Source organism: Hibiscus syriacus, unplaced genomic scaffold, assembly GCF_006381635.1.
Source record: "Hibiscus syriacus cultivar Baekdansim isolate YM2019G1 unplaced genomic scaffold, ASM638163v2 tig00116984_pilon, whole genome shotgun sequence".
NCBI lineage: Eukaryota > Viridiplantae > Streptophyta > Magnoliopsida > Malvales > Malvaceae > Hibiscus > Hibiscus syriacus.
The window spans coordinates 1,176,202-1,245,441 of record NW_024063507.1 but is presented as its reverse complement, the minus strand read 5'-3'; the positions used below and the strand labels follow the sequence as shown (position 1 = coordinate 1,245,441).

The window sequence follows — 69,240 nt, the reverse complement described above, 5'->3', positions numbered from 1 at the left end:
GTCAAGAGTCCTCACCCCAAAGACTCTGATAGCCGCACGCCGTATGCTTCTCAACCAAACGCAGTCAACGCCGTTTTTCTCGGTACCAAGTAACACCTTGGAGTTAGAGGACACAACAAACAACAAAAATCAAGAGTTTTAGTTCAGTTGGGACTCAAAATTTTTAACTAAAAAAGCATTCTTTTTTACTATATAAACATGTAATCGATACATTGGAAAGGGGGAGGATTACACGATTTGTACAAAAATCACACACGAAAATACGAGAGAAAAATCAAAAACATTTTGGGGGTCTCGAACAGAGTGGAAAATAACCAGAGAGGAAGGAACCCATCGAAAAAAAGAAAAACAAAAGGGCACTCGTTCGAACCCTAGCAAACAAGAAACCGAGGGGGAAAGAGAAACTTACCTCGTTCAAACGTTGAGGAAAGTGAAGAAGTATGAATTCCCGTGGCCTGCAGATCCGAATCCAAATGTGAAAGGCAGAGTCCTAACTCATCTTTTCCATTTCAAGCCTTTGAAAGAAAAGTAAAGCATTGTTAATTTCAAGAAAAAGATGAGTGGCGTGAGGAGCATGGCAAATGAAAGTGGATTGGACTTTAATGATCAGATTATTTTATTGGAGAATAAAATATTAATAGGCCCTGAAGGACTTAAGCACACATTTCACCCCTAGACAACGTGTGAACATTGCCCTGCACCCTCCTTATGTGTGTTTGCACATTAAGGGACAATAAAGGATTAGGTCCCTATTGTGTTGTAACATTTTATTTCAGTCAGGTAATGAAGCTTGATTATATTCGATTTCGAGTTCTTATGTTTTTATCCTTATATTTTAATCATGTTCTTAAATGTTATGTATGTTTATTATTGTTTTATTTTAGTCATAATATTTATACATGTTACATTTAGTCACTGTCATACCATGAAGCTATGGGAAAGGGTGATAGAGGCTAGGTTGAGACAGGTTACTAGGGTTTCGGAAAACCAATTTGGCTTTATGCCAGGCAGGACTACTACGGAGGTGATTCATCTACTCCGACGACTTATGGAGAAATATAGGGAAAAAATAGAGATCTCCACATGGCGTTCATTGACCTTGAGAAGGCGTATGATAGCGTTCCCCGCGATGCGATCTGGAAGACCTTAGAAACGAGACGGATCCCAACTGCTTATATATGGGCGATTCGTGATATGTAATGTAAATCTACTACATACGTTAGGACTACAGTTGGCGACACCGAGGCATTCCCAGTGGAAATCAGACTCCACCAGGGGTCATCTCTTAGCCCTTACATCTTTGCCTTGATTATGGATGACATCTATTGTGCAACACCAGACGGTGTTCCATGGTGTATGCTTTGGAAGATTGGAACAAAAACTGAGCTGAATAGTAGACTGGCTACCTGGAAGACTGTTTTGGAAGAAAAAGGTCTACGGATCAATATTGAAAAGACATAGTATTTATGTTCAAACTTCAGTGGGAACCAAAATGATGAAGATGTAGAAGTATGGATAGAAGGACATGCCCCTTAAAGGATTGTTTCAAGTACTTAGGGTCTATGATATATAAAGATAGGGGTGTAGATGATGACGTTAAACACCGTATAAAGGCGGGATGACTAAAATAGAGGGCTGCTACTGGAGTTTTGTGTGACAAGAAGGTGCCTTTAAAACTTAAGGGAAAATTTTATAGAATGACAATAAGACCAGCGCTGCTGTATGGATCAGAATGTTGGGCAATCAAGAAGCATCACGTAAGAAGGATGAAGGCCGCAAAAATGAGAATGCTTTGATGGGCATGTGGTAGGACTCTGTAGGACATGACACCATACTCTGTAATTAGGATGTCCATGGGGGTGGTGCTTGTATCCGAAAAATTGAGGGAGGGAATACTACGATGGTTGGGCATGTCCTTAGGCGACAATCGCCAGATACGATCAGGAGGGTAGAGTAGATTACAGTCGACGGTGCCAGAAGGAGAGGATGACCAAGGAGGAAGTGGATAGACTGTTTGAGATCTGATTTGAAGGATTTAGCCCTTACCGAGGACATGACCTCTAATAGGAAAGTATGGATACTTAAGACCAGGGTAGTCGAGTAGTGTGGGTCACAACCATAGGGTGTAGCATCTCTGTTTTCTTTTTAATGCCTTTGTAGTAATTTCCATGACTTCTACTTTTTATACGTTTCTGTCATTGGAATTTATGAAGGCTTAGAACTAGGGTAGCTGAGTAGTGTTGTCTTAGTTTAGGTTTTAACCCATTTGACTATATTACTTCTCGTAGCTTGATATCGCTGACTTCTGTGTATCATTCTCTTCATGTTTCCTCCTTTTAAATTTAGTCGGGTCTTACGTTTCTGTCTATATGCAGAGATTTTTACGCAGTGATTACTTCCCATTCATACGCGCATATGAAGACTGTTCAATTATGTATTTATTTATTTATTTTTTTATACATGCATTGTATTTTATCTTTATTTTTAATTTTCTGACTGCCGGAGGTCTTCCACGGAAGCTGCTCTCAACCTAGCGTTGGGGGAAGCTTACTACCATACCTCCCCCTTACCCCATTGCATATGGGAATATGATTTTGTTGTTGTTGTACATTTAGTCACTGTCTAGACAGTTAGTTTAATTATTGTTTAGTCCCACTAAACTTTTATTTCTTTGATTTTGCAGCTCATCTTTTTTTCCGATTTAATCTATTAATTCTGATTTGTTTCAATTTGATCCTCTAAGTTTTTTTAATTATTTTTTTAATTATTTTCCCTTTTTTATATTGATTTTTATTTTGTTACTTTTACAATCTAACATTGTTTTTTTTTATTTTTTTCTTTTACTTTAATTTATTTAATACTTTTCAAAATTATTTTTTATTTTATTTCATTTTGTTTCCTTTTTTAATTTTTTTATTTTATTTTATCTATTGTTTTACCTTTTTTCCTTTCCTTTTTTTTATTTTTTTACGTTTTTCCTTTAATTTATTTGATATTTTTTATTTTCTTTTATTTTTTTTCCTTTGATTTTTTATTTTTATTTTTTTCCTTTTTCCTTTTGATTTATTATTATTTTTTATTTTATGTTTTTCATTGATTTATTTAATATTTATTTGTTGTTTTTTATCCAACATTTTTTTAGAAGAATATACAAACAATCAAAGGTAAGTAATTCGAATCGAATGTTTTTAATTTTAATTTTAATTTTAATTTTCAAAATTAAAGACAACCGACAAATTAATTGGTACCGAAAGGGCGGTTCAAGGGTGCTAATCCTTCCTTGACCGTAACCGACTCCCAAACCCGACACGTTTCTGGTATAATTTAGATCAGGTAAGATGGTGTTCGACCCACCTAAATTCGTTTTAAAATGATCAGTGGCGACTCTAACCCAATCCATTTAATTCAAGTCGAAGCTCAATTCCGGGCCCAGCCGAAAGACGGTTCCGACAGCTTGGCGACTCTACTGGGGATAGGTAAGTGAGTCAGGACAAAATTAATTTTTGGTTGTCTTTTTATGTGAAAATAGTATATTTAAATTTAAATTTATTTATTCGATTCCAATTATTTACCTTTGATTATTTTTCAAGTAAATAGTTATACTGACATTTTTTTCAATGATTTCATATTTTTGAAAAGTTTCTATCTCTGGCTCTATACCTGAGATCCGAACCCCATTTAAGTGGGGGTAAAAGCGACGCCTTCGTGAGAATTTATTTTCCATGCGGGCCTAGCAAGTAGCCTTTGGGATTCATATACCTTATGCTTTCGTGTGAATTTATTCTCCGTATGGGCATAAGGGAATGTTTCATCTCGAGTTTAACTTAGTCCACATAAGCTTGTAATGGGCTTAGGACTAAGTGCCTGGCAGGCCCAAGAGGGCACCGACAAGGAGAACTCGAGTACCTTTTTAGAACCTAAACTGGGAGACTACAGGGAATTAGAGCCCACCCCAAAATCTCATTTCAAACCCTAAGCTGCTTGAATTATTTCCTGCTTTACTTTTTGTTCAAAGCATGCGAACTAGACAAATATATGGTTAGGATTTGTTTGAAATTAGCATGCGGGATAGAGATTATGTCCATGTAGGAATAAATAAGCATATGGGTAGATATCATGTGGGGTAGGACTTTTCATTTTCATAATTTTTTTATTATCCTTACCTCACTAACTCTTTTTATTTTTGTTTTCTTTTATTTTAATTTTCATCATTTGTATCATTTAAAAGAGGTGTTGATCCACCAAAAACGTGTTCGTTAAACGTAAATAATTTGCATTAATGGACAAAGTGGTTATAATACAAGAGATGAAAAGCTCAGAAGTCTAGCTATGGTCAGAGAATACTCAGGATGGATCGAGATTTACACTATGCACATCGAAAGTCAACTTTTTGAGTTGGTAAAAGTTGCAGGGGCAGATGAAAAGAATGTTACTGACCTGGAGAGTCTCTTCGAAGACAACAAGAGCAAGATGGCAAGGCGATAGCTGAAATTGGAAGCCATTGTTGACAAATTCAAGAAGCAAACAAATAAACTTCGATGGAGGGCTCTAATGGCGCTTTCGTTAGGAACAGATCCAACATAGAGTGAAAACCGGAGATGCAGCCATTTGAGACTTTTTGGAGCAGGCAACACGTTACTCACACAGTTTAGCCAGAGAAGCCGAAACGGTTCAATAGGGTATTCAACAGGTGAAAAAAAAGGCAAAAGAAAAATCAACCTATCAAAAGCTGTTATGGTTTATATCTTTAAAATGTTTTTTGTTTCCTAAGATATAATATTTTTTGTCCCCAATAAGGATTATTTATAATAACAGACACATTTTCGGATCAATGCCTCGAGCATTTCATGCATTTTTGCATTTTTCATTTACATTTCATTTTTAAGTATTTTCATAAACATAAAATTAAGTCATGGAAGATTCAATGAAGTGGTCCTAATCATGTGACACCACATGACAACAAGATTTTAACAATTAAAAAACTGAAATCAATACAGTGTGAGCCTGATCAGCTAATTGTAGGACAAAGCCTGCCATGATGATCTGAGAACAGAATCCTCATATCCTAAGGGCTACTATGTTGAAGCTGTGTGGGAAGCTCTAGAAATTCCTCTGAGAACTATAAGACACTGAAGCGTAAGACTCAAAACCTAATAAATTTAGGGGCATATACAACCGAAGAAGGGGACATTGCATCTACCATTTACATTAGGGAGCATTGTCTTGTTTGAACACATTTTTGATCTTTCATGTTTGCTTAATCTTTTAAACGACTGAAGTTATGCTACCTTTTGAGGTTGAATAATTGAACTAGTTTTAATCTTTAGTTCTTTGAATATTAAATGAATTAAGGATCATTTTAATTCTTCAGGAATTATAGATTTTTGACGTATGACAAGAGTATACCTATCTTATCATGTCTAAAAACCCCAAAATAAAGTACATTGATTCTTTACCCAAAATAACTTATGGTCATTACCAAAAGACCAGATTTTGATATTACAACCCTTTGAAACTTTTGAACATTGCCTTTATCTTTTCGATGCACAAAGAGTCACACCCATACCTTTCTTTGAGTAAATAAAATCACACCATTGTCTTTTTAGACTCAAAATTGACATTTTTATTAAAACCTAAGGCATTGAGTTGTTCATTTGAACATGAGCATTCTTCTAAGACACAACTTGGGGTATCTCGCAGGGAGCCTGAACATTGAGACATTTTGAGAGCAAGAAGCAGAAAGAATGATTCATTCTAAATAATTCTATCATGCATTAATTACATTGTTTTCATGTGAATAAAATTAATCCTGAAAATCTATCCCCCTGGGGATACCTCTTCTGTGAAGACTTCCATGTAGGAAATGATGAACGACTTTCTTTCTATATCGCTTCACAACAGGAGAAAATATATATCCCTTGTATCCCCTTTTGAGCCTATAGTATTTTTTTTGATTCAACCCTAACCAAGGATCACCCTCCACACTGGGGGGAAAGGTGGAAGAAATCTACTCACATGAGTGAAGACATCAATCCAAGGAGATACCAAAAGGTGAACCAAATGCCAAGTGCGAAGATCCAATCAATAACAAAAAGAGAAGAAGAAAAACAAAGAAAAAAAGCAAAAAGAAAAAAAGAAAAAAAAAGAAAAAATAGAGGAAAAATAAAGAAAAAAGAAAACAAGACGCATATGCAAAGATTTTTTCGATTCAAATGACGCATCGAGATTCAAATTATGAGATTGATCAAGCACAATCATTCCCGAATCACTTCAGTCGAAGTTCATGTAGCATCTAGAGAAAATCCAGAGAAACACATATGAGCATATTCAAAATGAGAAAGACAGGATTGAAGGCATCAGAATGAATTGATCCTTGGTTCAATACCCTGAAACACTTGTTTGGGCATATTTATACTTTTCTTTCATAACCATGAACCATGGGCTACTTTACGTGCCTTAAAAGTCCCTTCTAATCATATATGGATTTCTGAACAGAAGAGACTATCTTTAGATTTCATCCCGCCCATCTGGATCAATCTTTATTTGCAAAAAGTTTTCTAAAATATTTAATGCATGATAGAGGAAAAAACAAAGGGGGTTCAAGACGTAGATTCTGATTATTCCTTGAAACCAAAGGAGGATTCGAGTTGAAAACCTAAAAAGGCATCTCGAATATACAAATTCCTTGATAAGGCATCGGAGAATCTGAGTGTGACCATGAAAGCTGGGAGTCGGAGAACACTTCCAGTAAAGGAGCATGCGAGCTACCCCATGAAACCATTGAGAATTAAATAAACAAAAATGCCAAATCGTTGACCAATCACAATAACCTGAGACTTTTTTCCTTGTTTAACCATTTCCCAAATATAGCTTTGATATTGGCACTTGTCAAATAACTATAATTTATTGAAGGATTAACAATGTAATTAATTCTTTGATATTCAATGAACTCTAGTTTTATGATTCGTCTCAATTGTAAAACCTTGAAAGGGGAAAGATTTTCAAAACTTTTGATTAAACATTTTTCGAAACTCTTTTAATTAATATTTTCAGAACTTTGAAAATAAAAGAGAAAGAAAAACATTTTTTTCCAAATAAGACAATCTCTCTAGAGTGGATCTTGGTAAATGACATGTGGCTCTCAGACACAAAACTCATACTTAGAATCAATGTTGAAGCAAGAAATAAGGAATAATAGGGGCATCTTTGAAGATTCAATATCGAATATTGGGGCATCTTTGGGGATTCAACATCCTGATATGAATTATCAGATCTTCTGAAGGCTTTTCCTCCCCATGCAGGAACAAGCAGACAAAGAATGATGCTCCATCCAAGAGATAAAAAAGAATTAATTCATATTACATGCATCTTAGACATCACATTTATCATTTTTAGCATACATAATTTTTTGTACCTTTTTGAGTCAAGTTTCAACATCAAGACGAAAGATACTCAATTTAAAAGCACATTCAAAAGTTGAGGGTGGTTGCTCGACCTCACAGCGAAGGGGTGACTGTCTGAGGACAAAACAACTTTTCGAGTGTCATTCAGAATCAATTTCAACTTCACAATGAAGGATATTGAACTCGAAGCAACATAATTTGTTTGAAATTGAATTTCACTCCACGACGGAGGACATCCAACTCAAAACCAACTTTCTCAAGTTTGGATTTCAACTTCAAGATGAATGATATTCAAGTCAAGGCTCAACTTCACAACGAAGGGGCCATCCACGATTTCAACTTCACGAAGATTGATATCATGACCGATAAAGTGATTTAGTGTCATAGAAAACATGTCATCCACAGATTTGACTTTCTTAAGTCAACGAATAAGAGCTTCTGAAAGGATTTCTTTAACATATCACCTTTGAGATTGTTTCTCTTGAAACAAGGGGTTGTCTCGCTTGAGACTAATTTACTCAAAACAAAGTTTTGTCTCTCTTGAGACAGTTTTTCTTGAAACAAATTTTGTCTCTTGAGACAGTTTCCCTTGAAACAAATTTGGTCTATCTTGAGACAGTTTCCCTTGAAACAAATTTGGTATCTCTTGAGATAGTTTCCCTTGAAACAAAATCTTTGAATCTTTTTTCCTTGAAACAAATTTCGTTACTCTTGAGACAGTTTCTTTTAAAACAAAGTTGTCTCTCTTGAGACAGTTTCTCTTGAAACAATTTTTGTCTCTCTTGAGACGGTTTCCCTTGAAACAAATTTTTTCTTTCTTGAGACGGTTTCCCTTGAAACAAAATCTTTGAATTTGTTTCCCTTGAAACAAATTTCGTCTCCCTTGAGACAGTTTCTTTTGGAACTAAGTTTTGTCTCTCTTGAGACAATTTCTTTTGGATATAAGTTTTCTCTCTCTTGAAACAGTTTCTTTTGAAACAAATTTTTGTCTTTCTTGAGACAGTTTCCCATGAAAAAATTTTGGTCTCTCTTGAGAAAATTTCCCTTGTAACAAAATCTTTTGGAACTAAGTTTTGTCTCTCTTGAGACAGTTTCTCTTGAAACAAATTTTGTCTCTCTTGAGACAGTTTCCCTTGAAACAAAGTTTTGTCTCTCTTGAGACAGTTTCTCTTGAAACACCAATCTTTGAACATGTTTCTCTTGAAACAAAAATTTTGCCTCCCTTGAGACAATTTCTCTTGAAACACAAAACAAAAACCTTTGAAATTGTTTCTCTTGAAAAAAAACCTTTGAAAATGTTTCTTTTGAAACACAAAACCTTCGAGTTCGACTACGCTAAGCTCAAAGACGCCATTATTTACAGCATAGCTCAAGGCGAGAGGGGTCAACAAAATTGTCGAGTTCGTTTCCATTCAGCTCAATGACACCTCAATCACACTACTGTTCGGTTGCAGTCGAGGTTTTCAAGTCGAGAAGAAGACCTGAGTTAGCCGTGCCTAAGTGACAAGAAACTGTTTTTTAGCAGCATAGCTTAATTCGAGAAAAGCTATCTATCAACGAAGACCTTTCGAGTTCGATTTCATTTAGCTCAAAGGCCTATCAACCACATCGTGGAGTTAAAGAATTATTCACCAGTCGAATGTTTAAACCAATGTCTTTAAACCAAGAAGAAGACCGAAGTTGACTACAATTTGGCAACGAGAAGCCACTATCCAATTCAAATTCAGAATTGTCGCTTCAATTCTATATCATTTCAAGATGGACTTGGCTTCGCGACGGAGGAGCCATCCGTAACTCAATTCGACAGGTAGTTATTCTTAATTGAAATATCAGAATCAATTTACAACTCCACCGAACGAAATTTGTGTCCTTTTGTCTGTCCTATTTTTCGTTCCACAAAAAAGACAAAAAGGGGAACTGTAGACACATAATTTCATCCCATTCGCATGTCATATATATATATATATATGTTTATTTAACGTATATATATATATATATACATGTATATTTATTTATTATTTTATTTATTTACAGGCCCAATAAACATTTAATACACATTAGGCCTAACAATGACCTGTTTTCAGCAACCCATATGACCCAGCACCCAGCTACCCAGCAGCAGCAACCCACGTGACCCAGATGTAGCCCGAACCGGATCCAGCAGAGCCTTAACCCGAACTGGCCTCCAAGTCTGCTGGTGCCCGACCCGGACCAACATGCTTGAGTTTCCACAACCCTAGCATCGTATGGAGTCAAGAGTCCTTACCCCGAAGACTCCCACAGCCGCATGCCGTATGTTTCTCAACCAAACGCAGTTAACGCCGTTTTTCTCGGCACCAAGTAACACCGTGTAGTTAGAGGACACAACAAACAATAAAAATCAAGAGTTTTAGTTCGGTTGGGACTCAAAAATTCGAACTAAAAATAGCTTTCTTTTTTACTATATAAGCATGTAATTGATACACTGGAAAGGGGGAGAGATTACACGATTTGTACAAAAATCACACACGAAAATACGAGAAAAAATCAAAAACATTTCGAGGGCTCTCGAACATAGTGGAAAATAACCAGAGAGGAAGGAACCCATCGGAAAAAAGAAAAACAAAAGGGCACTCGTTCGAACCTTAGCAAACAAGAAACCGAGGGAAAATGAGAAACTTACCTCGTTCAAACGCTGAGGAAAGTGAAGAAGTATGAATTCCCGTGGCCTGCAGATCCGGATCCAAATGTTGAAAGGCAGAGTCCTAACTCATATTTTCTATTTCAAGCCTTTGAAAGAAAAGCAAAGCCTTGTCAATTTCAAGAAGAAGATGAGTGACGTGAGGAGTATGGCAAATGAAAGTGGATTGGACTTTAATGTTCAGATTATTTTATTTGAGAATAAAATATTAATAGGACCTGAAGGACTTAAGCACACATCTGACCCCTAGACAACGTGTGAAAATTGCCCTGCACCCTCCTAATGCGTGTTTGCATATTAAGGGACAATAACAAATTAGGTCCCTATTGTGTTGTAACATTTTATTTCAGTCAGGTAATGAAGCTTGATTATATTCGATTTCGAGTTCTTATGTTTTCATCCTTATATTTTAATCATGTTCTTAAATGTTATGTATGTTTATTATTGTTTTATTTTAGTCGTAATATTTATACATGTTACATTTTAGTCACTGTTTAGGCAGTTAGTTTAATTATTGTTTAGTCCCACTAAACTTTTATTTCTTTGATTTTGCAGCTTATCTTTTTTTTTACGATTTAATCCATTAATTCTGATTTGTTTCAATTTGATCCTCTAAGTTTTTTTAATTATTTTTTAATTATTTTTCCCTTTTTTATATTGATTTTTATTTTATTAATTTTACAATCTAACATTGTTTTTTTATTTTTTTTCTTTTCCTTTAATTTATTTCATACTTTTCAAAATTAATTTTTAATTAATTTTTAATTTATTTCATTTTATTTCATTTTTTCGTTTTTTTATTTATTTTATTTTATTTTTATCTATTCTTTTACCTTTTTTCCTTTCATTTATTATTTTTACGTTTTTTTTCATTTAATTTATTTGATATTCTTTATTTTATTTTATTTTCCTTTGATTTTTTTCCTTTTTATTTATTATTATTTTTTATTTTTATGTTTTTCTTTGATTTATTTAATATTTATTTGTTTTTTTTTATCCAACATTTTTTTAGAAGAATATCCAAACAATTAAAGGTAAGTAATTCGAATCGAATGTTTTAAATTTTAATTTTAATTTTAATTTTCACAATTAAAGACAACCGACAAATTAATTGGTACCGAAAGGGCGGTTCAAGGGTGCTAATGCTTCCTTGACCGTAATCGACTCCCGAACCCGACACGTTTCTGGTACAACGTAGATCATGTAAGATGGTCCACCTAAATTCGTTTTAAAATGGTCGGTGACGACTCTAACTCAATCCATTTAATTCAAGTCGAAGCCGAATTTCGGTTCCCACAAATATAAATAAAATGATTATTAAGTTTTATTGAACGGTTGTAAATTAGTTATTAATTTTTTTGACTTTTTATAATTATTATAGTACCAAAATGATCATTTTATAACAATTTAATAAACTTAATAATTATTTTGTTATTACTAACTGTTTTGATCTAAATATTATTTCGGTATAGTTCTATAGTCTTTGTTATATTTTACCCTTGTTTATTTACATATATTATTCAAATAAGATTCATTTTTAATTCTTATTTCATATTAAAATATATTTATTTCTCATTTCATCTTTTAAATGCTTGGTATTTGAGACTATAATGATCTTCGATATAAATTTAACTTTTTATTCACTTTTGGGATGTGTGTAATCCAAGAGACCACCATAACTCCTCTACTTTGGATCATACGTCTCTTATATGGTATCGACAACCAAGACTCTCAAGCACATGCTTAGGTTTGGCTTTCATAAGAAAACATATTAGAATACCTAATAATGTATCTTCACATATTAAGAACTAAAAATTACCTCTTTTATTTTAAGATGACAAAGAAATCATATTATTCGAGTATTTTTCTTATGTATTTATTTAAAGATTTTGAGAAAACTATAATTAATAAAAAAATTCTAAACACTCTTCTAAAAAAGAACGTAAAATTCTTCTTCTTTTTTGTGCAGATCAAGTGATTTAATATAATCGTAAAGTTGTTAAATAATTCACTTATTGATCTTGGATCAATCCACGCAGTTACTACAAAAGTCATCTATCAATGCAATATGTATGTTTGAAAATTAAATGTTGAGATTAACAATAAGAAATATGAAGATATTCACTGGGGGAAAATGAGTTAATCTCAGCTTTTGATTTCCTCTTATCCAACGATCCTAAAAGGGTGTGAAAATTGAACACTTTCGCATAGAAGATGTAAAACAAATATTGGGCATTCTAGAAAAAAAAGTAGAAAAGCATTATCGAAATTGATTTTCACAAAATTTTAATCCATTTAATCCATTTTCATTTTTTTTCTAAAGTAAAAAAAAAACGAAAACGGATTTTGAACCTTCAGCACAATCCATAGATTTGGACCAAAATTGAATAAATGTAAAACTAAAAGTTTTACACCAGATGTAAGTGAATCATATATATATATATATATATATATGGACTCGAAATGGGAGCAAATTTGAAAGAAAAAAAAAACTTTAAAATGTTTAATGTTGAGTCGAGAGGGTCTATCAATGCATTTTTTTGGGTATTCTTATTAAAATTATTTCTTATACGACAAATACTTGTCTTGGTAAGGAAGAAGGCTTGGAGAGTGCAGTAATAATTGATTGGATGTATTTTTTGTACACAAGCATAAACAATACATGTATAAATCTTTTTCTTTTCTTTTTTTAAGGGTATCTTTAGGGATGGGCATGAGACTCAAACTGTAACACCCATCACCCGTATACCTTTACATATACGAGCTGCAGATGTCACATCACATTTTTAAAACAGTTCCTTGAAAATCCGTACAATTTTGTTTCATTTTATAAATCATTATAATTTACTTATAATAAAACATGCATTAAACTTAAATAGACAAATACAAAAAGATGTTCAACATTTCACCGTTTTACAGTAGTTTAATTCAAAAGTTTTTCAAAGCGTTTTTACTAAACTTGCTACATGCCAACTAAAATATATCAAAAGTAGACATGTATGTCATACTGTTACTGATTAGGTGACTCTGACTTGATGTCTGATGATCTCCTTACTCAGCTGGTATTCAACCTACGCGTGAAATAAACACACGTTAAGTATTACTTAGTGAGGCAAAACTAATCATACAAAGAACTCATTATATCATTATATCTTATCTATAAAATACCAATTCATTATTTTCCATTCATTATCATTTCTTTATAATGCACCCGTAGTGCTCATATGTTTATTTATAAACAAATTATGAATTCCGTGAAATGCACACTTATTGCCGAAACGGTTATTCATCCACATAGGATGAATTCTGTGAAATGCACAGTTAGTGTCGAAATGATTATTCATCCACCTAGGATGAATTCTGTGAAATACACACTTAGTGTCGAAACGGTTATTCATTCACCTAGGATTTCGTGAAATATCACACTTGTGCCGAAACGATTATTCATCCACCTAGGATGAATTCCGTGAAATACACACTTAGTGTAAAACCCATATCCCATATACCTTTTTGTACATGAGATACAGAGGTTACATCAATTTATAAAACTTTCTTTCATTTGAAAATCCGTAAAAAAATGTTTCAATTTGATCAACTACAAAGTATGCTTTTTATAAAATAGATATACTAAAACTATCACTTAAGTACATTACAAAATATGTACTATAGTTTAATTACATGCCAACTAAGTTCTCACAATGAATAAGATTGTCATAATATTACTGATGAGTCAACCTTTAATTGATGAAAGTTGCTGCTACTGCTACACTTCTTACGCAATTAATATTTTATCTTTACCTACGCATGAAATAACACACGTTAAGTATTTACTTAGTGAGACATAATAATGCAAAGATATTACAATTATACTACAATATCTTATAAATACAGAATAATTTAATTTCATCATTTATAAGGACCAGTTAAGCCCTTCTCAATTAAACCATAATTCTTTCATACCATCATGAAAATTATTCCTAGTATGTCCATCATACTTATCCTTATGTATGTTTTCCCCCTTTATTCTTTTATTTACTCTGTATACATTAAATGTGAAAGTACTATACATGTATTACACCAATGTGCTAATTGATCATGTATCTTTTATAATCATTATGGTGGCACTTTAAATACTATTTATACACCGTTTTGTACTTTCATTTAGGTATCTTTGTATACCCATTATGTTCTGTTTATGTTATCCTTTATAACATCCCTTCATATGAGTTATGCATTATTGTACATTATATATATATATATAAATATATCATCCCTTCATATCACTTATATATCATTCATATCACATTACATTATAATACATTTATTCTTTTACCCAAAGGTATTTAGATTTTCACTTAACTTGCATGTTTGACACTTTTCTGTCAAATGCACAACTAGTCCATTATTCTTTTACTCAATAGTGTTTAACCTTTCATCTTTTACTCAACAGTATTTAACCGTTCATCTAACTGGCATAATTGACACCTTTATGTCAATTGCACAGTTAAGCCATTATTCTTTTATTTTAGAGCAATCTCTACTATAATAATCATTCCTAGTATTAATTAACCCTTCCAATCATTATACATTCTATGATTAATACCCATAATGCCAGTGCAATAATACCAAAATTTTTCTGTAATTTACATGGACACTCATCCACTACAATATGACAATTCACCTTATATATATACATAAGTATTTCATTAATAACATTCATTCATGTTTGTAATGCACCATTATGCATTTCCAATTATAGCATTCTTTTAGGTTTATAATGCACCCATATGCATTTCAACATTGGCATCCTGTCATGCCAATAATGCACCCATATGCATTTCAACGTTGGCATCCTGTCATGCCAATAATGCACCCATATGCATTATTCTTTTATGTTGATAATTCACCCATATGCATTTCAGCTATGGCATCATTTCATGCCAATAATGCACCCATATGCATTTCAGCTATGGCATTATTTCATGCCAATCATGCACCCATATGCATTATTCTTTTATGCTGAAAATGCACCCATATGCATTTCAGCTATGGCATCCTTCCATTCCAATAATGCACCCATATGCATTATTCTTTTATGTTGATAATGCACCCATATGCATTTCAACTATGGCATTCTTTCATGCCAATAATGTACCCATATGCATTATTCTTTTATGTTGATAATGCACCCATATGCATTTCATCTATGGCATCCTTTCATGCCAATAATGCACCCATATGCATTATTCTTCTATGTTGATAATGCACCCATATGCATTTCAGCTATGACATCCTTTCATGCCAATAATGCACCCATATGCATTATTCTTTTATGCTGATAATGCACCCATATGCATTTCAGCTATGACATCCATTCATGACAATAATACACCTATATGCATTATTCTTTTATGCTAATAATGCACCCATATGCATTTCAGCTATGGCATCCTTTCATGCCAATAATGCACCCATATGCATTTCAGCTATGGCATCCTTTCATACAAATAATGCACCCATATGCATTATTCTTTTATATTGATAATGCACCCAAAAGCATTTCAACTATGACATCCTTTTATGCCAATAATGCACCCATATGCATTATTCTTTTATGCTAATAATGCACACACAATTCCCATACGTCATTCATAAACATATTATAAATTCCGTGTTTTGCACACTCAATGCTGAAACGATTATTCATCCACATATGATGAATTCCGTGAAATGCACACTTAGTTCCTATTTGGTAATCACCACATGCATTTTTAAAATGGTCATACATATATGATTAGTACATAATATATTTATACAATTAAATGCACTCACCTGACTTTCCTCGCTAGGTATCCAAAACGTAAGGCTGATTACTCTGGAACTTTGCCTTTGCCCTTAATTTTGCTTGTCTTGGGTGCTTGGTTTCGATCTATTCCATATTCATTAAGTACATAAATGATATCAATTGTTAGTATATTTCCTAACAATTATTCTTAAACATTAATTAAAAGTACTATTATTAACCTTTCTACAACAATATCAACATAACTTAAAATTTCTAGTTCTTTAGTATTGATACCCTTACCATGGTATCGATACTACTATACTATGGTATTGATACCCCCTTCCGGTATCGATACCAAAGTTAGGTTCGATGTTGCTTGGTATCGATACCCTTGTCAGGGTATCGATACTACCTCGTTGGTATCAATACTGATTGAATCAATATCGATACTTCTCATCTAATTCAGCCTATTTTTGCCTATAGTATCGATATTGTTCTATAAATACAGATACCCATGCCCAGATTTTCCAGTTTTCAACCCGAGAAATACCCAAATTTGGCCAATTTTCCTCACATTTACCCCTAACAATACTATGTAACTCTTCTTTACTTAACCATACTAATTTTCCTTCATTTAGGTACTTAAAACATCTCATATCCCTCAATAACATTTGATTCCAAGAATCACACCAAAATTTATAACTTGTTTTTACACTCATTCCAGGCTTCTAATATTTCATTTACCTCTTTGCCAATTCAATTTTACCAATAAACATCAATAAACACTCATATATCAACAGATCATTTAAAAACTCATTTTCTTTAATCTTTATTATTTCCCTTATCTCATAGTTTTAATCCTATCTAATCATTCCTTAAGCTTCTATCATACCCAAGGCTTCAATAACTAACTAAAAATAAAAGGATAAACCATCAAATTGAAATCTCACCTTTCTTATGGGGGAGAGCCTTTCCACGGGGAAGAAGAAGAAAAGAGAGATGGCTTCTGGTAACCTCTTTTCCCCTTTAACCCTTTTATTTTAATACCTTATTAAAATAAATTTTAAATTCATTTACCCCTTAAAGGAACAAAATTCCCTATTAATTTATCTATTGTACAAATTAGTCTAAACACTATTCCAAATCATTTTATCATCTTTTACTAATTATTCAAATAGATCCTCAAATTCTAAATCTTTTCAGTAATGTCACTGACCTGATATTTGGAGTATTACACTTAGTGTCGAAACGGTTATTCATCCACATAGAATGAATTCCGTGAAATGCACAATCAGTGTTGAAATAGTTATTCATCCACCTAGGATAAATTCCGTGAAATGCAAACTTAGTGTCGAAACGGTATTCATCCACATAGGATGAATTCCGTGAAATGCACACTTAGTTTCGAAATGATTATTCATCCACCTAGGATGAATTCCGTGAAATTCACACTTAGTGACGAAAGGTTTATTCATCCACCTAGGATGAATTCCGTGAAATGCACACTTAATGTCGAAACGATTATTCATCCACCTAGGATGAATTCCGTGAAATGCACAGTTAGTGCCTATTTGGTAATCACCACATACATATTAAACAATCATACATATATGATTAGTACAACATATAGTTACACAATTAAATGCACTCACCTAACTATCTTCGCTACGATATCCAAAATGTAAAGCTGCTTACTCAGGTACTTTGACTTTGCGCTTCGTTTTGCTTGTTTTGGGAGTTTGATTTTGATCTACTCAAGTATCCATTAAATACATGTATAATATCAATTGTTAGTATGTTTCCTAACAATTACACTTAAACATTACTCAATAGAACCTATTATTAACATTTCTACAACATTATCAGCCTATCTTACAATTTTTGGTTCCTCAGTATTGATACCCATACCATGGTATCGATACTACCATACTATGGTACTGATACTGTGCTGTGGTATCAATACCATTTTTGCATTCTGTTTTTGAATGGAATCGATACCTTCCCTTCGGTATCGATACTCCCCCTTCGGTATCGATACCGATTGAATCAATATCGATACTACTTAGCAAATTCATCCCATTTTATTCTATAGTATCAGTACTGTTCTACCAGTATCGATACTCGTGCCCAGAATTTCCAAATTTCAACCCGATTATCACCCAATTGGGGTCATATTTCGTTATACTTACACCATACAATACTATTAAACTCTTCTTTAACTATCCATACTAATATTCCTTTATTTAGTCTCTTAAAACATTTAAAATCTTTCAAGAACATTTAATTCTAAGAATCACACCACTTTTCCTGATATGTTCTTAATCCTATCCAATGCTTCTAACCTCTCATTTACCTCTTTGACAAGTCAAATCTACCAGTAAACATCAACAAACACTCATATATTAACATATTATTTCAAAACCCATTTTCTAAAATCTCCATTATTTCCTCCATTTCATAGTTTTAATCTCATTTAATCATTCCTTAAGCTTCTATATCACTTAAGGTTGTAAAAACAACCCATAATCAAAAGGAAAAACTGATTAATTGAAGCTTACCTTTGGAGCTATGGAGGAGGCTTTATCCACGTGAAAGAATAAGAAAAGGGAATAGCTTTTTTGTATCTACTTTCCCTTTTCCCCTTAACTTTAATACCTCACTAAATAATAATTTTAAATTCACTTTCATTTAAAGGACCAAAATGCCCTCTTAATAATCCATTATCACAATTTAGTCTAAACCATTTATCCTAATCATTCTCATCTTTTATCATTTAATCGAATAAATCCTCATATTTTTAAATCATTTCAATAAAGTCCCTAAATCGATATTTGGGGCATGACAATTCTTCCCCTTAAGAAAATTTTTCCTCGAATTTAAAAAGTACCTGACACGAAGAGATTGGGAAACTGCTTTTTTCATATCTTCCTCTCTTTCCCATATAACATGTTCTACCTTATGTTTCTCCCAAAGCACTTTAACCAATGGAATCATTTTGTTACGTAATTCCTTGGTTTTCTTAGCCATGATCTATACTGGTTCTTCCTAATAAGTTAAATCTGGTTGGATCTCTATTTCTTCAAGAGTGATAACATGAGATGGATCCGATCTGTACCTTCTAAGCATCGATACATGGAAAACATTGTGGATCTTGTCCATATATGGAGGTAAAGCTAACTGATAAGCTACGGGTCCAACCCTATTTAAAATCTCATACGGTCCAATGAATCTCGGACTCAACTTTTTTTTTCCGTCCAAAACACAATACCTTCTTCCAGTCCGATACCTTCAGAAATACTTTGTTCCTCACTTGAAATTCGATTTCTTTTCTTTTCAAATCAAAATAAGACTTCTGGCGATCTGATGTTATCTTTAAATTATTCTGGATTATTTTCACTTTTTCCTCTATATCTCTCATCAAATCTGGTCCAACCATGTCTTGATCTATCAGTTCAAACCAATTTAATGGGGTTCTGCATTTTCTCCAATACAAAGCTTCATACATGGCCATTTTAATACTTGATTGATAACCATTATTATACACAAACAATACATTTTCTATGATCCCTTAAATTCAATCACACATGCCTTAAGCATATCTCCAGTATCTAAATAGCTCGTTCTGACTGTCCATCTGTCTGCGGATGAAAAGCTGAAAAGCTGTACAAAGAGAGTACCTAATGTGTCATGCAAAGACTTCCAAAATCTTAAAGTAAATCTTGGGTCTCGATCGGACTCTAACGATATTGGTATTCCGTGCAGTCTAATTATCTTTTTTATATACAACTATGCATACTTATCCATTGAATAGTCTACTCGAACTGGAATAAAATGAGTCATCTTGGTCAATATGTCTACTATTACCCAAATCAAGTCTTTTTTACCCGTGACAACGATAGCCCTGAAACAAAATCCATTGTAACTCGATCCCACTTCCACTCAGGAATGAATATTGGATGTAGTAACCCAGATGGCACTTGATGTTCAGCTTTCACTTGCTGACATGTACAACATTTAGCAACAAACTCTGTGACAGCTCTTTTTATGCCAGACCATCAGTAATGACTTTTCAAATCCTGATACATCTTATTTCCACCTGGGTGTATATTCAACGAGCTATAATGTGTCTCACCAAGAATATATTTCCTCAATTCATCATCATCAGGAATGCAAGGTCTTCCACGGTAATATAAACATCCATTATCCCTTATTTCAATATCTTTAGCTTCTCTTTTTTCTACTTGCGCCAATCTCATCAAGCATTTCTTATCTCGACCTTGCAGCTCTTTTACCTGATCCATAAGCATTGACTTTAACTTTAATTCAGCAATCAAAGCATCATCTTCCTTTAAAGATATTTGTGTATCTAACGATCTTAAAGCTGCAAAAGTCTTTCGACTGAGCGCATCCGCTACCACATTAGCTTTTCCCAGATGATAATCAATAATCAAATCATAATCCTTTAAGAGTTCAACCCATATTCTCTGTCTTAAATAATGGCGACAGATTTTTAAAGCAAACACCACTACGGCCAATTCTAAATCATGTGTCGGGTAATTTCTCTCATGACTCTTCAACTGTCTTGAGGCATAAGCCACAACTTTTCCCTCTTGCATCAGCACACATCCCAATCAGTTATTGGGTGCATCACTAAAAATGACATAATCCTTACCTAACTCGGGTTGGACAAGCACTGGAGCCTCTGTTACTATTCTCTTTAGCATTTCAAAACTTTCTTGGCATATTTCCTTCCAAACAAAAAGCGCATCCTTTTGTAACAACTTAGTTAGCGACAGAGCTAACACAAAAAAATTCTTCACAAATCGCCTATAATAACCAGCAAGCCCCAAGAAACTCCAAACTTCTGTAATATTCTTTGGGGGTTGACAATCTACTATAGCTTGAATCTTTTTAAAATCCACTCTTATACTTTCTGTAAAGACTACATGACTAAGGAAAGCAATCTCCGCCAACCAAAATTTGCATTTAGACAATTTTGCATACAACTTATTTTCACGCAGTGTCTGAAGAACCACTCGAAGATGAGCATCATGTTCCTTCCTTGACTTGGAATATACCAAGATATCATCTATAATCACTACCACAAACTGATCCAAATACGGTTAGAATACTCTGTTCATTAAGTCCATAAATGTTGTAGGGGCATTTGTTAATCCAAACGACATTACCATAAATTCATAGTGTCCGTATCGAGTCCGAAAATCCATCTTGGAAATATCCTCCTTTTCAATTTTTAACTAATGGTACTCCGACCTCAGATCTTTGAGAACACTACTGCACCTTTCAATTGATCAAACATGTCACTTGTTCTTTATTGTTACTTTATTCAACTGACGATAATCAATACATAACCACATAGATCGGCCATTCTTTTTCACAAATAGTACAAGTGCGCCCCAAGGAGAAACATTGGGTCTGGTAAATCCATTATCAAGCAACTCTTGTAACTGTGGTTTTAGTTCCCTTAACTCCGTTGGAGCCATTCTATATGGAGCCATAAAAATAGGTTCGATACCTGGGTAAACCTCAATCATGAATTCTACTTCACGATCCAGAGGTAAACCCGGTAGATCTTCCGGAAAGACCTCTGGAAACTCCTTGACTGTTAGAATATCTTTCAATCTCACTTCTGGCACTCGAATATCTATCACATTAGCTAGAAAACTACACATCCTTTTAACATAATTTTCTTTGCCGTCATAGCTGATATCACATTGGAGGGTGATTTCACTTTTTCGCCAAAATACTACTATTTTGGAGCCTTCCGCATCCTTAAAGAATAATCAATTCCTGCGATAATCCACCCATCCATGATATGGAGATAACCAATCCATGCCCAAAATGATTTCAAACTCGTCAAAAGTCAACTCCATCAAGTTAGCCGAAAATACAACCCCTTGAATCTTATTTGGACATTTTCTACATACCCTAGCCACTCTTGCACTTTGACCTATAGGATTTATCGCTATCATTTCACTAGAAATTGGTTCTAAAGAAATTCCTCCAATCTTAACCAACTTTGTACTAACATAAGAGTGCATAGAACCAGGGTCAACTAGAACAAAAACATGCTCATCAAAAAGGTGAAATGTACCTGTTATTATCTCTGAATTATCCCGATCATCACTGGTCTTTATATTATAAACTCTGGTCACTCCCCGAGTCTCTTATCTTTGGCTAGCCTCAGATTGACCGCATGATCTTCCTCTTCCTCTGTTTCTACTAGGTGTTGCTACGGATCTCTCAGATTAGACTGAACTATCCCCGGATCTCTGTGGACAACTCATAGCATAATGACACATTCCTCCACAAATAAAACAAGAGCCAGAGAGCACTCTACATACTCCCCGGTGAAATTTTCCACATGTCTGACATGTATTACCTTTTTCTCCAAAAGCTCTACTCGAGCTCGCAGTAAAAGATTGGGACTGCTTAGTTTTCTGAGTCGCTGTAGCAGAATCAACTCTCTCATAATATCGGGAACTTGATACCTTGCCTCTCTTAGCAAAATGTATAGATGAAGACATCCCCATCATTTTTCCCGTCTGCATACTCTGTTCCGCTGCTAGAGTCTCTTCTTGGGGCTATTTTAATAGCCTTCGCTCTGTTTATCACTTCTTGCAAACTAGGCAAATTTAAGGCCAACATTATCTCTTTCAACTTTGGCCTTAAATCCTCAATGAACCAATCTCGACGAGCTTTATCATTAAAAACCACCTCTGTAGCATAACGACTGAGCTTATTGTATTCGGACTCATACTCATGCACTGCTCAATCATCTTGCTTCAAATTAAGAAACTTCAACATCATTGATCTCATAAACTGCTTCTCGATATGCTTGTTCTTGAACTCATCTTGGAAGAATTGGCAGTTCACCTGTTCGGGTGACGCATACATCGTCGTATTTATCCACCACACCCGAGCTAAACCTCAAAGTAACGATACAACTCCGCCCAATTTCTCATGATCGGAGCACTGTAGGCTTTCTAGCATCATCATTACATCGTTCAACCATAAATTCGCGTTCATTGGGCCTTCACCTTCTTTACTCCTAAATTCAGGAGCTCATAAACTTCTTAACTCCTTAGGAATTAGCATTCGTGATGCTGGAGGAGTAGGGGAGGCGGAGGAGGTTGGAACCTTGTCAAAATAGCATTGAGAGCTTGCATAAAAACTCCAAACTTTGGAACAGGCATACCCTAAAGTGACGGTTCGCTGGCATTCTCAGACAGAATCGAATGTTCGCTATTTTCTTCATAACTTTCACTACCCGATTCGTCTCTACTCTCTTGACCAACCGCTCTTCTCGAATTCGTAGAATCGGACATCTATTGCAAAATACATAAAGATAATACTTAAATTAGTAATGAGAGATATCTTATCATATTCATTCTATATCCTATCAGTAACCTTGACATCTTAGTGGCATGTAAACTCTATATATATCAAAATACACTAATTTTCTGTAAACCTGTAGCTCTGATACTAATAAATATAACACCCATCTTCCGTATACCTTTACATATACAAGCTACAGATGTCACATCACGTTTTTAAAATAGTTTCCCATTTGAAAATCCGTACAATTTTGTTTCATTTTATAAACCATTATAATTTACTTATAATAAAATATGCATTAAACATAAATAAACAAATACAAAGAGATGTTCAACATTTCACCGTTTTACAGTAGTTTAATTCAAAAGCTTTTCAGAGTTTTTTTACTAAACCTACTACATGCCAACTAAAATATATTAAAAGTAGACATGTATGTCATACTTCTACTGATGAGGCGACTCTGACTTGATGTTCGATGATCTCTTTACTCCGCTGGTATTTAACCTACGCGTGAAATAAACACACTTAAGTATTACTTAGTGAGGCAAAACTAATCATACAAAGAATTCATTATATCATTATCTCTTATCTATAAAATACCAATTCATTATTTTACATTCATTATCATTTCTTTATAATGCACCCGCAGTGCCCATACGTTTATTCATAAAAAATTATGAATTATGTGAAATGCACACTTAGTGCTGAAACGGTTATTCATCCACATAGGATGAATTCCATGAAATCCACACTTAGTGCCGAAACGGTTATTCATCCACCTAGGATGAATTCTGTGAAATGCACACTTAGTGCTGAAACGGTTATTCATCCACCTATGATGAATTCCGTGAAATGCACACTTAGTGCCGAAGAAGTTATTCATCCATCTAGGATGAATTCTGTGAAATGCACACTTAGTGCCGAAACGGTTATTCATCCACCTGGATGAATTCCGTGAAATGCACATTTAGTGCCGAAACAACTATTCATCCACATAGGGTGAATTTCGTGAAATGCACACCCAGTGCCGAAACAGTTATTCATCCACCTAGGATGAATTCCGTGAAATGCACACTTAGTGCTGAAACGGTTATTCATCACCTAGGATGAATTTCGTGAAATGCACACTTAGTGCCTAAACGGTTATTCATCAACCTAGGATGAATTAAGTGAAATGCACACTTAGTGCCTATTTGGTAATCACCACATACATATTAAACAATCATACATATATGATTAGGACAACATATAGTTACACAATTAAATGCACTCACCTGACTATCTTCGCTATGGTATCCAAAATGCAAAGTTGCTTACTCAGGTACTTTGCCTTTGCCCTTCGTTTTGCTTGTTTCGAGAGTTTGATTTCGATCTACTCAAGTATCCATTAAATACATGTACAATATCAATTGTTAGTATATTTCCTAACAATTACACTTAAACATTACTCAATAGAACCTATTATTAACATTTCTACAACATTATCAGCCTATCTTACAATTTTTGACTCCTCAGTATCGTTACCCATACCATGGTATCGATACTACCATACTATGATACATATACTATGCTATGGTATTGATACTATTTTTACATTATGTTGTTGAATGGTATCGTTACCTTCCCTTCGGTATCGATACTCACCCTTTGGTATCGATATCGATACTACTTAGAAAATTCATCCCATTTTAGCTTATAATATCGGTAATGTTCTACCAGTAACGATACTTGTGCCAAAAATTTCCAGTTTTCAATCCGATTATCACCCAATTGGGGTCAAATTTCGTTATACTTACACCATATGATACTATTAAACTCTTCTTTAACTATCCATACTAATATTCCTTCATTTAGTCTCTTAAAACATCTAAAATCTTTCAAGAACATTCAATTTTAATAATCACATCACTTTTCCTGATATGTTCTTAATCCTATCCAATGTTTCTAACCTCTCATTTACCTCTTTGACAAGTCAAATCTACCAGCAAACATCAACAAACACTCATATATTAACATATCATTTCAAAACCCATATTCTAAAATCTCCATTATTTCCTCCATTTCATAGTTTTAATTTCATTTAATCTTTCCTTAAGCTTCTATATCACTTAATGTTGTAAAAATAACTCATAATCAAAAGGAAAAACTGATTAATTGAAGCTTACCTTTGGTGCTATGGAGAAGGCTTTATCCACATGAAAGAAAAAGAAAAGGGAATAGCATTTTGGTATCTACTTTTCCTTTTCCCCTTAACTTTAATACCTCACTAAATAATAATTTTAAATTCACTTTCATTTAAAGGACCAAAATACCCTCTTAATAATCTATTGTCACAATTTAGTCTAAATCATTTATCCTAATCATTCTCATCTTTTATCATTTAATCAAATAAATCCTCATATTTTTAAATCTTTTTAATAAAGTCCCTAATTCGATATTTGGGGCATTACACGAACCCGACGGTTTTCGACCAGACCTGATCCGATCGGGTTGGATTTTTTTTAAAAAAATTCAGATTCGGGTCGGGTTTTTTAATGTGATGTTCGATTCGGGTTTAGGGTGAAAAATACCCGACCCGACCCTATCTGACCCAAAAATATATATAATTTTACCTTATATATTTAGGAATAATAACAATAATACCCCTCTATATATTAATTTTTTCAATTAAGTCATTGTTTTTATTGAATAAAAAAAAATTTATTATTTCGGGTCGGGTTGGGTTTTTAAGTTATATATCGGGTCGGGAGAAAACTTGTTTTGGTTGGGTCGGGTCTCGGGTGGAGGACTCCTTGTTCTCGGGTACGGTCGGGTGGACCAAAGACCCGACCCATGCCCATCCCTAGGCGTCTTGTATGTATTAAAAGATAAATAATATACAAATGCAATGACTATGGTCAAGGTCTCGTTAAAAAACATCCATAATCCTAAATAGATGAAAAAGAGTGTACCAAACCAAAATCATTAGATAAATAAAATAAATCAATACAATAGAATCCAGTACAATCCCACAAGATCAACAAAGCACTCGCTGAACCACAACTATCAAAGCACCACAAAGACCGAAGCAAAATCAGGCTCTGGGTGAAATAACAAAGATCACTATAGCACCAGACATCATTCAAACACACCATTACAATATCATTCCAATCCACAAAGGTGCCTCATATCCAATTATAGCCAACAATCGAGCTGCACTCAACCACTTCTGCACTAAATTGAGCTGACACCGTTCCATTATCAATGCAATGGAAACACAATCGCTTTTGAACCAAAGTACATATAGCTAATAAAGTAATAAAAATGCAAATCAAGCCTCCCATCGACTCTACCCTATTGCAACAACATGATAAAGATCAATAATCAGAAATTAACATTCACAAAGCTACTCTCAATCACAAAGCGATTTACACACTCACAAATCTCTCACTAAAAGCAATTAATTTCACCCAGATTTATAAGCAATCCAGATTGATCTCGTACTCCCACTCGCATCCTCGACTCCATGAATAAATATATATTTAAAATATTATATTAAAAAATAAAAAAAAATACACAAATCAAACGATCTCATTATGAATTCAATATTATAGATTCAATATGTATTGTGTGTGCATTTTTTGAATAAATTTTTATGAAAAAATGATCATTTGATATGTATTTTCAATTATTTCAATGTCACACAAACTGAAAATATATATATTATCAAACACACTTTCTTTAAAATACGATTCATATAAAACATTGGCATAACAATTTTTTATTTATATACCATTAAAGAATATTTTATTTTAATAAATAATAATAAATAATAATCTTTTCGTCCCACTAAACATGTCTCTTGATTTTTAAAATCATAATATTCAAAATATCATATTGAAAAAGTCAATAAACAATAATATTTATATTTTTTATCCTTATAAATCCAACTCTTTTATACTAATCAAACTAAATCTGTTAAAATTATCAATTATTTTTTTGAAAATAATTTTATTATTATTATTGATTAAATATATCCTCTAAAATTATATATAATTAATGGGATCAATGAAATATATCGGTCAACAAATACAAGGTGATAAGCTTTAGGTCGTCGGTTCGTCCCCACGACTGAGCTTATTCTTTTCCACAACATTGAAAAAGGCCGCGCGACCCACTTCCATTCTAAACTTGAGCGCGAAGGGGTCGAGCTTCCTTTCCACAACATTTCCCGCACATCTCTCATCTCTGTATGGCAGCGCTCCATTGGCCCCGTCAAGATCCGTCAACAATCATAGCCACAAAAAGGTTGACTTGTAGTCAACGTCCGTACATATCCTCACGATTCATCTACGCACTACCGTCTCTGATCCCCCGCTCCCCTTGAGGAAGGGGAAAAAAAAACAAATGGACTAATAAACGACACAGCGGGAGGGAGAGTCGGACTTCGGACCGAAGGCAAGCGAGGAATTTATTTTCTATTTAAAAGGACTGAAGAAACCACAGTAAGCAAAAGCGAAAAGAGAAAAAAGCAGCTGTGCGAGCAGCAGAAGAGAGGGATTTTCAAAAGTTTGAAACAATGGCGTCATCACCGTCTCCATCGGAGCAGTCGTCGTCATTCTCGTCCTCCGAGTTCTCGTCTCTACCCGTCGTGGCGCTCAGGGAGAGAATCGTTGAGAAAATACTCGAGAATCGCGTCACTCTCATCGTCGGTGAAACCGGCTGCGGTACTGCTTCCTTTTCTCTATGTTTTTACACCGATTTCGGTTTATTTACTTAATTAGGCCGTGTTTGTTTGGTTGTTGGTTAGTTCGAGAAAACTGTCTTTACTAAATTAGTAGTCTTCATGGCGATCCTCAGGAAAAATAATAAAGAGAAAAATATATATCTCTGTTTGGATGTCAGTGTTACAATATTAGTTAAGTTGCGCATGATGATGATAATAAAATGAAAAACCTAAGGGAGCAAGTTACTTCAACTAGGTCAAAGCTACGTTTGGTTCAGTCTAATGGAGGTTTACAGTGTCTAGAATCAAGATAAATCACATTTCTGATTATTTTGTTTCTGTTTTTTTTCATTTGTTTTATTCGAGTACAGTCAGGGATGTCTATAAAATGGAGTTACAAGGACTTTGAATTCTTTCATTTTAAAAGCGCTAATGTCATTGATTTTTTCACTTGTAATTCCTAATATACTAATACTGGAGAAAGTGTAGTTAGCTTGCCTTTTTCATCCATTGTTTCAATCTATCTCTACAGATTATAATTAGGAATGTCTCATGTTTGACTAGAATTTAATTATATTATTTTAAGTTGCTATTTGCTAATGACTTTTTTTCTTTTTATTTTTCTTCTATTATAAGGGAAGAGCTCACAAGTTCCACAATTCCTATTGGAGGAAAACATGGCTCCCGTGTTATGCACACAGCCAAGGAGATTTGCTGTTGTAGCAGTGGCCAAAATGGTTGCAAAAGCTCGGAAGTGCGAGCTGGGTGAGGAGGTTGGATACCATATAGGTCATTCAAAACATCTATCATCTAGGTAATTTCTAGTCAGTGAACTGATTATATGTGCTAGCTAACAAACATATTGAAACCTTCATTTAGCAAGAAGCCCTTTATTGTTCTTTTTTCCCCTCATAAACACATAAGAAGACTTATTTTTTAACCTTAGTCTGTCGAGGTGTCATTACAAATATCAGAAATCAATAGCAATGCTTAAAAGACATCATCCCCTTTAATGGTACTTCATTGATTTTCATTCTCATAGATGAAAGTAATGGCTTTCACAGTCTTAGTATCTATTTTTAATTCACCTTATTGTTTTGACTAGTATTGATATAGCCATCATATATACTCTCCTACCGCCCTTTTCTTTTTCCATTTTCCTTTCTCCATGAACACGCAAAAGATTTTATGTACAAGCGGTCTGCTTCAATTTCCGCAGCCACTTCTAGGCAATTTTGTTTGCTTCTGTCAGAATCTTAGATTTGATGTTCATTTGTGACAGGAAAAATTGTTTTCAAAACTGCTGGAGTTTTGTTGGATGAAATGCGAGATAAGGGATTCCAGGCACTTAAATACAAGGTTATTATTCTTGATGAAGTGCATGAAAGATCCATCGAGTCTGATCTTGTCCTTGTTTGTGTGAAGCAATTTCTACTGAAGAACAAAGATCTGAGGTTAACAATTAACATATTCTTTCAGTTTCATGTGTTATTTTCTGTTTTCAAATCCATTTAATCTGTTCATTTTAAAGCCAGCATGGAGTTGGGGAATGTTTTTTTGTCACTCAACCACTAACTCAATCGCAATGATAAATCTGTGAATTCCCCAGGGTGGTATTGATGTCTGCAACTGCTGATATTGGAAGATACAGGGATTACTTCAGGGAGCTTGGTAGAGGTGAAAGAGTTGAGGTGCTGGGAATTCCCAGCTCTAACCAGAAAGAAGTTTTCCAGCGTCAAGTTTCATATCTTGAACAGGTCAGCTGAACTTTTGAACTTTTGGGGATTTTGGATATTCATTGAGAGACACATTCTGATGGTGCATCGTTGATAATCTTTCAAAGAAAAAAAATGTATTCTTCACGAAGTATTAGAGGAAATGTGATGTTAATAACATGTTTAAGGGAAACAACTTTACTGTTAATGAATGAGTTATTGTTATCTGTATATGGTCTATGATAATACTTGGCCATGTCAAATGTGATAATGAGATTTGGATTTTTTAGATAAGTCACAGTGGCATTCAATGGTTTCAAGTGTATATGAAATAATAAAATATGATACTGGAGCCATTCTTTTCATGGACATCTTGATTGCGTTACTTTTTTTTTGCCAGGTAACTGATTTTCTTGGAATCAGTTCAGAGTTAATAACTTCAAGATATTGTTGTGGTCCATGCCCTTCCATGGCAGATGCTGAAATCAAACCTGAAGTGCACAAGCTTATTCATGAATTAGTGTTGCACATCCACAAAAATGAGCCTGATATTGAGAAGAGCATTTTGGTTTTTCTTCCCACGTACTATGCCCTTGAGCAGCAATGGTACCTTTTGAAGCCATTTAGTTCATCCTTTAAGGTTTACATTTTACATCGTAGTGTTGACACTGAACAGGCTCTCATGGCTATGAAAATTTGGAAATCTCATCGTAAGGTATACCTTTTAACCCTCATTATGACTGCCTGAGTATTAACGGCTGAGCCTGCAAGACATTGATTATGCATATGCATCTTTTAGCATGCTACATGGATCTGTCAATTGCTTTTTCATTTAACTGGGAAGGTTGTCCAAAAGATATGATCATTTCCAGTTATACAGGAAAGCTAATCTGATAGTTTGATTTTGGTTGTTCATGAAGTTTAAATTTTGGCTTCCATCAATAGCATCTACGTTGGTGACTTTATTCTTCAAGTTTTATATCTTGTGTTGTGCTTACCGATGTTTCAAAAAATAAACTATTTTCTGCAGGTAATACTGGCGACAAATATTGCAGAATCTTCTGTGACCATACCCAAAGTGGCATTCGTTATTGATTCATGTCGGTCTCTACAAGTCTTTTGGGACTCTGCTCGGAGAAAGGATTCAACAGAGCTTGTTTGGGTTTCTAAGTCTCAGGTATTGAAATTTTTGATGCCAATGTTGATGTTTTATTATAGGGTTAACTACGCATATGATCACTAATGTTTATGCTTTGTCCACTTTTGGTCACTGATTTCAAAAAACATAAGATATGATCATTTTCATTTTTATTTAATTAAGATATGATCACTTTCGTTTAATTTAATTAAGATGTGTTTTTATTTAATTAAGATGTGGCTATCACGGGTTAATTGCTGTTAACAATTAACAGAATATGTGACGTGATAATCACACATTTGGTCCCTGTTATTTACATATTCTCTTACTTTATTCATACTTTTAACATAAAATATATATTTTTAAATGAAAATAAAAATAATATATTTTTAATTAAGTTAATAATAAAATATATTTAATAAGTTAATATAAAATATATTTTTAAGTTAATATATGTAAAATATTATGAATTTTAAGTATTTATACACTAAGATATAAAGTATATATATCATGTTGTCTACTTTAGACCAATCAATGGTCTTGGCTTAATGGTTAGATACATGTTTAGTTTCCTAAGTGACCAAGGTTTGAATCATTTTCCCCCCAATTTGTTTTTCTTCGTTTTCTTTCAACCAGAGGGTGACACATATCACTCTTTGATGGGTGGAAATAAATATATTAAATTAAAATAAAGTTAGTACTCCAACCGAATGGTGACATGTGGCATGACATGTGGTATCATTTGATTGAAGAATTAAATTTATTTTAATTTCTTAAAAGTATGACTAAATTGAGAGAATATGTAAATAACAGAGACCAAATGTGATTATATCAAAATATTTAACTGTTGTTAACGCAATTAACTTGGGGGTAACCACATCTTAATTAAATAAAAAAGAAAGTGACCATATCTTATGCTTTTTGAAATCAGTGTCCAAAAGTGGACAAAACACAAACGTAAGTGATCATCCTTGTAGTTAACCTTTTATTATATTTAGTTCCTCCTTTTCACCTAAACTTTTTAGGCTGAGCAACGGAGAGGTAGAACTGGTCGTACTTGTGATGGCATTGTATATCGGTTGGTTACACAATCATTTTTTAGCGATCTTGAGGATTTTGAGTGTCCGGCTATACTGAAATTGTCATTGAGGCAGCAAGTGCTTCAGATATGTTGTGCTGAATCCAGAGCCATTAATGATCCCAAAGGTGTGCTTTATATTTTGATTGTAAATGATAGGTTATACTATTACTTATTATGTAGTTATAGATGTCTTTTTGTGATTTTGATTAGTCAAGAGACACATTAGATTTTTTTTTTTTTTAATTTACAGAGAATGTCTTGAGTCTCATAGTTTTGAGCCTGCATTTGTAGTATCAATATTGGCTTCAGTTTTCCTAGAAAATTGAAGTTGGATGTGCAAAGTTTGTTTTTATAAGAATTGGAGGTCTCGTTAAAAACCTCTTTCATAATAATCAACATACTAAACCGTATGTCAACAAAAATTGGAAGGAGGAAAATAGTACCTCATGATTTATTAATTAATCAAACCAGTACACCTTAGAGGAAAGAAGGCACCAATCTAGATACAGACACCAAATCAAGAAAAACCAGAAAACCTCTAAGAAACCCCCCACAAAAAGCCAAATAAAACAAGGACAGCCCTATCCGATACCAACTCACACCTATCCCGAGCCTCACATCACTAAAAACCAAAAAAACCGAAAGCAACACCCAAATCCATTAATGTGAAAAATTGTGGTATCAATATTGGCTTCAGTTTTCCTAGGAAATTGAAGTTGGATATGCAAAGTAACTTGCTTGCCAAAGGCCTATCCCTATGTATGCACTGATTCTTTTGACTCATTTACATGCTAAAAGGCCAAATGGGCTCTAACTTCTGGTATATTGGGGTTAGCTTTGTTGCAGAAGGCTTTGGACCCTCCACACGCAGAAGTTGTTGAAGCTGCATTGAATTTGCTACTTCATGTGAAAGCACTTGAAAAAATAACTTCGAGGGGCCGGTATGAACCTACGTTTTATGGAAGGCTGCTTGCCAGTTTCTCATTGTCTTTTGATGCATCCGTGCTTGTTGTAAAGTTTGGAGAAGCTGGGATGTTGCGAGAAGGCATTCTTCTGGGAATATTTATGGATACTCAACCTCTACCTATTCTTCATCCTTTTGGAGATGAGCATTTGGTACTGCCCATTAAGTCATAAAATTGTGTTTTACGGGTACCCTTATGTGAATTTTCTTTCTCATAAACATTTTTTTACTTCAGTTTACAGAGTACATAAACTGCTACTTCTGTAAAATTGTCCTAACTGGTCGGAAGGAGGTCTCATTCTTAGGAAACCTTTGTGCATATCAGTTCTGGCAACGTGTTTTTAAGGTACTGTGTCTTCAAAATTGGCCGAGGTTTCATCCATCCGTACTAATTTTCAACTTATGTTAATGTGTTCCCTCTTTCTGTAGGATAAGCACCGTCTTGAACATTTGGAAAGAGTGCTGGAGTTTGAAGAAATGAAACCTGCAACATTATTGCTGCCAAAGCTTGAAGAAGAATGGTGCTCTTTCCATCATCTTCTGCAGTCATCGTTGCACCATGTCTCTCAAATGTGTATGAATTGATAAATATTAAATTTCCTTTTTGTTTTTCAACACAATTTTGTGTGATTGTTTCTGGTCTTGTGTATTAAACATTGATTGTCCAATTTAAAATACCGGCCTCGTCTCTTTCTCTCTGTCTCACGCACACACACACACACAGAGGTTCATAAAAGCATAAGGACTTAATTGTTTTCTTTTAGTTTCTTCTCAACTTGATCATCTTTCTGTTGCAGATGAAGATATATTAAATTCCATGCACCGTTTCCGGCCATACTTTCTGCCTGCATCTAATGGCATTCCAACCTACTATCATCCTTATGAGTTTACACACACTTGCCTTCTTGAATGTCAGCCACAGGGAGAAATAGATGCTCCTTCTAGTGATGAACAACATGAGGAATCTTTTGAATTAAGGAAATGTGTTGCTGTACCGTTTGTTCCTTCTGATCACTTTCGGACTAATGATGTGGCCAAAAACTTGGCAAATACTATTAAGAAGGTACTATTATATATATACCATGTTTTCATCCTCTTCGTTTTTGGGCATATTTAATTTATCTTTTATTGTTATATTCAACAGATAAGAGTTCAATATGCAGAAGACTTTTCTGGTAATTACCAGGCAATTAATAATGTCTATGATTTGCACTTTGATGGAGAGACTTCTTTGTGTGTTTATTTTGTGAATGGAAGTTGCAACAGGGGTAGTCTCTGCAGATTTTCTCATTCACTCCAAGCTAAAAAGCCAGCTTGCAAATTCTTTTTCTCTCTTCAGGTATCTTTTGCTCTAGTTCTTGAAAATGATATTTCGAGTACCATACGTGACCAAATATGTTGTTAATTTCACCACTGGGGCAAGTTGAAACCCACTGTATCCTTATTACCTTTGTGTTGCCACTAGTGATTATGTGCATCTTATTTTGAGGTAATTGTGGAACATCAAATTTTACAGATGGAAGGAGCAGACTTTTATGAATATAGTCTGCTTGTATTTCATTGACATGGTTGGGGATGGAAAAGTGGAATGTTTGGATGGTGCTTATGCAGCCTTCAACATTTTAGTTTTTTATAACGATCATGTACACGGTGACATGATCTGGTCTGTTGTTTGCTTGCATTTTGTACGGAGAATGTATATGATTTATAGTTCATATCTATTACTATTTAAAGTTTCTATAATTTGTTAAAACAAATGGAACAAACTATATATATATATATATATATATATATATATTCACTTGCAGTTAGTCGGATCACTGATGACATTGGATGCTGTCAGGACTAATAATTTCATCACTTGTTAACTTCAGCGTCATTAGCACATGATAATTTCTCATGGTTTAGTTTTTAATACTGTGTAAATGGTTTTGCAGGGTTGTAGGAATGGAGATCTGTGTTCCTTCTCTCATGATTCGTATCACTCAACCTCATCGAATGGCTCCAATGTATGTTTACCAGAAGCGGATCATGCAGATCCCTCACCTCTTCTACAACTATTAGCAACCTCTTCCGATGGATACTTCCTTTTGTTGGATGACGCTAATATGCATTTCACCTCAAATCTTGCTAACTATTGCAAGCCGTCAAGAATTATCTCTACTACGAGTTTGGCAGAAGCATCGATATGTGACCCATTATTGACCGATGTCAGAATCCTATGGGGTCTCCATCATCCCTACCAGACCATTATTTCAAACACAGGGGAGAACCGAATACCATGGAATGAAGTCAAGATCGTCCTGTGGTTTCCTTATCTCGATGGGCATAGTGAAAACTTGGATGCACAGAAAGTTCTTGTGCAGAACTTTTTTGAGTATCTGGCTATCCGAATATTGAGTGATGCCCTTTTTGAGGTTAAAATTATTCTTTCCATGAACAACATCAAATTTTCACAACTAGAGGTAAATCATCAATGCCCATACCAATGTTATGCTCTTATCATAGGCCGTAGTGATCGTGGAATTAAAATTCTCTTGATTTTTTTCATTTTTTTTAACTTGTGTTGAGGTGTGGTATATTTTCAGGTGGAAAAGTTGGCGAGAGAGAGCTTCTTCTTCCTTACGGAGTCATTTCTGCTTGACGAAGCAAGCTTTGGGGAGTTACTGGATGCAGTTACAGTTAGCAAGCCAATGCTGACATCGAGGTCGGTCTCATATGTGTTTGACCTGCACCCACCTAGTGATATCCAGTTTGGTGACTATGGATCCGTGTTCCACAAACATCTGCATGACCGGTAAACTTCTCGAGAATTCATTGGTTATGTCTGCTTTGAGTTATACCTAGTTCTAAGGTTTCGCTCGTAAATATTGCTGGCCGCATTTCACACCATAAAACGGAGAGGGTTTCTACAAGGTAATTGGTTATGTTCATATTATATCTGCAACAGCTCCGTGAGGCATCACTAATGCCCGACACTAGTGATGAAGCATGTATGTCTATATGATGCAATTCACCTGTAATTTGCGCTCAAAATTATCAAAAACTGCTAGGATCACTAGATAAAAGTTGACGTTTTAACTGCCATGATCACTAATTCTTGTGAATTGCATCATTGATTTGATAGAATCATGTGACTCGAATTAAATGAGGATTTGTTCAGTACCTTCTACCTATCCTTTTTAAAAAAAATGATGTTCAATTATTAATTTGGTTACAAATGTGTCATTTAAAAAAAATTATAAATCAGTCACCCAATTATATTATTATTACAAATTGATTATTTGCCATTAAATATTGGATGGAGTGGTAACGTCGTCTGATATAATATTAGTTTTAATATATTAATTTGGTCTTAATTTAAAACAATTCAATGAATTTAATCATTCACGTTTGAAGAATTCTATTAAATTAGTATTTATTCCTCTCGTAGAGATTTTTTGTTGCTTTCATATTATAATAAAAAGTTAACAATAATTTCTTGTTCTACAGCTGAATGTAGCTAATCAATGTTTCTTGATTTGACGAATTCATTTAGTTTGATAGTAAAAAATTATTAAATTAATAAAATTTTTAAATATGAAAGATTAGATATATTGAATTGTGTCGATTTATAACCAAATAGTTAATTATTAAAATTATTTTAATTTTAACTGTCAGTGATTTATTTGTAATAGTATTTTTTATTAATTTGGGATAAGTACCAAGTACAAGGTAATATATGTTTAAAAATAATTCTTGATCATTTGACAATAAACACTCGTACTTTTAGCATTTATGGTGTTCAACTCGAGATCTCATGGAATAACAATAATCTTTTACCATTGAGGTTACTTGGTTTGTGCATGATAATATTTTAATTGAATGATTAAATGATAATTTTTTTTTTCAAAAAACAAATGTGACTGATTATAACTAAATCAATAATTAGGAGACGTGAGGTGTATTTTGTCCAAAGATATATTGATGCTAGAAAGTAACCGAAATTAACAGAAAATCGTCCTTATTCAGCAAAACATCAACTTATACGTCCGCCTTACCTGATAACTTTGTTTTGCACGTTAAGCCTATTAGCCATTTCTTAATCTTTCTCCTCTCATTTGCCTTGTTTTACCATTATACAACTCAGTGATAAGTACAACTTGAAAACCTATATATGAGATTAGTTTCATGCTGAGTTTAACCCTTGGACGTGACATTTTTCACAAAAATAGAATTTGCTTGAAATCTAAACAAGAATTTAATCTTGATGTAAGCACTGAAGGTTGCACGAACCATATTTCAGTGGTTAAGATATGATTGTTATTCTTAAAAGTTTTGAGTTCGAGGATCAGCGATTGTAACAAAGGTGATTTGATATTTATTGTTAAATGATTGAGAGAATATTATTTTACAATTACTTTAGTTTAATAAAAAAATTGTTGTTGTAAAAGCACTATGCGATCATTTGCACAGTCATCAACGTTTTCTACTTATCAAAAAGGGAATATAACTAATCTGAATCCAAATTCACGAGTAACCCAATTGTTCTCTCACATGTTCTGCACACTTTATAACCTATTCCAATAATCCTATCTGAATTTTATTGCTTTCACCCTTCTCTCGCTTTTCCTTTTCCATTTTCAAGAAATGTACCCGTGTCGGTGAGATTAATATTACAAAACAAAAATATTAATATTATCAATAACAAATAATGTATCAAATATTATTATTAACAATAACAAATAATCGTATTAACACGAACACGACAGATATGTGGGAGTTTTATTTACAAGAAGGATAAATTATGCGTTTAGTACATAAACTATTAGTTCTGATATGTTTTAGTACTAAAATGAAATGAAAACTAAATGTCAGATATGATTTTGAAAAAATTGAAAATTTAGGTATTAAAATGGATCAAAATTGATAATTTAGGTATTAGATATATAGTTTACCATGTAAGATCATTTAAAAAGCTATATCTATAGTTTTCGAAGATACAATTAACTTCTTTGCATTACCTAAACCCAAGTCTTAAAAAAAAATCCCCTTTATAAAGAGCTATCCTCTGCAGATCCAGAGAAATCATGTAGTTCACACAACAAAGGGCTCTTCCATCCTTTTTCTTAAAATCCAAGTAACTCAAGGCTAATGGCAAACGCCAATATTTACCTTACACTCCTGCTTCTCCTAAGCATCCTAAAATGGGGTCAATCAGCAAGCAATTACGTGCAAGAAGCATGCAGCGTGACCACATATCGTGCCCTTTGTATCAGCACGCTAGCACCCTTTTCCAGCTCCGCCAAGATAAGCCCGAGCAGGTGGGCTCGAGCCGGGGTTTCGGTGACCATAGGAGAAACCAAGAAAGTCACCCAGTACTTGTTGAAGGTGAAGAAACGCAGGGAGATGAGAGGGAGGTACAGACTCACACTCTCGGATTGCATCGAGTGCTTTCGAGATGCCATCGACCAACTCCACTGCTCACTCGGGGTCCTTCGGAATCTAAGCGCCAGGCATTTTTACGAACAGATGGGGGACGTGGCGACCTGGTTGAGTGCGACGCTAACCGATCAAGATACCTGCTTGGATGGGTTCGAGAATCCCAGGGGGAAGCAGGCCAAGATGGTGCAGTACAAGGTTTTGAGATCGTCGTACTTTACGAGTAATGCTTTGGCTCTGGTCAATAAACTTGCAACTTCTGGGCTGTAGAGCTTGGAATCATCATCCTTGATGATTGTTAAATGAAGAAGGGATTTGAAATCTTCAAGTATATACAGTAGCATAAATCCAAGCATCAAATTCTGTTGTTTCCATGCAGCCATGTAATGTATGAATATTAATCGTTTGTTCATGTAATTGTAAAGCCCATGCCTTCGAGTTTTTGTTTCTTTAATTTTTAGGCTTGGGTAGGCAAAACAATACTCAAAATCTAAATTGGTCTTCGAAGCTTAATTATATACTAAATGGATCCCCAAATTATCAAATATTATTTATGGTAAATTATGCATTTAGTACTTAAACTATTAGTTTGGGTTTGTTTTAGTACCTAAATTTTCATTTTTTTCCAAAATCATACTTACAGTTTAGTTTTTATTTCATTTTAGTACTCTCGTTCAAAATTTAATATTATGTTTTGAAAAAAATTGAAAGTTTAGGTACTAAAATGGACCAAAATTGATAGTTTAGGTATTAAACGCATTAAGTTTTAAATGCGTTAAGTTTTTAACGATGGGTACAAAATGAAATAAAAATTAAACGTTAGGTATGATTTTGAAAATATTGAAAGTTTAGTTACTAAAACGGATCAAAAGTGAAGTTTAGGTACTAAATGTGTACTTTACCTATTGTTTAATCAAAATTTTTATCAGTCCACTTACATGTTTGAGAATAGAGTTTTCATAATAAAATAGAAAAAAATGTTTCGTTTTGAATTTTCTTACTATATTTTACTAAAATTGGGAAGTCAATTTTCTTACTTATTTGGATTGAAAAAAATTCATAAACTTACTTTTTTTTATTATTCTGGATAAGTAGGAGTGTAAATAAATAGAACGATCGATAAGTTGTTCATAAATTATTTGTATAATGTTCGTTTATTAATCTAAATAAAAGAATATGAACAAAATTTGCATATTCATTTAATAAGCAAGCGAACACGAATATAAGCATGTTCGATTCATCTATCTTCACGAACAAGCTCGTTTATTGATTTTTTTCCTTTTTTTTTATATTTTAAACATAGGTGAAGATAAGGACTAAATTGTACATAAGGTAAACTTTGAAGTTCAAACTAGTGACATAGTTTGACCATTTTTCTTTGACTTGCAATGAAAAGATAAAAAGAAAGTGTTGGTTTTGAACATTAAACGAACATGTTCACAAATATTAAACAAATATGTTCGTGAACACTAAACAGACAAATACAAATACTATCAAAAATAAATAAACGAATACGAATATAAGGATGACCCTAGGGGGAGCGGGTGGGGGCGACCGCCCCCTAAAAGTATAAAATTACTATATATTTTAGATTTTTTCTATTGAAAATATGTTTTCGCCCCACTAAAATTTAATAACTTCTAATCCGTCTCCCTGAAATTTTACGAGTTCAAGTTTGCCCCCTCTAACTTAAAATATTGCGTCCGTCCCTGTACGAATCTAATACTAAACAAACATGAATTGAATATGAACACTTTTAAAATTAAACAAACAAACATTAATACAATTTTATTTATTCAAATTTGATTCATTTACACTCTTACCAATAAAAACAAACGTTAATAAAAAGCCACATATTCACAAACATTAATAAAAAGCCACAGATTCACATGCTACGGTAGCTAGCCCATGGCGAGATAGGGCTTTTACGCATTATTAAAGGTCTCCTTTCAAAATGCCCAACACATTCAATGTGGGACTTACCATGTATATATTCAATCAAGTTCATATTTTATCAAATAAAAATGATAATATTTATATTTGTATCGGGTGAAATTTTTATCTTAAAATTCGGATTGAATTTCAGATCAAGTGAATCTTTCTTAAACTTAGGTGGGTGAGATGTCGGTTGAGGAATACAATTTTTGGATCGAATTCGAGTGGATCAGAAATCTAACCTGACCCAACTTGTTATCACCCTTAATTATTATATTTCGTACTGCTATATGCATACAACTAGAATTTTAAGGTTTAATGTGTTTTTGTATAATTACCTTATAATTTAATGTTGATTATAGCAAAATTCTTTTTATTAACATGTAAATTTCATCCTTTAATATTTTTTATGGAAATTTATATTATGTATTTATTTCTTATTTCTTTTAAGATTTACTTCACGATGAATGTCACCAACAAATACTATGACGTCAATAATATAATCATCTGTAAATTAGATATACCTGCAAAATTACAATACATTTTTAAATTTTATTACGAGATTGAAAAACCGAAACAACACATTATCTTAGTTTTGGATACTTATTTTCTTTTATTTTTTAATTTGGTTCAAACTGTTTTCATAGAGAAAAATAGGAACCGAACTAAATTATATATATATATTTAACTGAACCGAAATTGACCCATAAATTAAAAAATCAAACCGAACCACAATTCATTTTGAATCAATTTTTCGATTTCGTTGCTCAACCCTACCTAATCCCCTTATTATTTCATGTGTGACTGTCAACAACGATTACTCGTCTGATTATTTATTAAATTTTATAAAACTACTTAACTTTGAAATCTTTACGAATATTGCTCCCTTTAAAATACAATTTTAATGGAACAAGAGCGTAGAAAGATCCCTTTCATTAACTTTTTAATCCATAGTTTTAATTAGGTTAAAATGTATCACAACTCATTTAATTATTAGTTAGATAATAAATGAGTCATTGAATTTTGAAAATATACAAATAAATCACTCAATTAATCGATCATTACGAATATGTCACTATGTCATTAAGTATGTTAAAGATGTTAACCTTTTATTATAATTGAGTGACATGATTTTGATAGTCGTAAATTGAATGATTGGATTAAAAAGTTAACATATGTGTTTAACGATGAAGTGATTTGTTTGTAGCAATCAATAAATTGATTGACCCATCTATAACATTTTTAATTCAATGACCCATTTATAATGTTAGTAATAATTGAGTGATCCGTGGTGTATATTATCCTTTGAATTATCATGTACACATATGTATAAATTAAGACTATACATGTGGTTGGTGTTGATGGAAAATATTTAAAATTAATTAATTGAAAAAATCAACAAAGGGAAACTCAACAGAGGTAGTGCAGACATGGGCATGATTTTGGGTGATTTAAAGATGAGTTTTAATTTAAAATATTTTCATATAAAACTTTTACACATCAATAACATGGATGAAAATAAAATTAAAGATAGAAAGATATTAATTTAAAAAATAAAAGCGACCTATTGATTTAAACTCGAATTTAAAAGTTAATATTTAATTCAATCACTTTTTAAACTTATAAGGACCTAAATATTCATTAAACCAAAAAAATTTGGGGACGTAAACCCCTCCGATATGCTTGCTTGTACATAGTTCCGTTCCGTTATTTACCTCTGTTGCATCATTGGTAAATAAAATTGTGTAAAAATATACAAGTTATACAAATATATTACGACTATACTAATATTTTTAATTATGGGTTGAATTTATAAATTTCACTGGTTTATTCATTTAAAAATTGAAGCAAGTTTCCTTTTGGTTTCACAATAATCCCGCCGAGGAAAAAATAAATATAAATTTTTTCAATGATGTGTTTAATATATTAGCTAATAAAATGATGTATATAATTTGATTTAATAATATATATATATATATATATATATATTATACTTGACCTACTCCAACCTCGTGCGTTATGGGGCAAATGTTTTCTTGTATTATTATTATTATTATTATTATTATTATTATTATTATTATTATTAGACTTAATGTAAAAATAAGTGCTCAAACTATACCTAAAATTAACATCATATGTCTAATTTTTTTCTTTAAACTAACATTTTTAACATTATACTTTTAGGTATATGGACCATCACTATAGTTAAATTTTACCGTTAAGTGATATGTAACACCCTAATCCAATTTGACCCGAAGATCCAATTTGACCCGAAGATCCATTGATTACAATGTCACACGGGACTACTGAAATAGTGACCCAAAATTTTATCTTTAAAATTGTTTTTAAATTCACTGAAATAGTTCATCCATAATATTAAAACAAACATAGTAATAATCTGAGTTTACAAAATAATGGGGAGCTCCCAAAACACACCTAAAATAAATACAGCACCAGTACAAATCAAAGTTACAATTGAATATACAAAAAGGGTCCATAAATATTACATGCCCTCTAAAGAAGACTCAAGACGTACACTGATAGTCACTGCTGGTCTGGTCTGCAGCACTGGAATACCTACTGACGATAACTCCCCACGATCTGCCCCATAAGAACCTACACGCGGAAACACATTTTGAACACTAAGCTTACGAGCTCAGTGCCTCACTAATAACTATATTATACTATATGCATTCATTTAAATAGCTGACCAACGACACATGTCTGAAACATGCGAAGGCATAATATACTGAAAACTAATATGCTAAACTGTGGCAGGCATCATGGTACGACGGAGGGATTCTACCATCTCGGAGCTCATACCCTTCTAGCATACCGGGTGGGAATCTGAAATTCTGTCATCAGAAACTTACACCCGTCAACCACTTCATCGAGTCTTAGGGCATCTGGAACCCAGTCGGCTGCTGAAGTGTCGTGGCACTGACTTAGATCCACTGACTGTCGTATTTCTTCTAAGAGTAACTCGGGTGTCCTGGCTGTTTCCCGAGCGTCACACAAGGCTAATTTTATGTAACCTAACTGTTACGGTTTCTACTGTTATTGTAACACCCCCAACCCTTATCCGACCCGGATACGAATCCGAGGTGTCACATAGACTTTTCAAATAATTTACTTTTACAAGATAACTGAAATTTTTTAATTTCACATTAAAAAAAAATCGAATAATTTACATTAAATACAATCATATGATTTTACAAAGAGCATATCCAATTCAAATCTTTAATCACATGCCAACTACAATCAGTATAACAAAGTGCATACTATTCAATTCTTTTCTGATCTGATCTTCGGAAAGGAGAAGCTGGGTTGACTTGCCTATCTTTGCTCCTTTTTCTTCTCGGAACCTACGTATGAAACACTCACAAGCTAAGTCATTGACTTAGTGAGACATATGAAGCTTATAATAGAACTTTAATTACTTAACTATACATGAGCATTTCATACAATAATATCATACAAACCCATAAAACATTTTATATAAAAAATGCATACACGCACATATACCATCATTATCATCATCAACATTCTTATTGTTATCAATATTATTATCATTAATCTCTTTAATCATATAATCTTGTAATTAACATTAGTAAACATCATATAATATATTTCACAAAGCAAAACACATAACATCACATTCAGTTTATTTATGTTATCTCTTTTAATAGCCCATGATACACTTCTGAGAACTTAAGGTATGTGAGTGCATTGAGGTTATGCACAAATGCTGTCACCATAGCTCGTATAAATTGCACTGAGTACCTTGTAGAAAATGCACCGAAGTGTCACATAGAATTTCCCGAATGACTACATATATGTCTCGAAGGACCTCGTAGAACCCTCGACTCTTGGCATGCCAATTATACCCTTAGCTTTCATATCACATACTATGGGCTTTACTTTTTACATCATTTCACATTTTCTATTATTCACATAATTCCGTATCACATAGACCATATCATATTTTCATATATTCACGTATGTCAATATCACATAGATTAACACATAGATATGTACTCACATAACTCGTAGTCACATAACTTATATCATTTCTCATATTGTCACATAGATCATATAACATATAACTCCTCATCACATAGCTTATATTACAGTTTCATATATTCACGTAGTTCGGTTCCATATGCATTATATCACATGTTTATATGATAGCTTAGGTCAATAACACATAGCTTATTTTACTTTTTCATTTAATCATAAAATCCCATTTTACGAGTTCACCTAATTTATCAAAAAATCATGTACTTACCTAGCTCATGATCATATGGTTTATATCACATTTTCACATACTTACATAGATCATATCACATATATCAATATCATACAACAGAGCATATAACAATACATGTTCACATAGAAACCATAGTAACAACATACTATTATTCATGTAATCATAAAAGCAAATCATTGGAAACAAACTCATCGCAAGTTTAATTTCCATATAATCATATATCATAGTAATATGTACTTACCTGACCTCACTAGTCGAAGCAACACTTGTAACTCTTATCTCTCACTTGATCAATCCTATCAAGTTGACTCGTTTGATACTTGTTTTCGTTCGATATCTATACAATACATATAATCGATATAAATGTCTTAATTTAAATCACTATTAATCAATCATATATAACATAAGTTATACAAAGTACTTAATTCTCAATTTCCATATGAATAGTATCGGTACTCAAGGTATAGTACCGATGCTTTTACACTATGGCATCGATACTATATTTCAATATCGATACCCAATTTCGATTTTGGAATTTCATCTTTAAAATGGTACCGATACTTGTTCACTGGTATCGACACCCTTTAGTATCGATACTACTTATTCAATATTGATACTCCTTACAGATTTCATCCACTTTTACCTTATGGTATCAATACTGTTCATCCAATATCGATACCCAGACCAAAATATCACTTATTTTTGCTTTGAAGTATCGGTACTGTTCATCCAATACTAATACTCCTTGCCCAGAATACAATCATTTAACTTGAAAATTTACCAAAACTTATACAAAATCCATACTTTGAACTCCTTTAGTACTTCAAACTCAACTATACTCACCCAAACCATCTTATATCATTTTAACTCATCTTAACATCCAATATTTAACTAGAACACTTGAAACTAAAAATCTTACCAAATATTCAAATATGTTATTACTTCACTATAACCTCTTAAATTTCTTATTTTGACTGATGACAAGTCAAATATGACTTCAAAATCCATTTACAAACTCTCTCAATAATTAATTTAAAACCCTCTTATATTCAATCTCTCATAACTTGCAAATCTTTTAGTTTTTACTTCTCTTTTAGCTTCTTTAAGCTTTCTTATCACTCTAAAAATCAAAATCAACTTTAAAATGAAAGGAATAATCAACTTGAGACCAACTTAACTTACTCATGGAGTCACTAGAAAAGAAAAAGAAGAAGATAGTTGCCCCAAAAGTCTCCAGATTTTTCTCTCTTTTCCTCCTCATTCTCCACGTGTATATAATACCTTCACTAAAGAATTTTTAATTATATTCTTATCAAATGACCGTTATGCCCTTTTCATTAACAAACTTTTTTATTAAATCCAACACCAATATACTCCAATTAAGTCTTTGAACTTTTCAATTTTCTAAAATTGATCACCAAGTTTCAAAAACTTTCATTTTAGTCACTAGCCCGGTTTTTGGGATGTTATAGTTATAATGTTAATTATTGTTATCACTTGAAGTCTTATTTGGTGTTGTTCTGAGTATGTGGGGTACCTCGAGTCTGATCCCTAAATCCTTGGATTATTTATCCAAATCTGCTCGTGGGAACCGATATTGATCATTCAGTATCGATACCCACCTGTTGGTATCGATACCCCCTGATTGATGTGGCTTTTGGACTAAAGCAATATCGATACCCTATGATGAGTATCTATACTGGAGTGTTGGGGTATCGATACTTGACCGAGTATCAATACTAAATTTCAGTTCGATGTTTTGAAAAATACCCTAGTATCGATACCCCTATGGGGAGTATCGATACTCCTGCCCTGGTATTGATACTCAATGAATGAGTATTGATACCAATCCTTTAAAAACATCTGATTTTTCCTGACTGAAGAACATTATCGATATTGTTCTTACATTATCAATACCATTGCTACTGGGGCTCTGTTTTGGCACGAAAATCCTATCTTTCCATACCCAAATGCCCCATTGAGGTCCCTAACTGATGTGTAAGTGTTTTATGTTTTGAAAGGTGTCATAAAGAGTCTATAAACATAATAAAAACACTCAAATGATGCGTTCTACCATGGCATGCTTCAAGCTTATAAAAATTAGCAAAACTCATTTAAATGAGCTATATGAGGTATATAGGAGTTAGGAGTGGGTTACTTGAGTATCTAGGCTGCTGGAAACGTCAATGGCTCAACCCAAGGTAAGCTTTTCCTTCGCCATTGCTTGAGAGTCCTCTCCAATCTCTTTCACTATAAAAAACCAAAATAAGTATTACTAGCTGAATTTAATGCTTTAGAAGACCCTAAGGACTCTTCTTAAGCATAGGAATTACTGGAAACAGGTCAAAATCTTCTAATTCCTTAAACCCCCACAAACTCGTTTCTTGAAAACTATAACCAAACTTTGCAAAAGTGGGTTTGGGATGAAGCTTTGGGTGAGTTAGATTCGATTCCTACCTTAGCTTGCTGTGAAATGTTGGAAATACACTAAAGTTTCGTCCTTTAATCCTAGCTTTCTCAAGAAGACGATGAAGAGGAAGAAGAATAGCTTGGGAGAAGAAGACGAGTTATTGAGAAAAAGAGGGACATAGACATACGTGAGATCACCAAATTTTTAATGGTGATTAGGCTTTATTTTGAACAATGGTCTAACTACACTTCGAGTCCTCCTGGTTTTAGTTGCAAACTAAAAATACCCTTTTTAACCACTATTGGACTCAATCAAAGCCCAATTCCACTTGTTCTTGGGTCAAGGCTTCCTATAAATTAAGGAATTACTTTAAGGACCCTCTTGGGTTAGTCCAAACTCCTAACCCGGGGTCCGAGGTGTTACATGATACGTGTGAGACATATAAAATTTCAATTTTTAAATAAATTTTTAAAATTTTTATATGTCTTAAATGTGTCACTTAACGACCGAATTTAACGACAGACACCTAAAAGTGTAACGTCGAAAATGTTAGATACCTATTTTTAACGAAAAATTCTTTAGATACCTAGAGTTAACTTTAGATATAATTTGAGCGCATATTTTTTATATTAAGTGTTATTATTATTATTAAAGTATTTGAATGAGAAAAGAGATGGTAATAGTATTATTAATTAGGTAAATCACTTGTAATAATTGATTCCTGCCGACAGAAAACCTTGTAAAATCCATTTTTATGTTATAATCCGCACCTGTTACCTAATAATGTTTGGTTATTAACTTATAATTAAGCAGCCCAATGATAAGGTGGTTACATTGACAGCAGATCATAGGGGCTTTGAGCAAATATTTGATTTTCAGGCGATAAAAAGGGTGGCTAATGGTGAATGCCTCCAATCGCGTTCGATCCAACTGCAAGTGCTCTCTTTTACGCGCACATATGTATAGGTATAGAATCCTGTTACATAATGTAAAACTCTATTAGTTTTATACAGATTAACAGTAGGAAATGTGAAGATATTTGCTGGTAAAAAAACAAAGAGTCAATCTCAACCATCTATTTTCATTCATCCAATAGTTCTAAATATGTGTAAAACTAAAGAGTTTTATATTTTATAAGTGGATCCTAATACACACACATATATACATACATAAGGGTAAATTTACGTGTTTAGTACCTAACCCATCAGTTTTGGTTTATTTTAATACTTAAACTTTCATTTTTAACAGTTTAGGTACTAAAACAGACCAAAATTAATAGTTTAGGTACTAAATGTGAAGTTTTTAATGCGATCAAATTTTGTTGTATTTATCTTTTGTTCGAAGTTATTTGTTAGGTTTTTTAACATTTTCCTTATATGGTCATTGTATGATCTTAAGTGACTATTTTTTGTATTAGGAAAATGTGCTTATTATGTGTTTAGTTTACTATTGTGATGATAAACCTTCGTTGTCATTTGGATATTTTTTTTATTTTTAATAAAATTAACTTTTTTTTGTAAAAAAAAAAAAGTTAACTTGATTTGAATGTCGAAGTAAGAAGTCATTTATCATTTTTAAGATCATAGAATTCCATGTTTTAATTAAAATGAAGGGTAAGATACACAAATGATCAACCGACTATAGGATGTTATTTTATTAAGCCCTTAGACTATTAAAAGTTATAAAATGATCCTTCGACTATATAATGTTACTTTGTTAAGTCCCTCAACTATTAAGAGTTACAAAATGGTCACCTGACTATTCATTATGTTCCAAACTCGTCCTTTTCCGTTAAAAAATTGACGGTTGTTTAAGCTAGACATTAACATGATGACTAGGATATGGTAGTCGTTTGAGATTCTGGATAATGTTTTATCATATCACAATCAACAAATTGACATTCAGCTCAGAATACCATCCATTTTTTAATGAAAAAATGACGAGTTTGGAATATAATGAATAGTCGGGTGACCATTTTGTAACTTTTAATAGTTGATGGACTCAACAAAGCAACACTCTATAGTCATAGGATCATTTTATAACTTTTAATAGTCGAGGGACTAAACAAAGCAGTACCCTATAGTCGAGGGATCATTTGTGTACTTTATCTTCAATTGAATGATGATGGTTAAATTAAATTTATTAATTTCCACTTGACACATATTAGCTTATAAATAAAAATTCTACTTATGAGAAAGTTAATGGTACAATTGACCTATAAGAAACATCCATTGCCACAACAATGAAAGCTTTCTTTCAAAGTGACATGTTTTTCATTATAGTGAAATGTATATGCCCTAGCAAAACGTGCATATCCCTTGTCGTTTAACATTACCCCAACGTTAGAAGTCACGAGGAAGACGTCCAAATTCATCAAAGTTTGCTCACATGAAGTAGCTCAACTTAAAAACAACTATCAACTAAATAAAAATCCAATGAAAAATAAACCAAATAATGAGGGCTCAATCATTAAGAAACTCTATTTATTACGTGTGATTTTAAAATTGAGTTGTGTAGATAGAGAAAGAGCGTTTCACGTTTTCGTATGAGGATTCTATCTGACTTGATATAAATTATGATAGAGACTCATAAGATGTTTGATTTGTAACATCTATATCTCGTATATGTCTCGAAATACAAGTCATAGATATCACATCAATTTGACAAACGTTCACTGAGCATAAATGTTTAAAATTTTGTTTCTTTTTAAACCATGTCTATTTTAACTTTAAAACTATTTCATTAATACCATACAAATTATAATTTAATATTTTATTGTAGAAAAAAAATTCATTTTTCAAGTAGTAATTTGACAGTTTAAAGTATTTTCGTAAACCATTTAGAACTGCCTAAATTCTGCTAAATTTTCAAACCATTTGAAAACATAATACTATATATATACTCTACTCATGCATAATATTGATAAAACAAGACTAGACAAAATATATAATGTTCCTACTTTACTATTACAGTTAAAAATAAATATGATAAATAAATCTATTGACATAATTATACATGCCACTAAAGTCAAAAACAACATCGTAGATAGCTTACTAATATTGTTGATATATATGACTTCCAAAAAGATGCTTGGGAGGTTCCTCACTGCTCGTCCTTATCTCTATCAGAACCTACGCATGAAAATCATCACACGTTAAGTATAACTTAGTGAGGCAGTAATAACTTAATATGAGAAATAAATTTATAAAATGTCATGTGTAAATTCAAACATTTAAAAATTAAATCAAATAAAATTTTAAAATGTTCAAACCAATTTATTCACCTAATTTCTTCATCAGAAACCTGAAAAAATCATCTTATGATTTTATCAAAAACAATAATAATCAATGTCAAACAGAATAATCATATAACATTTCTTTCCAGTCATACATTTTTCAGAAATTTCACATTTAATTTTCATATCCCAAAGTATATTTAAGAGAATTCAGTGTGCACAAGAAACACTTCAGTGCTATTATCAGAATCAGACTTTGCACTCCAAGTGCAATCTTATTATTCGTACCAACAATACTATACTTAATATATATACAAATGTACCAAATCAGAAACATAATCACTCCACCTCATGGCATGCCAATTGACCAATGACTCTCAATGTAACATACAATAGGCTTCAGAACGTATCGTAATCATTTAATAACCAACATTTTAAAATTCAAAATCATTTTATTTCACCATCATAAAAATCATATCTTGACAGTTCATACACTAAATCATTCATAAAACTTTATAAAAAATATTATTGAAATAATCCATAAATAAGATATAAATCATACTTTTAAAATAATATAAGATTGACTAATCACAAGTCGTTCTCAGTCAGAATAATTAAATAAGTAAACTACACTCACCTTAACTTCACTACCAAAACTTTTATATGATACTGTTGAACCACGTTTTATAATGTTTTGATATAACAAATTAAGGAAAAAATGTTTTTGGATTTGATTGAATTTGTTCAAAGTTTTCAAAAATAATTCAAAGTCCATTAAACTAGAATTTGAGAACAAAACAGTTTTTCTGGGTACGTAGTATCGATACTGTTCTTACAATATCGATACTATATGAACAATACCAATACTATTCATGTGGTACCGATACCAAAGGTAAGAGAAGTATCGATACTCTCTAGGTAGTATCGATACTACCAGTTGTTTTCCAAATTGCTCAAGTTCCAGAATGAAAAATAGGTATCGATACTCAAAGGGGTATCGATATTACTTTACACAGTGGTATCAATACCATAAAGTAAAGTATCGATACTGGTCAAGCCCAACGGTCTTTAACGACTAGTTTATTTAAATATTACAAAGGTAGTACATATAATCATTAAAGGAGTATCGATACTCCTTGTCATGTGCAGTTTTATTTTGTAGAAAATTAATCCCTAACATCTAGAAACGACCACAAACTCATTCCAGCATATAAAAACAAGTTGAGAACACTTGAAGAAGGTTGGACAACACCTATCCAAGCAATCAAACACAAGAGAAGAGCTTTTCATTCTTATTTTTCATTTCTCTTGTAAATTTTAGTGTTTTGAGCTCATTGCAAATATTTTATTTGTTTTCTTGCGAGCTTAAATATTTGTAAACACTTTCCTTTGAGAGGTTTTTCTTGTTTACATCTTCAACCTTTGTATAGGAGATTGGTTCTAGCTTAGCCTTTGAAAAACTAGGGAGTTGTAAAGGTTACCTCTTTATCCTGGAAAAAGAAAGAACAAATTAGTGAACTTGTTAGAAAATCCTTAGAGATGAGCTAAGGTACTGGATGTAGAATTGGTTGAGAAGTCGAACCACTATAAATCCTGGTGCAAATTTTCCTATCCCTTTATATTCCTTATTCCCTAAACTCAAAAAGTCAATTCACTCGTCTTAGCAATTATTCAGTTGATCATTGAGCTTTATTGCAATCCTAACAAATACTCTTAATCCCACACTTGGTCCCTTCCCTTTGGGGTCGTTCGAAACGCTAGATTTATCGTGATTTGACAATATCACATAATAACACAAAGTATTCGAAAACTACATGTTAGTATCATACTAACATAATACTAACATAATCTAACTTTAATATTATAAAAGTCTATAAAAATAGATTTGATACTTAATTGATATCAAACTAAATTATATCCCCAATATAATTTCAAACTTCTCATAATACTCATTCAAATCCATCAATAATTATTTTCATTCTTAACCCTTCATCCTTTGCCAATTATGAAATCAAGCCACTATTTGTGAATTCCTTTTTAAAAAGAGAAAATAACCTCAGTGACCGAAAATGCCTTATAATATACGATTTTGACCAACTTTTTTTGATTTGCCAAAATGACCAACAAAATCGCAACGCGATCTCCAGTATCGCAAATCAGTTTCTAGATTCGCAACGCGATTTTGACTATCGCAACGCGATAATACAAAATTGAAACGCGATTCTGACAAAATCGTAATGCGATTTTCAAAGCGCCATTAGTATCGCAACGTGTATTTTATTTTCAAATTCTAAACACGAATATTAATATATCCCGTAATCGCAACTCATAACTTAAAACCCTAAATCACAACTCAGTCCCATCTCCATCTCTCACTCTCTACGGCGACATCCGTCCCCATCTCCGACGAAATTCGTCCCCATCTCCGGCGAAATCTGTCTATCTCCATCTCTCAGAGCCACCCTCACAATCATTCACGGTCAGAAATGGAAAATCAACCAAATCAACCACCGAGGGTTAGTTTTTTTAATTATTTTTATTTTGAAATTTTTGCATTATTATTAGGTTTTTCATATTGAAATTGATGATAAGTTTACTGGTAATTTCAATAATAGATTAACCATTTCACTTAGATTGCTTATTAAATTCATTCGATTGCTACCAATACTGCTAAACTGTTTAGTCTTTAACCCTGTGAAGTTAGTATTTGTCTTTGTTTTGTCTTTTGGTTGAAGTAATGCAATTCATTCAAGTTTCAATTTTAGACAATGACTATTTGAAACCGAGAATCGCAACGCGAAATGAAAATCGCAAGTTTCGCGTTGCGATAGTCAAATTCGAGTTACGATAGTCATTTTCGTGTTGCGATTTTCATTTTCGTGTTGCGATTTTAAGTTTCAGAAACTATTCTTCTTCTGCAAATTGAAACTTGAATGAATTGCATTACTTCAACCAAAAAACAAAGACAAATACGAAATTCACAGTGTTGCAAATTTAAGTTTGAAGAATAAACTACTACTACTCTTTATGTTTATTATTGTTTTTGGTATATCTTCACAGTGTAGTTTTTGGTATATCTAACTTGGTATGTTTATTGTTTTTGTAGAACTTTTTTCGACTCAATTGACCTTAAAGAATAAAATAAGCCTAGTCACTACAATTGCGTCGAAGCTTTCACCTGTACAAAGAAAATTGTTTGAGGATACTTCCTTCGGGCCATGGATGAAAGTACAACATCCGGGTGGAGATGCTATGTTGACCCATTTGTGGCTTCAGACCATGACTAGCAATCTACCCGAGAGTATAAAACGTGGTAATGAAGAGATATGGTTTCATTTTCCACCGGAGTATTCGTGTTTTGGGCGGGAGGAGTTTTGCTTAATCACTGGTCTACGCTTCAGACACGATGATGTAGGTCGATACACTAGTCATATTACCCGCCCATCATGGTTATCCCGGGTTTTTACTGAGCTATCAATGGAGAAGCCGAATTTACACGTCGATGATTTGAAGAGATTATTTAATAAAAAAATGGTTTTACTCATATGGATGACGTCGATGTTGTCCGAGTATGCCTTTTAGTACTTTTGCATGCCGGCTTTTTAGGCAGAGAGGCCAGACAACCTATTTCTAAGGACCTAATATTATTGGTAGAGGACCTAAATGCATGGAAACTATTTCCGTGGGGTTCGTATCTATGGAAAGCTACCTGGAATAAGTTGTCGTCTGCCTTTGATGACCGAAAAAGTTTGCGTGGCGATGGTTCCAAATACACTTTGTCAGGCTTTATTTGGGCCTTTAAGGTAGGAATTTCTATATAATGTTTCCAAAATTATAATTAATTATTTAACAATTACTAATGTTTGTGTATTATATTGTTTGTAGATTTGGATATTTGAGGCTTTTCCCGGCATGCAGACATATGCATTAAAAACTTCAAATGATATTCCTAGGGTTATTTCCTGAAAGAGGAAACGGCGGCTGTTGGTTTGGGAAGAGTTACTACGGTATACGACAATAAATGATGTAAGTTAACACAAATACTACCATATATAAACAAGTTATTACTAGTACACGTTTAACTTTGTTTGAGCTTTTATATTGTTAGGAGGCCAACACTCTATTACAGAGGCTGACACCCACGGAGGTTGAGCTTGCCACTGATTGGTGGCAAGCTAGTAAGCGTTTTTTTGATGGCACGGATGATGAGCAACCTCCACTACAAGAGCCATCACCTCACCCAGAGCCATCACCTGATCGACCACACTATACACCTCTACAACGAGAGCCATCACCTATTCTGTCACATCATCGAGCCTCTTCTCCACCATCACCTCATGATAGGCGACCGACAAAGATGCCATGACATTTATCTCCATGTTCTCTACCTCCACGGGATGAGTTAGGGGAGTTACGTGATGAGGTAAATGCCTTGCGTGAGGAGGTCGGTACTTTACACGATAACAATGGTGCATGGCATGATGAGGTATCTACTTTACGTGGTGAGGTAGCCGCTCTACGTGAGATGGTAGCATCATTGTAGAATGAGGTTCATACTCTACGCAACGAGGTAAGTTTAAGATTTTTCATATTTAACTTGATTTACTCGTAATTTCACTTAGATTAACCATTTCACTTAGATTGCTTAGTAAATTCATTCGATTGCTGCCAATACTGCTAAACAGTTATAAAATAACCCTGTGAAGTTAGTATTTGTCTTTGTTTTGTCTTTTAGTTAAAGTAATTCAATCCATTCAAGTTTCAATTTGCAGAAGAAGAATAATCGCAACACGAAACTTAAAATCGCAACGCGGAAATGACTATCGCAACGGGATAATCGCAATGCGAAATAAAAATAGCAACATGAAAATTGCAATGCGAAAATGAAAATCGCAACGCGAATTTAGTTTCGTGTTGCGATTTTTATTTTGCATTGCGATTATCCCATTGCGATAGTCAAATTCGCGTTGCGATAGTCATTTCTGCGTTGCGATAGTCATTTTCGCGTTGCGATTTTAAGTTTCGTGTTGCGATTTTAAGTTTCAGAAACTATTCTTCTTCTGCAAATTGAAACTTGAATGGATTGCATTACTTCAACCAAAAGACAAAGACAAGTACTTCACAGTGTTGCAAATTTAAGTTTCAAGAATAAACTACTACTCTTTATGTTGTCCTTGAACATGCACTAAACCTATATGTTGTCCTTTTAAATGTTTATATAAGTGCTTACTTCTGGAATGTTATCTGATGCATTTTGTGAACTATGATAGAATAATGACTTGGGTGAATACCGTGCAAGTTTGAAACATATTTGTCTTTGTTTTCAATGTTTAATATTATGTCTGTTTATTTACTGATTTATGTATTAATTTTATTTTTAGCGGCCCGATAAGGTGGATGCTTTACGTCGGGTTTTTCTTGCACGACAGGGTTCACGCATCAGACGGTGTGCACGTGCCATTACGTCTCCGTTCACCCCAATAGTGTGAAGACTCCGTAAGAAGAAGCCCGACTCACCTGTCATCATTCAAGAGGCCTCTACTATCATTCAAGAGCCCATATCATCCCTCAAGAGTCCCCTCCCACCGTTCAAGAGGCCCCTGTCATCGTTGAAGAGGTCCCTCCCACCATTCAAGAGCCCGATTCACACGGCGTAATATGTCGAATTATTGAGAAACCCTCTCACGTGCCAGACATGATGGATGAGTGTTGGCTTTCGTATGAGTTACCGACCAGTACCATTCCGGCAGATGAAGTGGATAGGAGAAAACTACCGGAAATAATTCTGGATAATACCCTTTGGGCTAAGACCGCAGTTGATTTTTATCTACATGAGCGGAGCCAGGGGTGTTACGCTGACATATACAAACTCAACGATGATATGCATTTGTTGCTTGATCGGTCTTGGTGGGGTGTGTTATTAGGGGTTGAAGACAATGGCTATTTCGATGGGGGGTAAGTCTTATATTTTTCTTATATTTCATTTTGATTAATTTTTTTAAAATTTATGTAATTCACTAATATATGTCTTTTTTTGTAAAATAGCATATTGATGCATATGTGTCACGTCTTCTAATAATAAGGAAACTGAGGAAAAATAAAAAAAAATACGCGATATACAATTATACCGACGTCTTTTCACGTAGTTCACTTGAAGAATCAACGAGATGAATCATATGTGTTGGGTAATGGACAAGCTAAACTTTATCTTGCATGGTGGGAGGTCGATAAGGTTAGTATTTATTTTTTAAATATTTTAAAGGTGTTCATAAATAAGTGCGCAATTGAATTATTACTTATGATTGCAAGTATTTATCCCTGTTTTGGAACATAATCATTGGTTTCTCGTCGAGCTTCAGCTCCCATCCCTGAAGACAATAATATATGACAGCATGATAAATTACATATCATTGTCTGATTTGAGAGATATTATTAAGGGATGGAGCTCTCATTTGGCTAAATTCTTGGATGCGATTAATTATTGGACTTATTCTAGAAACAAGAAGCCAAAGAAGTTCAATGTTACAGTTATCAGAGACGAGACCGCGACACAACAAACGCAGGGAGCCAGAGGGGATTGTGGTCCTCTCATATGCATGTGCTTGGATTGTTTGACGACAGGAAGTATACAGTTTCTACCTCCCATCGATAGAGATAGAGGTGCAGTAGGCTTGTGGTTTCGGTATTTTATGGCTAGAGCGATATATACGAGACGCTGCCTACCTGCATCCACGTTATGAAAGTGTCCATAAACAATTGGTAAGTCAAATGCAAGTGTTGTTAAGTACCTAGAATTCAATAATTTGCTGTTTGTTGGTTTTAGATGTGTAGAAAGTGTTGTTTGAGCAAATGTTTGGTTTTTGCAGGTTAATCCTGAAGTGAGCTGCGTGAAATTGATGTATGGGTGCATAAACAACTGTCTGGGGTACACTTTTTTTGATTGTTTAATTGATTCTTAAAAGTTGATTTGTTTAATTGATGAGGAAAATAAGAATTATTATTATTTTTTGCTTGTTTAATTGATTTGTAAAAGTTGATTTGTTTAATTGATGTGTAAATAATTCTTATTTGTGCTTGTTTAATTGATTAAAATGTAAAAGTTGATTTGTTGATTTCAATATGCATCATATTGAAGGCAAAAGACCCATTGAAGGTACACTTTCGCAACGCTAAACTCAAAATCGCAATGTAAAAGTCAAAATCGCAATGCGAAAGCCAAAATCGCAACAAGAAAGTCAATTCGCGTTGCGATAGTCTAATACGCTTTGCAATTTTCTCGTTGAGATAGTCAAATTCCCGTTGCGATAATCAAATTCACGTTACGATAGTCAAATTCGCGTTGCGACAGTCAAATTCGCGTTGCGATAGTCGAATTCGCGTTGCGATAGTCAAATTCGCGTTGCGATATTCAAATGAATGTGTAATAAGTGATAACAACTGAACAGATCATAGCAATGATCAAACTCAAGTTACTAATACATGCCTAATTGAAAATGTTAAAAGTTTACACATAAAATACACATACAACGTTTGCATTTAAAAATCACCTAAGTTAATAGTCCCAAAAGGTGAAGCTGGTTGTGATTGGGATTTTGATTTTGATTGCGAATTTGATTACCTTTTGCTTGACACCATATGAGCTTTGGATTTTGATGAGGATCCATATTTTGGTAGAGGAAAAGATGATTGTGATGGCACTGGTGATCCACATGTCAACCTTGTATGACCACTTTCCTTGCACCGACTACATGTCGATCTCTTCTTCTCTTCACCCTTAGACGGTATACGATCGTGACTTTTTGGTCGGCCAGGTAGCCTTCTGTCAATGGCTAGTGGCAAAACTGTTTGTAAGTCATTTGGTATGTCCCACTCAGAAGGATGTGGAATAGGGTAGATAATCTCGGCATAAGTCTGTTGATATACTTCTGTAGTGTAGCAATCCATAGCGTATATGCTTGAATCATCTTGGTTTAGATGAAGAGCAACTTTTATAACATGGCCACATGGATAACCAGATGTTTGCCATTTCATACAACTACACGTCTTTGCATTTAGATCGACAAGCCCATTTAAGTTATTATTCAGTACTTCAAACAAAGTGTTTGAACATGGTTCAACTCTCCATGACGTTGACTTCACAACACGTTTCGTTATCTTTTTTTCAGTCCATGGTGTAACACGATGTTCCAATGTTCCTGTAAATTTAAATAAATAATACTTAGTAAAATATATGGATAAGTTACGAATTTAAAGAAATAATACATGCATGGTTTCTTTTCTTGTAGTACCACTGTTGAAAAGAGGCTCGAAAAAACTCCATTAACATAGTAATGGGTAATTTTCGGGAATGACGACTTAGAGCGTTGATTGATTATGCACTATTAAACGTCATGAAACCATATCTTGCTCCAAGTTGATGTACTCTTGACCATCTTTCAAACCCGACATCTTCTAGTGTTTGAGCACACTGAGGCAAAACACGTCTTAAACAATTTATATGCTTATTAAAATCCACTTCCCGATAAGCTTTTACAGTCTTCCAGTATGTCCATTTGTGATTTTTTATACTAGCAGACCTTGATTTTAGATTTCTATACAAATAAACACCATAAAGTCCATAAAAAGCATCTGGGAAAAACCTTCTAACAGTGTTGTCAATTAAGTTTGCCCTATCGGATATGATTGTCAGATTGCTAAGAGGACCTATGCAATCCCTAAGATGCCCCATAAACCATGTCCATGAATCAGAGGTTTCAGATTTGCCAACCCCATAAGCTATTAGCAATATCCCATTGTTAACATCCATGACTACTGCTAATAAGTTTACTCCAAGGTATCGACCTTTCAAATGTGCTCCGTCAACTATAATAACTGGGCGCATGCAAGTAATAAACGAACGAATCTACAAAATAATATACACAAGAAATATAATCATTTAAATGTGAAATGCATGTAACTAACAAAAATGAGTCAACAAAATTATATTGATTTACTAACCGCAACACCAATGGCGATAAACATCAACTCAAAGCGTCCATCTCTATCTGTTTTGATATGAGTTACCGACCCAGGATTTTTCAGCTTTAAATTGTGACAATAAGCCGACAGTTAGGCAAACGATGCTTCGGGCGACCCCCTCAACAATTCCAAGGCATAAATTTAGCTCTCCAAGCTTGAGAATATGAGATACTAATCTTGAACCGAGCATTCATGTCAGTCATAATTTCATGTCCCCGATATACCCTGCCATTCAAAAACATTAACTCAGCCAGAAAACCACCCAACACCTTTTTGTTTGCCTGTCTAGGGTGAGGAAAAACTTGGGTTCTTGAACATGTATGTTTATCAATAAAAGTCCTAACTTGAAACATTTCGCAATCTTTTATCCTCTTTGTAATCATACGCCATGTACAGTTTTTGTCAATCATACACCTTGTTTCAAAACGATCTTTTCTTGATTTGTTAACTTTTAGTTGATAGCCATCTTCCACACATTTCGTATACAAAACTATCTTCAAGTCTTCCTTTGTATCAAAACAATCATCTTTCTTGATACGAATAATTTTTGTATAACAATCAACTGATATCTTTACCAACTCTTCTTCCGGTATTTGAAGTAATTCTGGCATATTCCAATTATACTCCCGTGGCATTTTCTTCGGGGACTTTTCTTCGGGGATTTCTTCTTCTTCTTCTTCTTCTTCTTCAGGGTTATATGAATTACAGAATGGATGTTCAACATATTCATTCACAGTCATAACTTCCTCCTCATTATCATCAACAACATCTTCCTCGGCAGCGACTGTTTCATCATCAAAATTTGGGTATTGACCAATATCAAAATCATTACACGCAGAGTCTGTTTCTTCTTCTAAAACATCATCAAAATCCGAGTATTGACCAAGATCAAAGTCCGGGTATTGACCAAGATCAAATTTCGAATACTGACTAGTACTCACAATTTTTTCTATTGGCTCATCATCGTCTAACTGGTCAATACGAAAACCGGAATTTGGTGCTGAAAGTTGATTGGGATTTGGATTAGGGCAAGGTTGTGGGTTTTGAGATTGTGTTTGGTATTGGAAATGTGGTGAAACAAAATTTTCTTGGTGATGAAATTATGGTGGAACCATTAAATTTTGAGCACCATAAACTGGGGTTGAAAAACTTAGTTGATTACTACCTGCTACTGACCCAACTTCACTACTTCTAGGTTCAACAACATACAATGTAACATCATCTTGCGAAACACTAATGTAAGCAATGAATCGTTCAACATCTTCATTTTCGGTTAACAAATAAACTTTACCTTTTCTTTGATAAGATAGCCTAAATCCACTTAAGGGCTCTAAATTCAATTTATTTGCAACACGTAACATTAGAGTTTCATAAGTTAACTTTTTTAATGACAGTTTTAGTTGAAGATTCATGGGTAAAGGTATATATTGTAAAACACCATGAACATTCTCCCATGACCCTCCAAAACACAAATCTATCCAAACATGATCAACATTAGATGATTTCATTATTGTAAATTAATTTACTAAACAAAACGAGCTGCGAAACTAAAACCTGTTGCCCGATGGGGAAGGATGTCGTTGGATATAAGAACGGATGTCGTCGGAGAGAGTGATAGATGGAGATGGAATGAGTTGCGATTTAGAGATTTAGGTTATGAATTGTTGTTGATGCTGCGTAGTTATATACCCAAAACATTTGTGTTGCGAAACTAAAACCTGTTGTGAATTTGAAATTCAGTGTTGCGATAGTCAGAATCGCGTTGCGATTTTAAGTTTCGTGTTGCGATTTTTATTTCGCATTGCGATTATCCCATTGCGATAGTCAAATTCGCGTTGCGATAGTCATTTCTGCGTTGCGATAGTCATTTTCGCGTTGCGATTTTAAGTTTCGTGTTGCGATTTTAAGTTTCAGAAACTATTCTTCTTCTGCAAATTGAAACTTGAATGGATTGCATTACTTCAACCAAAAAGACAAAGACAAGTACTTCACAGTGTTGCAAATTTAAGTTTCAAGAATAAACTACTACTCTTTATGTTGTCCTTGAACATGCACTAAACCTATATGTTGTCCTTTTAAATGTTTATATAAGTGCTTACTTCTGGAATGTTATCTGATGCATTTTGTGAACTATGATAGAATAATGACTTGGGTGAATACCGTGCAAGTTTGAAACATATTTGTCTTTGTTTTCACTGTTTAATATTATGTCTGTTTATTTACTGATTTATGTATTAATTTATTTTTAGCGGCCCGATAAGGTGGATGCTTTACGTCGGGTTTTTCTTGCACGACAGGGTTCACGCATCAGACGGTGTGCACGTGCCATTACGTCTCCGTTCACCCCAATAGTGTGAAGACTCCGTAAGAAGAAGCCCGACTCACCTGTCATCATTCAAGAGGCCTCTACTATCATTCAAGAGCCCCTATCATCCCTCAAGAGTCCCCTCCCACCGTTCAAGAGGCCCCTGTCATCGTTGAAGTGGTCCCTCCCACCATTCAAGAGCCCGATTCACACGGCGTAATATGTCGAATTATTGAGAAACCCTCTCACGTGCCAGACATGATGGATGAGTGTTGGCTTTCGTATGAGTTACCGACCAGTACCATTCCGGCAGATGAAGTGGATAGGAGAAAACTACCGGAAACAATTCTGGATAATACCCTTTGGGCTAAGACCGCAGTTGATTTTTATCTACATGAGCGGAGCCAGGGGTGTTACGCTGACATATACAAACTCAACGATGATATGCATTTGTTGCTTGATCGGTCTTGGTGGGGTGTGTTATTAGGGGTTGAAGACAATGGCTATTTCGATGGGGGGTAAGTCTTATATTTTTCTTATATTTCATTTTGATTAATTTTTTTTAAATTTATGTAATTCACTAATATATGTCTTTTTTTGTAAAATAGCATATTGATGCATATGTGTCACGTCTTCTAATAATAAGGAAACTGAGGAAAAATAAAAAAAATACGCGATATACAATTATACCGACGTCTTTTCACGTAGTTCACTTGAAGAATCAACGAGATGAATCATATGTGTTGGGTAATGGACAAGCTAAACTTTATCTTGCATGGTGGGAGGTCGATAAGGTTAGTATTTATTTTTTAAATATTTTAAAGGTGTTCATAAATAAGTGCGTGATTGAATTATTACTTATGATTGCAAGTATTTATCCCTGTTTTGGAACATAATCATTGGTTTCTCGTCGAGCTTCAGCTCCCATCCCTGAAGACAATAATATATGACAGCATGATAAATTACATATCATTGTCTGATTTGAGAGATATTATTAAGGGATGGAGCTCTCATTTGGCTAAATTCTTGGATGCGATTAATTATTGGACTTATTCTGGAAACAAGAAGCCAAAGAAGTTCAATGTTACAGTTATCAGAGACGAGACCGCGACACAACAAACGCAGGGAGCCAGAGGGGATTGTGGTCCTCTCATATGCATGTGCTTGGAGTGTTTGACGACAGGAAGTATACAGTTTCTACCTCCCATCGATAGAGATAGAGGTGCAGTAGGCTTGTGGTTTCGGTATTTTATGGCTAGAGCGATATATACGAGACGCTGCCTACCTGCATCCGCGTTATGAAAGTGTCCATAAACAATTGGTAAGTCAAATGCAAGTGTTGTTAAGTACCTAGAATTCAATAATTTGCTGTTTGTTGGTTTTAGATGTGTAGAAAGTGTTGTTTGAGCAAATGTTTGGTTTTTGCAGGTTAATCCTGAAGTGAGCTGCGTGAAATTGATGTATGGGTGCATAAACAACTGTCTGGGGTACAATTTTTTTGATTGTTTAATTGATTCTTAAAAGTTGATTTGTTTAATTGATGAGGAAAATAAGAATTATTATTATTTTTTGCTTGTTTAATTGATTTGTAAAAGTTGATTTGTTTAATTGATGTGTAAATAATTCTTATTTGTGCTTGTTTAATTGATTAAAATGTAAAAGTTGATTTGTTGATTTCAATATGCATCATATTGAAGGCAAAAGACCCATTGAAGGTACACTTTCGCAATGCTAAACTCAAAATCGCAATGCAAAAGTCAAAATCGCAATGCGAAAGCAAAAATCACAACAAGAAAGTCAATTCGCGTTGCGATAGTCTAATACACTTTGCAATTTTCTCGTTGAGATAGTCAAATTCCCGTTGCGATAATCAAATTCACGTTGCGATAGTCAAATTCGCGTTGCGACAGTCAAATTCGCGTTGCGATAGTCGAATTCGCGTTGCGATTTTTGCGTTGCGATAGTCAAATTCGCGTTGCGATATTCAAATGAATGTGTAATAAGTGATAACAACTGAACAGATCATAGCAATGATCAAACTCAAGTTACTAATACATGCCTAACTGAAAATGTTAAAAGTTTACACATAAAATACACATACAACGTTTGCATTTAAAAATCACCTAAGTTAATAGTCCCAAAAGGTGAAGCTGGTTGTGATTGGGATTTTTATTTTGATTGCGAATTTGATTGCCTTTTGCTTGACACCATATGAGCTTTGGATTTTGATGAGGATCCATATTTTGGTAGAGGAAAAGATGATTGTGATGGCACTGGTGATCCACATGTCAACCTTGTATGACCACTTTCCTTGCACCGACTACATGTCGATCTCTTCTTCTCTTCACCCTTAGACGGTATACGATCGTGACTTTTTGGTCGGCCAGGTAGCCTTCTGTCAATGGCTAGTGGCAAAACTGTTTGTAAGTCATTTGGTATGTCCCACTCAGAAGGATGTGGAATAGGGTAGATAATCTCGGCATAAGTCTGTTGATATACTTCTGTAGTGTAGCAATCCATAGCGTATACGCTTGAATCATCTTGGTTTAGATGAAGAGCATTTTTTATAACATGGCCACATGGATAACCAGATGTTTGCCATTTCATACAACTACACGTCTTTGCATTTAGATCGACAAGCCCATTTAAGTTATTATTCAGTACTTCAAACAAAGTGTTTGAACATGGTTCAACTCTCCATGACGTTGACTTCACAACACGTTTCGTTATCTTTTTTTCAGTCCATGGTGTAACACGATGTTCCAATGTTCCTGTAATTTTAAATAAATAATACTTAGTAAAATATATGGATAAGTTACGAATTTAAAGAAATAATACATGCATGGTTTCTTTTCTTGTAGTACCACTGTTGAAAAGAGGCTCGAAAAAACTCCATTAACATAGTAATGGGTAATTTTCAGGAATGACGACTTAGAGCGTTGATTGATTATGCACTATTAAACGTCATGAAACCATATCTTGCTCCAAGTTGATGTACTCTTGACCATCTTTCAAACCCGACATCTTCTAGTGTTTGAGCACACTGAGGCAAAACACGTCTTAAACAATTTATATGCTTATTAAAATCCACTTCCCGATAAGCTTTTACAGTCTTCCAGTATGTCCATTTGTGATTTTTTATACTAACAGACCTTGATTTTAGATTTCTATACAAATAAACACCATAAAGTCCATGAAAAGCATATGGGAAAAACCTTCTAACAGTGTTGTCAATTAAGTTTGCCCTATCGGATATGATTGTCAGATTGCTAAGAGGACCTATGCAATCCCTAAGATGCCCCATAAACCATGTCCATGAATCAGAGGTTTTAGATTTGCCAACCCCATAAGCTATTAGCAATATCCCATTGTTAACATCCATGACTACTGCTAATAAGTTTACTCCAAGGTATCGACCTTTCAAATGTGCTCCGTCAACTATAATAACTGGGCGCATGCAAGTAATAAACGAACGAATCTACAAAATAATATACACAAGAAATATAATCATTTAAATGTGAAATGCATGTAACTAACAAAAATGAGTCAACAAAATTATATTGATTTACTAACCGCAACACCAATTGCGATAAACATCAACTCAAAGCGTCCATCTCTATCTGTTTTGATATGAGTTACCGACCCAGGATTTTTCAGCTTTAAATTGTGACAATAAGCCGACAGTTAGGCAAACGATGCTTCGGGCGACCCCCTCAACAATTCCAAGGCATAAATTTAGCTCTCCAAGCTTGAGAATATGAGATACTAATCTTGAACCGAGCATTCATGTCAGTCATAATTTCATGTCCCCGATATACCCTGCCATTCAAAAACATTAACTCAGCCAGAAAACCATCCAACACCTTTTTGTTTGCCTGTCTAGGGTGAGGAAAAACTTGGGTTCTTGAACATGTATGTTTATCAATAAAAGTCCTAACTTGAAACATTTCGCAATCTTTTATCCTCTTTGTAATCATACGCCACGTACAGTTTTTGTCAATCATACACCTTGTTTCAAAACGATCTTTTCTTGATTTGTTAACTTTTAGTTGATAGCCATCTTCCACACATTTCGTATACAAAACTATCTTCAAGTCTTCCTTTGTATCAAAACAATCATCTTTCTTGATACGAATAATTTTTGTATAACAATCAACTGATATCTTTACCAACTCTTCTTCCGGTATTTGAAGTAATTCTGGCATATTCCAATTATACTCCCGTGGCATTTTCTTCGGGGACTTTTCTTCGGGGATTTCTTCTTCTTCTTTTTCTTCTTCAGGGTTATATGAATTACAGAATGGATGTTCAACATATTCATTCACAGTCATAACTTCCTCCTCATTATCATCAACAACATCTTCCTCGGCAGCGACTGTTTCATCATCAAAATTTGGGTATTGACCAATATCAAAATCATTACACGCAGGGTCTGTTTCTTCTTCTAAAACATCATCAAAATCCGAGTATTGACCAAGATCAAAGTCCGGGTATTGACCAAGATCAAATTTCGAATACTGACTAGTACTCACAATTTTTTCTATTGGCTCATCATCGTCTAACTGGTCAATACGAAAACCGGAATTTGGTGCTGAAAGTTGATTGGGATTTGGATTAGGGCAAGGTTGTGGGTTTTGAGATTGTGTTTGGTATTGGAAATGTGGTGAAACAAAATTTTCTTGGTGATGAAATTATGGTGGAACCATTAAATTTTGAGCACCATAAACTGGGGTTGAAAAACTTAGTTGATTACTACCTGCTACTGACCCAACTTCACTACTTCTAGGTTCAACAACATACAATGTAACATCATCTTGCGAAACACTAATGTAAGCAATGAATCGTTCAACATCTTCATTTTCGGTTAACAAATAAACTTTACCTTTTCTTTGATAAGATAGCCTAAATCCACTTAAGGGCTCTAAATTCAATTTATTTGCAACACGTAACATTAGAGTTTCATAAGTTAACTTTTTAATGACAGTTTTAGTTGAAGATTCATGGGTAAAGGTATATATTGTAAAACACCATGAACATTCTCCCATGACCCTCCAAAACACAAATCTATCCAAACATGATCAACATTAGATGATTTCATTATTGTAAATTAATTTACTAAACAAACGAGCTGCGAAACTAAAACCTGTTGCCCGATGGGGAAGGATGTCGTTGGATATAAGAACGGATGTCGTCGGAGAGAGTGATAGATGGAGATGGAATGAGTTGCGATTTAGAGATTTAGGTTATGAATTGCTGTTGCTGCTGCGTAGTTATATACCCAAAACATTTGTGTTGCGAAACTAAAACCTGTTGTGAATTTGAAATTCAGTGTTGCGATAGTCAGAATCGCGTTGCGATTTTAAGTTTCGTGTTGCGATTTTTATTTCGCATTGCGATTATCCCATTGCGATAGTCAAATTTGCGTTGCGATAGTCATTTCTGCGTTGCGATAGTCATTTTCGCGTTGCGATTTTAAGTTTCGTGTTGCGATTTTAAGTTTCAGAAACTATTCTTCTTCTGCAAATTGAAACTTGAATGGATTGCATTACTTCAACCAAAAGACAAAGACAAGTACTTCACAGTGTTGCAAATTTAAGTTTCAAGAATAAACTACTACTCTTTATGTTGTCCTTGAACATGCACTAAACCTATATGTTGTCCTTTTAAATGTTTATATAAGTGCTTACTTCTGGAATGTTATCTGATGCATTTTGTGAACTATGATAGAATAATGACTTGGGTGAATACCGTGCAAGTTTGAAACATATTTGTCTTTGTTTTCACTGTTTAATATTATGTCTGTTTATTTACTGATTTATGTATTAATTTATTTTTAGCGGCCCGATAAGGTGGATGCTTTACGTCGGGTTTTTCTTGCACGACAGGGTTCACGCATCAGACGGTGTGCACGTGCCATTACGTCTCCGTTCACCCCAATAGTGTGAAGACTCCGTAAGAAGAAGCCCGACTCACATGTCATCATTCAAGAGGCCTCTACTATCATTCAAGAGCCCCTATCATCCCTCAAGAGTCCCCTCCCACCGTTCAAGAGGCCCCTGTCATCGTTGAAGAGGTCCCTCCCACCATTCAAGAGCCCGATTCACACGGCGTAATATGTCGAATTATTGAGAAACCCTCTCACGTGCCAGACATGATGGATGAGTGTTGGCTTTCGTATGAGTTACCGACCAGTACCATTCCAGCAGATGAAGTGGATAGGAGAAAACTACCGGAAACAATTCTGGATAATACCCTTTGGGCTAAGACCGCAGTTGATTTTTATCTACATGAGCGGAGCCAGGGGTGTTACGCTGACATATACAAACTCAACGATGATATGCATTTGTTGCTTGATCGGTCTTGGTGGGGTGTGTTATTAGGGGTTGAAGACAATGGCTATTTCGATGGGGGGTAAGTCTTATATTTTTCTTATATTTCATTTTGATTAATTTTTTTTAAATTTATGTAATTCACTAATATATGTCTTTTTTTTGTAAAATAGCATATTGATGCATATGTGTCACGTCTTCTAATAATAAGGAAACTGAGGAAAAATAAAAAAAATACGCGATATACAATTATACCGACGTCTTTTCACGTAGTTCACTTGAAGAATCAACGAGATGAATCATATGTGTTGGGTAATGGACAAGCTAAACTTTATCTTGCATGGTGGGAGGTCGATAAGGTTAGTATTTATTTTTTAAATATTTTAAAGGTGTTCATAAATAAGTGCGCAATTGAATTATTACTTATGATTGCAAGTATTTATCCCTGTTTTGGAACATAATCATTGGTTTCTCGTCGAGCTTCAGCTCCCATCCCTGAAGACAATAATATATGACAGCATGATAAATTACATATCATTGTCTGATTTGAGAGATATTATTAAGGGATGGAGCTCTCATTTGGCTAAATTCTTGGATGCGATTAATTATTGGACTTATTCTGGAAACAAGAAGCCAAAGAAGTTCAATGTTACAGTTATCAGAGACGAGACCGCGACACAACAAACGCAGGGAGCCAGAGGGGATTGTGGTCCTCTCATATGCATGTGCTTGGAGTGTTTGACGACAGGAAGTATACAGTTTCTACCTCCCATCGATAGAGATAGAGGTGCAGTAGGCTTGTGGTTTCGGTATTTTATGGCTAGAGCGATATATACGAGACGCTGCCTACCTGCATCTGTGTTATGAAAGTGTCCATAAACAATTGGTAAGTCAAATGCAAGTGTTGTTAAGTACCTAGAATTCAATAATTTGCTGTTTGTTGGTTTTAGATGTGTAGGAAAGTGTTGTTTGAGCAAATGTTTGGTTTTTGCAGGTTAATCCTGAAGTGAGCTGCGTGAAATTGATGTATGGGTGCATAAACAACTGTCTGGGGTACACTTTTTTGATTGTTTAATTGATTCTTAAAAGTTGATTTGTTTAATTGATGAGGAAAATAAGAATTATTATTATTTTTTGCTTGTTTAATTGATTTGTAAAAGTTGATTTGTTTAATTGATGTGTAAATAATTCTTATTTGTGCTTGTTTAATTGATTAAAATGTAAAAGTTGATTTGTTGATTTCAATATGCATCATATTGAAGGCAAAAGACCCATTGAAGGTACACTTTCGCAACGCTAAACTCAAAATCGCAATGCAAAAGTCAAAATCGCAATGCGAAAGCAAAAATCGCAACAAGAAAGTCAATTCGCGTTGCGATAGTCTAATACGCTTTGCAATTTTCTCGTTGAGATAGTCAAATTCCCGTTGCGATAATCAAATTCACGTTGCGATAGTCAAATTCGCGTTGCGACAGTCAAATTCGCGT

At 33.9% G+C, this 69,240-nt stretch overlaps 2 protein-coding genes across 3 annotated transcripts; both read left to right on the top strand.

Moving 5' to 3' along the window:
• Positions 1-27,400: 27,400 nt before the first annotated feature.
• LOC120193075 (DExH-box ATP-dependent RNA helicase DExH8) lies at positions 27,401-35,914 on the top strand. 2 transcript variants are annotated; one of them, XM_039195689.1, is made up of 14 exons: positions 27,401-27,933; positions 28,574-28,746; positions 29,215-29,386; positions 29,542-29,689; positions 30,048-30,362; positions 30,678-30,824; positions 31,811-31,991; positions 32,702-32,982; positions 33,066-33,176; positions 33,260-33,404; positions 33,628-33,893; positions 33,975-34,169; positions 34,768-35,295; positions 35,419-35,914. In XM_039195689.1, exons 3-14 carry the CDS (start codon positions 29,256-29,258, stop codon positions 35,629-35,631), a joined length of 2,661 nt encoding a protein of 886 aa, XP_039051620.1. In that variant the 5' UTR covers positions 27,401-27,933; positions 28,574-28,746; positions 29,215-29,255; the 3' UTR covers positions 35,632-35,914. The 2 variants fall into 2 exon arrangements, with proteins under 2 accessions (XP_039051620.1, XP_039051619.1); XM_039195688.1 differs by having other exon boundaries at positions 28,569-28,746.
• A 1,930-nt stretch (positions 35,915-37,844) lies between these two features.
• On the top strand, positions 37,845-38,557 carry LOC120193023 (pectinesterase inhibitor 6-like). Its single transcript, XM_039195656.1, has one exon. The coding sequence runs from the start codon at positions 37,964-37,966 to the stop codon at positions 38,519-38,521; it is 558 nt and encodes a 185-aa protein (XP_039051587.1). The 5' UTR covers positions 37,845-37,963; the 3' UTR covers positions 38,522-38,557.
• The last annotated feature ends 30,683 nt before the right edge of the window (positions 38,558-69,240 follow it).

Coding starts and splice junctions, on each gene's coding strand:
- LOC120193023 (XM_039195656.1), top strand. CDS start 37,964: ATGGCAAACGCCAATATTTACCTTACACTCCTGCTTCTCCTAAGCATC.
- LOC120193075 (XM_039195689.1), top strand. CDS start 29,256: ATGCGAGATAAGGGATTCCAGGCACTTAAATACAAGGTTATTATTCTT. Junction 29,387..29,541: donor CTGAAGAACAAAGATCTGAG/GTTAACAATTAA, acceptor TGAATTCCCCAG/GGTGGTATTGATGTCTGCAA. Junction 30,363..30,677: donor TTTGGAAATCTCATCGTAAG/GTATACCTTTTA, acceptor TATTTTCTGCAG/GTAATACTGGCGACAAATAT.